Genomic DNA, 72089 nt, shown 5'->3' with positions numbered 1-72089 from the left:
ATGCAATTCTACCATGTTTTTCTATAAAAGAAAATGAAATTGCAAAGGCGGAGAATCTTGAATATATTAATTATGTTCAACAAGATCAATTGTTTGTTGCGTGGCTCTTAGCATCGATGTTCTCACCGATCTTGACAAAGATGGTGGGATTGAAATTTGCTCATCAAATTTGGAAGAGGTTAGAGGTATATTATGCTGCGCGCACACTAGCTGTTATCAAGAAATTGAAATTGCAGCTTCGGATGATCAAGAAAGATAAAGGTATCAATGAATATCTCCTAAAAATTAAGAAAACTGTTGATTCTCTTCTTGCGGTTGGTTCGTCGATTTTTGGTGATCAAGATCATATTGATGCAATTCTGGGTGGTTTTCTAGATGATTTTGATGATTTTGTTACTTCCATCACGTCTAGACTTGATCCATATACCGTTGATGAAATAAAGGCATTGTTACTTACTCAAGAACGAAACATTTTGAGCTTGACCTCTATTTTGTCAGGGACAAAGTCATTAAAGGAGTTGTCCAAGTTATTCATTTACCTGCACAATTTCAAATTGCTGATATACTTACCAAATCTATCTCTGGTCCTCAGTTTGAAGCTTTTTGAAGCAAACTCATGATTACCATAGTAGGTAACATGAGTTTGAGAGGGGGTGTAAAGGGAAATAATAAAGTCAGTTAGAAACTATTAATATACAACTGTATTAATTTTCCTTTTTAACAAGTGTATAATTGTGTCTATATAAGACATTTTATCATCTCTTGTAATCCATTCTATTAAGTATCAATGCATGAAAATACTTTTCTCTGTTTTCTCTCTTCTATGATTGAACTCTAACATACTCTACTAAAGTTGAAGTAAAAATTATTTAAAATATCTTAAATGTATAACCTTAATGATATCATCAAATTTGAAGACAAAATAATGATATTAATTAGAGAAAAAATCTAGGTCACTAATATATAGTCTCACATCAAATTTTAAAAATTTATATTAAAAATAACTTATTTCATTTTTAATTTATCAAAATGATGAAACTGTGACAACATGTTAAAATTAAAATGGAAAATTAAGTTAAAATAGATAATATTTTAAATACAATAACTTAATAATATAAGCAGTGTTAAAGTTGAAACAATTTATAAGTTATTAAAGTTCATCTCTAATTATAACCGTTCATAACCAATTGCATACATGTATATGTAGTTATAAATATGTTAATAAAATAAATTTAACAATTCTTTATTTTGAAACTCTCTTTAATTTTTTTTTTGTCATTCTCGTACCATCTAAAATAAAGATATATCCGTCTTGCTCATCCTACTTGTAATTTTCGTTTATTTAATAATCTTCTAAAAGGTTTATGGTGTTTAATTAAGTCTCTAAAAATTTATCAAATTTGTGTTTTGATATGTGGTTTTAAAAACAATATTTTCATCCTTATATTTTTTTAAATAACTAAATTTTAGTTCCTAAAATTAATAACATTTTTTCAAAATTTGAGTATTTTGTGTGTTAGAGTGTCACAGTTTGATTTTACTAATTAGAATTTGAGATCGAATTTAATTTTTTTTTTATGTTTTATATTTTTTCATGCGAACTTGGAATAAGAAAGAGAGAGATAATTTATAATCTTATTAGAAATTTTCATAAGAGTTAATAATTGATTTTTTTTTAATTTTATATATGATTAACTTTAATCTTATATGAGGTTGCACACTATCTAATCTAAACGTTCAGGCTAAAAAAAAAAAGGAAGATGAGTTTGAGTATTTTGAAAACTATATGAACTTAAATCAATGTTTTAAAGAATTTTTCGTGGGATAAAAACACCCACTACAACACAAATAGTTTTTAGTAACATTTGAAAAATGTTACTTAATTATGTATAAATGTTACTAATTTGCTTTAGTAACATATTATCAAATGTTGTATATAGTCCATGTTACTAAAGACTTTTAATAACATTTTTATATAATTAGGCAACATTTTTCAAATGTTAGCAAAGTAGTATTTTTGTAACATTTTAATGATGTTGCCAATATATATTTTCTTAATTTTATAAAATGATAATTAATTTTAATTTAGATATATTACTATCAATTACTATATTTTTATGTCTCTTAAACTCTTATGAGTTCTTTGAGAGAAGATTAAATACATTCTTAGTTACCACTAATTATATATAAAATATCAAATTTTATTTATCTTAAGTATAACTATATGGTTATATATACTCTTTATGAGTCATTACTCTATTTGATGTGAGACTTTGATTTTAGAAGCAATTATAGTAACATTTTTCAAAAAAAATGTTGCAAAATAACCTATGTGAAATTTTTTTACTCGATATGGAACTTTGATTTTGAAAACAATTAGAAAATAATATTGAAACAAAAAATGTTAGTCTATCTATAATGACGTTTTTGAAAAAAGTGTTGTAAAATAACTTATTTATTTAATATATAGTAACATTTTATCAAATATAAACAAGAAAATGTTTTTAGTAGTGTAACTAACGGAATGAAACCGAAAGTGCCCATCTACCGAAGGAGAGAACCTTGTTTGGTATGAAAGAATGCGAGCTAAAGAATTAAAATCTAGTAACAACCGTTAACTCCCATAAATTACACTTCAATTTGTCTGCCAACATGCAATTAGCACTATGTAGAATAAGATTGAGAGTCACATTCTCATTTTACAACTTTTATCCGTAAAAAACTTTATATTATTTTTAGAAATATCAAATTTAAATATTAAATATGTATCTACATTAAATACTTATAATGAAAATTATTTTGTTAATAATAATTTTATGACTGGAAAAATTCTCTCTTAACCCTTGTTTGGTTGAGATGAAATGAATAAAAATAGAAGAAGAAAAAAAAGTAGAAATATGATACTAGATATAAACTTAGAGATTTATTTGATTAGAAATAAGATAGTAAAAAATTAAAAGGTGATAGACCTTATCCTCTTTTTTCCCCCTCTTGTATTTATATATTTTTATTATATTTTGTTTATTTATTTTTACTCACTTATTTATCTCTCTTTTATTTCTCCACTTTATTTCTCATATATTTATTTTCTCTCTACTAAACACAACATTGGAAATAAATATATGGTTTTGTGGGGTCTTAATTTGTTTCTTTATTAATTATCTTTTTAAAGTTTTAGGGTAGAGGGTAGGGAGAGTAAGCACGGGTTGGAGATGTCACTTGAAATCATGTGTGTGCACCCCACTATGCTAACCCACATTTCTTTTCCTATTGTGCATATGACAAGAAAGGTTGAGATTTCATCAAATATACACACGCATTTCATCAATCAATTCACTTCTCTTCTGTTTACATCAACCTAAAATTACCCAACCATCACTTATTATTCTACCTCAAACAAAGCCAATTTTACAAATTCATAGGAAGAACACAGAATCTTTGATATATTGGATGGTACTTTAGGACTTCATCAGATTTTAGACATGACATTTCTTTTAGCAAGAATCTCAAAAGCATCATAGTTGCACGCCTCAGCATCATTATGTTCTTTAGTATGTAAAAGGTATAATTGGTATATTATTCTTCCTACTCATACAACTGCTCACTGCCTATATTTCACCTAGGTTTATTTCTTTGAAATTTTTATTTGAACATTCTGATTTTACTGATTTCATCTGTATTCAATGTATGTTACATAAAGGTGTCTAATTTTTTCTGGGGGTTTCTTATTTCAGAACTCGAGTCAATTGTGTTTGAATATATATATATATATATATATATATATATAAAAGTTACATTCTATACGATATTTCAAATCGATAATATTTTACTTTATTACAAGAATGTTGGTTATTAGAGACTTTATTGTAAAGTTTGTGTTAGTAATGCATCGGAACTAAAGCTTACACTAAATTCTTTGACATTAGCTTCTCAAAGCAAACACTCCGTAGGGATGACTACACCAAAAAAATTTAATAACTTATTGAGTCAATTTAGAATCGACTTTTTGTGTTAACCTAGTTAACATAAACAAAATAAATTAAAAATAACCTAAATATAAAACTAATAGTGTAATGTTAGATTCAACACTAGTTATGTCAGTCTCGTAAATGCTCACATCTAATTTCAAATTTTCTTGTAATATTTAACTTTTTTGTTGGTAAAAACTTTTTATTGGTCAAAATTCTGTGTATAATCTTTTATGAGATGATTGATCGTCTTTAAGATCATCAATTACATGTTTCTACAAATCAATAGTATTTTGTCCTCGGTTATACTTTTTAGAAAACTTATTTAAAATTCTCTAAATTACTCAGAATTAAACACATTTAATTATAAATTTTTAAATAATAAACTATAAAAATAGATACATTTTTATTAATATAATTAATATTAATTAATTTCTTTAAATCATTATCTACCTTTCACATGTACATTATCTTTCTCATTTTGGTCTGTTTGAATGTTCCACATGATGCTGTGTAGAAGAATCTCAATGCAGAACAACTACTAATTAATTAAATATTGGCTTGGTGCAGCATTTAATTAACTTGCATATGTACAATAACATATATTATTATATTGGCTTACGTGGTTCTGGCCACTATCAATATTGTGGATGATATAAGATAGTGATCGATCATTTTAAATGGCCATGGTCCTACAGTGACCCCAATTTTCTTTAAGGACTAACACAAAATGTCCCTTGTCATCAAAATTGTTGTTATGTTATGCATATGTTATTGTAGTTGTTGCTGTTATTCTGGTAGTGACAGTTGTGATGGATTATCCAATCACAATTTACAAACACTTGACGTTATCTGCAGCGGCAGATTGTTAATTATGACAAAACCTTTATTTGATTTTATAATGGCTTAGTGCCACTGCCATTTAACATATGCCACTTATTTTGATTACATATCCTCATACAATCATATGATAGTTCAGTAGTTGCAGCTCTAACCAACTGTGCTTCATAGTGATCATGTCATATATATATATATATATATATATATATATATATATATATATATATATATATATATATATTCCCTAAGATCTCATAAAATTAAAGCCCTCCATTTATAATTACAAATGATACCAATTATAAAAAAATGTTGAAGTCTACATATATTTTCTTCTACAATAGATAAATCAATAATTTGAGTCTAATAGAATTATTATGGATCATAGGATTCTCTTGTTGAGAATTTGGATTTGAAACTACAAATTAAATTTAAATAGTTCTTCATTTGGTAACTTCAAACACACACTTATATTATACTTCATTTTCTGTTTCAAAACTTTCAAACAATAATTTACACTTTCAAAGACATCAAAAATAAAAACAATAAGAGAGTGTAATTCAAATAAACTTAAAATCACATTGAATTTAACTTTTTTTCATAAACACACTTAGAGTGAGTTTAGATTTCAGTCTAGAAAAAGAAATTAGACGTTTATTTAAAAGTTTCTCCTTACATATTTTTTACCAATAAAATAAACGCATACTTGATATCTAAGATTATGAAAATCAATTGTCATAAGATCATGAAAATCAATCGTCAAAAAAAGTTAGCTATTAGAGGCAAGCCAATGAATTAATTGTTTTCTTTATAACAAAACTAAAGCAAACTAATCAAACTATAAAAAAAAATGAGTATCAAAAGAAGTGTATTCCTCTTTTCTTTTTCTCCCAAACATGGAATGACACATGATACTTTGAATCCCAAATTGAGGTATAATGAAAAGCTATGATAGCACAGAATTATTATTATTTGATATGCTGCGATATGCACCCTCTTAAGGATTTGTTTCACATTATTGTCAGTTATAATCTGTCCCCTAGCCTCCTTATTTTGTTTTTATCTGTCTTCTCTTCAACATTATTATTATGAGTTCATCAAACTTCAGTGCTTTCTTGACCATAAATTAATTCTTGTCGTGGCACGGCTATGAAACACAAAGGTATCACTAGATTCTGGGATGAGTGCATCAAATCAATTTTTGTTTGTGTTGGATGTGAGTGTAATCTACTTTATGTCTAAGTCTTGTTATACACGGTAGAGTAGTACATTGAATAAACTTTTGAGTATTATTCTAGAATCAGTCACGGCCTTGAAGCAGGTTTGTAAGGTAGGCAAACACAATATCCAAAGCAATCAACATGGGTACCACACCACTAGATATATATTCAACACATGATAAATAATGGTGAAGCATTTTAATCGAGTAACCATGGATGACTATTCTTCCAAACATTTTAAAAAAAGATCAAAGAACAAAACTTAGATATTTGGTGTTGGTAAATTAGAATTTAAGATTTCTTGCGATAATAAACATAAATATAAGAGTGTTAGTAATATATTTTTTAACACACGCACTTTTATTTGTTAAAATTTATTGAAAATCGTAAAATCAAATAAGTGAGTCACTAAATAAGATATGTAACATACCAAATTTTGTATTTTTGAACAAATTTCAATCAATAAAAAAGAATGTGTGTTAAAAGTGTAGCAAAGAGTATGCTACTAGTATTTATTCACATAAGCATTTAATAGAATCCTTTATTATGCATATATTACAAATGTGAGGACAATATCAATAACATTTATGACATTGTAAATAAGTTATATCATGATATTAATATAACAATATTCCTTGCGTTCTCTATTATAAACAAAAAAAAAACCTTTTCGTTTTTAAAAAATATAAGTAATTTTAATTATTTTTGTCTTATTTAATAATATTTTTATGTATGATTTATAATAATACATTTCTTTTGACATTTATAATAATGATAATTTAAGAATAATATTATGAGATCAGTAAAATTTAATGTAGATAAATAATTTCTTTAATATACATAAAATCATTTTTTTTACTTAGAATAGAAAAGAGATATGAAATTTTAAATATTAAAGACAAATCATAAAAATACCTATGATCAACTAAAATAACACATTTTTTTTAAATAACGCATGGGTTCTCTATATACTCGTCTCTTGACAATAAACTCTTGATTTGAATGTCGAAGTCTTTAATTACTAGTAAACTTATGTTATTGTTGGAATAAGAAAACCTTCATTACATACTTTGGATCACCCTTTAATAGTCTTGAAAGCACATGATCACTCCTTCGTGTGAAAAACATGCACAAAATTTTATCAACCTGACAAATAGTTTAATTAAAAGTTCTCATTAAGAGTACAGCATTTTACATAATTTAAAAATTATTGATACACAACTTCGTTTTTCACATATTTTTTGTTCTATCCAAACTCAAAGAAATGGAAGAGATTTTGTAACTTGTGGTTTCAGATAAATTAATGAGTTGACTTTCAATTGTGGTCTCCTATTTATTTATTTATTTTTGCATTTAAAAGGGTTGCAAGAACTCTAATACACCATATTGGTTAGAATCAAAAGGTTATAAATGGGATAAATGCATACCATAATTCACTAGGTTTTGAGGTTTTTACAACCTCATTTTCCTTTTTGGGTCTGGTATAAACAACCTATTGTGTCTTATAATCTAATTACCCCTAATAAATATTTTGATTCTACCCGTTGTGATTAGCCTCTCCTTTCAAGATTAATCATTGTAAGCATGTGTATTTATTATTATGATATTTCACTTGCATTCACACAAAATAAAAAAAAATAAAAATGAAATTACATAGAAGATGTATTGCGCGTTTGGTTAAGCTGTTTACACGACACGTATGTACTCATAAAGTCACATATTGAAAACAACGCAACTGCTATCTCAGAGCTTCTAGGTGAAGCAAGCGCATCCAAGTGCTTATCCAAACATGGAATATTATATATGTAAGGTGGTTTAGGTTCTGTCATGTGCAACCAGTCACTTTATCTACACTAGTACATAATACACTTTTTTACGTCGATTATTTTAGGAGTTTTTACGTCAGAAAAATTGTCGATGTTGAAGTGGTAGACGTAAATTTACATCGGGGCGCGAAAATCAACGTAAATTTACATCGGACATGCTAAGGTCCGATGTAAAAAAGTTATAAAAAATTTATAATAAAAAATTGAGTGCAAGCAGAACGGCCCGTTCTGCTTGATAGACCCAGGAGTGTCTTCTCCAAATCCGGACTTGGTCACTTCCTTCTCCAGCTTCAAAACCTTGAAATGCAACACAAACATTATTACGAAAAAAACATCCCAGAAAACACAAACCATAGATAGAAGAAGAAAAACGCAAACATTATGCTACCTCATTGAAGAAAAACGCAACCCTCCGAAAAGAAGAAAAACAGAATAAGGTGCCAAGGAAGAATCATCAGCCACGATTTGAGAAGGAGGCGGAGGGATGAGGAAGAAAAATAGATAGAAGAAGGTGCACAATTTGAGGAGGAGGTGGGAGAAAGAAACCATGAAATTTTTGAACTAGCTAGTGCGCGCAATACACCTTCTTTGAAGCATCCTATGGGTTATTTACGTCGGCCCTAATTGGGTCCGACGTAAATTTTAACATCTACGTCGGACACAATGCATAGCCGACGTAGATGTTAAAATTTACGTCGGACCCTTGGAGGTCCGACGTAAATAATTTAACAAAATTACGAAACGTGCCACCGCGTTTTTATTACGTCAGGTCTTTGTATATCCGACGTAAAATGGGTGACGTAGTATCCTATTTTTCCACTAGTGCTATAGTATTGTTTGTGAGATTTATGATGTCTAAACACATTCATGTCTTAATTAGTGTTACTTGTGTACGTCTTACTTTAGTAATATTTGATTGGTTTGTATATATATTTTGGTCTTCATGATCATATACCAATTTAATAGCGTAATATACTCTATTAAAAGTTATTAGTACAAATAATTTGAAACTTATTTCTTATTTAAGTAAGAATAAGGTTTGATCTCAAACTTAAATATTAAATTGTAATTAGATGTGTCAACCGATGTGGTAGAAAGATATTATATGTTATGATTTTACAAAATAAAATACCATATGGATACATATCCAATACTCTACACTAGCATCTGATCTAGAATAATATATTTGCTTTAGCAGATAGGACAAAAGGGTAGTGAGAAGAAGTGAGGGTTAAAGCTAAACAAAGGGGCATTAGCTTGCGAGAGCTTGTATCATATTCAAACCCATTATGATTGATGTAATAATGATTCTTAAGTCCCCACTTAAGCCTTAAAAAAATATCCTTTGGACTGCAAGGGAACAAGCAGCGTTAATGTTGAACCAAAGCCACTCTCAAGAGCCACACAAACACACACAAAGCAAAGATTAATTTCTTCATGGAATAATGAGTGCCATATATCTTTCATTGCCAATGGGACACTAAGGAATCAAAGGGCTACTAGCTCCTTCTCCATATTCATGAAAATGACAACTTTTGTTTTGTTTCTTTCTCTTCCACTCTATCTATTTGCTAGTGATGTAACTCCAATTCATGGTAAAAGAAAAAAAAAAAAAAGATAAAAAAGTGGATTGGTAAAGTCAATCCACCACAAGATCTTACCTAGAAAAAAAATGTTGTATTTTGTGTTGGTTGCCTATAACGGTAGAGACAGTCATCAAGATTCCATGGTTTAGTACTGCTGTAAAAATCGACACCCATTTCAATCTTAACCTTAAAGATACAATTTTTGCATTCCTTATTAGGACCACATGTATTTCTACCAATAAAATCACAAGGATACTACTACGTGTTTGAGTGACTATATGCAAAAATAAATAAATAAATTAATTAATTAATTAAATTGATTTTTGTAAAGTTGATTTTTAATGAAGATATTTATGTTTCAGTATTTTTATTCTAGAAGCAAGTTAGTAAAATATTTAACAAAACTTTTGATCCAAGACAAAAGTTACTTAAAAATGCTTCAACATCTAAAATCATTAATAAGCCTAAAATTATTTTTTTTTAAAAGTCAAATATGTGAACATTATTTTTGGGCACACTTGTGTTTTGGTTAAGTCTTTTTTATTATTAATAAATTTTCTTTGATGATTTATCTAATACCACATTGACTAAGATTTCAATTTATATGATTTTAACAGATCAATGTGAAACTAAAATACGAAACATTTAGAATTTAATTAGAATACATTGTCATTGTGTCATTCGATCATTGAATTCACATATAATTGAATATATTGACGTTTTATATAGTTATCTAAAGTCTTATATTTAGAGTCATTTTTAATTGGTTTAGTGAGTAACAATTAAATTAAATCAAAATTAAAGTCTAACCTTTGTTTGAAGCTCAAGTAAAATGTTGAACACTAAAATGACATAATGTTGTACAATACATTAAAGAAGAAAATACAACATATAATACAAGTCAAATAAAAAAATATTAATTTGATGGTCAACTTATTATGAAAAGTCCTATTTAGTAAATCTAAATTCTATACTGTTATCCACTTTATACTTATATTATAAAAAACATCTATTTAACGAACAACACATATTCAATTTTTGTGTGTATGCATAAACTCACCAAGGCCAATAACAGTATATATATATATTATATATATGAACAAAACTAATCTCTAAATTAGTGTCATGAAGATAACTATGAGAGGAAAAAAACAAGGAAATTATAGAGTTTTCACCTGATGATTCAAGGAGAAAAACAGATTTGAAAAATGAGAAAACTCAAAAAAGAAAAAGAATGACATGCAAATGAGTGGGCCCCATACCAATATTCTTATTGTACCTTAGTTTTTTTTTTTTTTTTAAGTGATTTTTCTTCCTTCTTTGAACCTTCTCTCTAGATACGAATTTCGCTGCCGAGGGATGCAGCGTGAGGCTTGGCCATTCTGTTAATATTTATTAAAAAAAATTATATGTAGGCTTTACTTTTTATACATACAAAAATATCAATGTTTGTTCAATTTTACTCCCTTCTTTTGATATGCTTTAAATTCATTTATATTGATCTTCTCTTAGATTCATAAATTTATTTTTTTCACTTTAATTTAAAAATTTACACTCCCCTCCTTTTAATTATAAAAGTAAGGCTTAACTTTGTTTTCATCCTATACTTTAATAAACGGATAATTTTAATTCCTCAAATTAAATTATATTCACATGTTTGAGTTTAATTGTCATGTCTAATACTGAGCATTAAAATTCAATTAGAATTGTTATTTAAGGTCTATAGAACATATATTATTACTTTGGTTAATTACGATTGGTTCTGAGTTGATAAAAGTGGATAACCATTGTGAACTTTTTTGAAGATATATATAGTAGATATACATCACAATGCCAAATTCGTCGATCAACCATATTCGATTGGTCCTTCAAAATAATTAACATCACCGGTGTCTTTCTTTAAAAAACAATTTAATATCATTTATTGATTTGCTATTGCATATGCATTTGAAAGACATTTACAAAATGGAGTACTAGTGCCAAACGTTCTCTCATGGATTTTTTACTCTCCAATTCATATAGCCAATTCAACTGCAAATTCATCTTGAGGTAAGGATTCTGTTGAAGTTGCTGATTTTTTATTTATTTAATTTGCCTCGAAAAAAAAGAAGAAAAATATTGTGGATACACTCTCTGACACATTTATTGCAGGCTAGTATATATAACTGGTTAAATCTCTTTGTTTCTACTAACTAATGCTCAAAATTAAATTTAGTTTATCTTGTATTTTATATCATTTTATGTAGACTTGCGTTAAAGATGAGTTAAGTGATCTATAATTCTACTAAAAGTTTTTAAAGAGATTAGTAGTTGGCTTTAACTTTGTATGAAGTCGTATTTTACTCTAATCTAAACTTATTTTTAACAAAAGAAAACACTCTAAGATAGTCATTTGAACATTTTCCTTTAGATTGGTAAAAAATTATTAAAAATTACAAATTTTAGTAGGTCTCACTCTCTATTTAATAACTCTCTATTATTTTTATATTTTTTCAATAATATGTTTTAAAAAAATGTGTTGAGAGGAATTCAGTGTTATTAACACTCCTTAATAAGAATCTCTCCTTACCATAAACTTATTATCTCAAAGAAAAGAAAAAGTGCATAGGTGATGTTAAGTATATCTTCAATGCTTTTTTGTACATAAAGACTGTGACAACTTTTGCTATCTCCTTTGATTTTGGAAAGTACATTTAAGATTTGTGTATACAAGAAAGATAAAAAGCAAGCATAAAATAATTATATACTATACCACGTACGATGTCAATTATTTGATGTTAAAACAATGAAAATGGTATATATTTGGAGATGAAATAGATGGGGTCAGAAAGATGGGTCATGCACTTGCTGCATGCTTTTGACTGTCACAGCCTAATGGCTAAGAAGAGGTTCAACAGAGTGAGTTTTTGTCACCTTTTTTTTGTTGTTGCTCTTTATTACACGGTTGTTGCTTTCTTGCTTTAATTTGTGTTTGTCCATCTTCTCTCTCTTTTCAGTAACCTCATCTCATAAGATGATAAATTTGACCATCTAATCACTCACTCCATCCATTCAATGAACAAAAAGTTGGACTCTTTCTCTCTTAGCAAACACAATTTTGGGCTTTTGCTCAAGCATAGGTACATTAGCATCACCAAATTCGTTATTTTTATTTATTTATTATGTATTGTTGGTTGCTTTCCATTGAATCTTTTACACTATATGAATCAATTAAAATTATTTTTATAGAATATAATTTTAAAGAATTATTATAAAAGTAAATAAATTTATCAAATAAGACTCAATTTGAGATTGAATAACAGTATAAAAACTCACCATATTATTGTGCATAAACTATTTACTCTTAAATAAATATTCAATTTTATCTTTGAAGAATTACTCTCTCTTTTAAATAGTTCCTAAAATAAAATTTAAAAAAATCTATATAAGTAATTTTTCAAGTATTAGAAATCACGCTAAGTAGTCTTTAAAATATTTATAAAAAAAACAAAAACAAAACTTTTTAAATATGTGATTGAATATTAATAAATATAAATATATTAACCTAAAGGCTAAATTGATAAATATTATATATATATACTTGAGATTGTTTACATTGTTTAATACTTTAGGAACTATTTGGAAAAGTGAGTAATAATCAAAAGACGAAATTGGTGACTTACTTCTCATGAATAACCTCAATTGTCTTTCCTATAACCACTTTTGCCTATCCTATAGTCCCATTTTCTACGTATATGATTTCTAACACAAAAGATGTGGTCAAACTTCAATTTGCAGATATGTGGCCCATTTGAAAAGTTTTCCTATGTCATCAAAGATCAGAAGTTTAATTAAATCATCAATACTAAACAAAGATATCATCTAGCTAGCATTGGTGCTTTGATTTATGTTTATGGCTAGAATTTCATTTCATCTCATCTCATCTCATTAAGCATTTAACAAAATCATGGGAGATAATAATTGGCCTAACGGCAATTATTGTCGGGGTAACAGCAAATTACTATTCATTTGATGTTTTGTTTTGAATGTTCTCTCAATGCTCCCACCATGAACCGCAATTTGTAAGCAAAAGATATAAATGCACGATTAGTTGTTATATGTTTCATCTTCTTTATATATACTAGTGGGATCAAGACATTTCGTGTCTCTATTAAAAATAAAATTAAAATAAAAATAAAATAATAAAAGTATATTGATCTAATTAGTATTATGATTAATTCATTAGTTTCAAATTCTTAAATTTGATTAAAAAATATTTTTTCTAATTTTTTAAAATAAAAGAGTATAATGGTAAAAAAAGTGGAGACCAAGGTAGTTACTGAAAAGAGTATCTCCTTTATATATTAGTATAAATATATATATATATATATATATATATATATTTGCTCCTGTGTCGGGATACACTACTAGATAATTAATCCTTGTTAAGTCTTGATTCTGAACATGAGTTTTTGTATTCCAATCTTCGTAGTTTGAGGTGAGAGAAGGGTGCCTGCAAATGACATTTCGACGCTCAATTGTCGCTTCCATTGATCCATGTCCAACATACACAACAACGGATCTAAACATGCACTTTATCACGTTGGTTTCTCTTTGCCTTAAAACTTCAACTAAATAACACCCCCATTTTTCTGCCCTGAATTATGTAATCAAACAAGTATCAACTGCTGCAGTAGTCTTTGGAGATGCTTTATGCTATACTTGGAATGCCTTAGTACTAGTAGTACTCAAAAGCAGGTTCATATTAATGATAAACATTCAATGAATGTGGCTCAGTTGGCAATGTCTTAAGTTTGTGAAAGGATTTATACTCATTTCTTCAAAACACATTATTGAAGAAAGATGAAAGAGTTTTAAGTGTCACTAAGCACCGAATTAAAGATTAGTCTTACAATTGATTTAAATAACCGAAACTTGTGAGGATATCTCAAGATTTCACCTGAAAATCAAAGATCCTAATTTGGTGGTTATTTTATTTTGTTTTTTTAATTATAAACATGATTTGTTATGGACAAAAAAAAAAGTTTGATCCAAAACATGGTTTGAGAAAGTGATAAAAAGTATTAATTGACTAATTTAGACATCGTGGCCTACGTGATCAATGACTATTGTTAAACTATATAACGATTAATGTGGTATTAACCATATGTCCAATGTCCAATTAGAGGGACTCATTTATGAAAATGAAGTGTTCATCTTATATTTTGTCTGTATGTACAGAAATAAAAGGACCGCTTTATTTTACTTTAATGTTCGTATACCCTTAATTAATAAATAATACAGTAAAATTAATATCTACTTGTTTAAATTAAATAGAATTAACTCAACCTGCACCTTAGGTCAAAAAGCTTTTGAAACTAAATAAGCAAAGGTTAATAAAGGGAAATCACTACTTAATTAAATTAATATTCTGTCACTTTCTCACCTTTCATAACCTTTTTAAAAGAATGATGTCCTTCTCAATAAAAATCATAATACTTTTTTTTTCAATTATTTTTTACTTTCTCTTCATCACATCATATGTTTTATTCCCCACATGACAACTTCTTTCCCTTCTCTCCATATCTTTCTTCTCTTTTTTTTTTTTTTTTGTTGAAATGTGGAAATAAGTTGTTAAACCATATTACTCTTTTAAAAAAATTGACATCATCACGCCCAAATGCCACAAAATAGAGAAAACCTAAAAGGTGGAAAATGATCACTGAACTATTTTAGTCCTTGCAATTCGAGATTTTTCTTTTCAAATTATCTTCTTTTGAAACACTAAAATACCCACTAGAATCAATTAATGGTGAGACATTTGAATAGTTTGAATGAGATTTTATATTCAAATCACATTGGACAAATAAATAAGTGCCAATTATTTTGTTATATGTCCTCTCTTTTCTCCATCACAATTATTCCCCGAAAATTGAACTACTCTACCAACTTAATGCAGCAATAATGTTCTTTCCTTCGATGACTATCATAATAGCATTTAAATTTCAATTCCCTCGCTGCATTCTTTATCCATAAACTCTAGGAATCAGCCTAAAGACAGAAGTCACTGTGTCCAAGATGCATGTCAGGAGTGCTGACTAGAGTGGAAGACCTTCACACGTCCTACTAAATAACAGGACAAACATTAATCATTTTTATTTGACCAACCAAGTTAGGAGTGAAAATTTTATATAATTCATTTGAAATCTTAAGTTTAAATTTTATTACTGCTATTGCAATTGTATATTAGAAAAATTATTGAAAGGAGCTTTAAGAATATTGGTATAGCCTTTTTAATTGTTTATTTATTCATTTGTTACAAAAATCAGGGACTTCAGGGCGAGGGAAAGCATCAAACCTGCAAAATCAGACATAACAAATGTCCAAGCTTCAAAGAAAAATGAATGTGATTCCAGTTACAATTTGGACCGAGACAGATGATGTAATACTAACCCAACAGTAGGCTAGTTTCGAGATATGAGGATAGCATTCCAATTTCTAGTTTGAGGTCAACTTATATGTGAATGAATCAAACAAGTGAAAATTATTTGCATTAGGATTTCTGACCCAATGCCGACCCAAGTTAACATCTACCATATCAAATTATGATATTCAGTGTCCAAAAATGCAACTAAATTTTAAGCAGTACTAAATTTCATACAGAATCCTGTACATATTCTCATTCCTCAAGTACATTTTAAGTCAGCATTCCCTTTTGAGTTAAAAAAAAAAGATGAATGCTATGAAAGATTATTTTTTGGAACACTTTAAAATCCTATAATAATTTTTATTATCATTTCATAATTCATTTCATTTAAAAATGGGAAATGAAATATTCCATCCCCTCCCTTTCCTCCTAACTCAATTCACAACAGACGATGAGCTAACCAGCAGCCTACCCAACTAAACATACAAAAGAAACAGAAATGTATTCACTTAATGCCCACCAAGGACTCGCATCAATCACAGAGAACATACTGTTCCATGATGAAAAAAGTATCCAACATTAAAAAACACTGATCATGATAGTACGAGTAATTGAGCATACATTAATTGAAGAAAAAAAACACCCTTGGACTCTTGACATATTTAGAGAAACTTCTCCATAAGCATTTCTATGAGAAAAAAATAGAAAGAAAAAATAAAATAAAGTTCCCCATGAATTAATTTATGCATAAGAAAGAAAAAAAATTTGAAAAGCTAATAAAAAAACTTATACAAATTAACTTATGTATACATTAATTGTAACTTATGCATATGCTAATTTTAATTTATAAAGAAACTTATTTCATTTATTTCTTCTTCTTTTTTCCTTCTAGACATGCTTATGGAAAAGTTTATCCTAATAGTTACTAGTGTTTCTAGGCAAATTCTAAACGTGAGTTGTCCGGAACCTATATGGGAACAAAATAAGTCTGCTCAATTTAAAGATTGAAATTTGGCAACAGAGTGCAAATAGAGACTATAGTTCCCCCATTGAGTCCCAAACATGAAATGACTTTGACCCCAAGGTATATAGACAACAATACAGGAGGATCATAGATCATCTTTACAGAAAATTCGCTCATGACTAACACGTTGTAAAGTCCTACTTTCCAGAAGTGAAAGCTAATTACTGTACAAGCTATGCAAACAAAACTAGTTTATCCAGCAGATAACACTGGAACAAAATATAAAACATAAGTAGACCCACCAGAATAACTTAAAATTATTATGAAGTACCAATAGCCATCTTGTAGTAATTTTTGTTATCAACCAGATATCAGTAATATAAAACTGAGGTATCATGTTACATCTTATCTTTTGAAAGCCATATTCTGGTTGAGGCAATGGGGAAAACCTTGGGAAAAAAGAAAAAATGAATAAAGAATTTTAAAAAACAAGAATGCAGAGGGGATTGAGTCATACCTTCCTCTTTAAAGGATCAATCACATGAATTTCATAGCCCAGTAAGGTGAAAACACTATGAAAAATCAGAAGAAAACTTGAGAGAAATTAAAATGAATAATAAAATATTTGAAAATGAAAAGCCCTTTTGAGAAGAATGTTGACAACCTGACACACATGAATTAAAATATAACCAAATAATGAGCAGTACCTCAATGCTAAGCTCTCTGGGGAAAATATGCATGGGATCAAACAGTTTGAGGATGTGAAGGTAGAGAAAAGGATTTTCTAGCTGAGAAGACTAGGAAAATAATGATTGATACAGGCAACAGAGAGTGACACAGGAAAAAAGGGCTTAAACGCATATGATAGTAATCAAACATCTTGTCAATTAGGCAATTAGCCTCCAAATCTTATATGCCAGCTTGAAACTTGTGTTAGTTTCTGATAGGTGCCCAAAATATAAACGAGTAATATGGAATGTTCACTGTAATCTTCACTATATCAGTCCAGTATCACGAGAATACAGGATCTGGTGCTGTGAAAATGAAAATACAGTAGGCAGTTAGAATGCCTATTCTATCCCACAACACAAGTTCCAGACTTCCAGCCAATCCCAGTCTGCCCTTCCCATTTTCACTACTAACCTTATACCCCATACAACCAAAACCCCCTTTTCCTGCCCTGTCAGCTCAGCAGTTAGTTAAATGAAATGATCATATTCACTTTCTCTCACTTGGCTCTTATCCCCTGTGTTGCCCTCATTTTCCTATCAAACAAACACCTTACTTGTTTTGGGTTTGGGCCTAATTGTCTTTGGGTTCCTATCAGGTTCCCATTACACTCAAATCAATGACATTAAAGAATACTTCCTACAAAGTAAACATCACACATTTTCACAGTTTACCAGCTGTTTAGAAAGCCATTAGGTTGCAAAATAAGATAAAACCAACAGCCATGCATTTTCCCCTCTCCAGAAATAGCTATACATCAAATATCAATGCCAAATACTAAAAATAGACTTAAATACATTTTTAGTCCATGTAAAATAAATGAGTTATGATTTTGGTCCTTGCAAAAGAATTTTTTTGTTTTTCATCCCTCTAAAATTTAGAATCATTGTTTTTGGTCATTATAAAATGAACAAATTTTGGTTTTGACCCCTCTTCTTAAGAAAGTTGATTATGGGTCTAACTCAATCCTATAAAATCAGCTTATAAGGTGAGAATTACTTCTCACTTTTATACATTAATTTTGGCCATATCACTAATCGATGTGAGAATACTAACATGTCCCCTCATGTCGTGAGTTGAACATTTCAAGTGTGAAGTCTGTGAGTTCAACTCTACAAAAATAGCTTTCAAAAGGTACTATTCTTGGTCCTAATGTTCATTTTAAAGTACATAAACAACATTTGTTTCAAAGATCTATATAAAAAAAAAATAGAAGTATCACATGCTAACATGGTCCCACATAGACTTGAGAGTGCCCCCCGAGAAGGTCACTTAGTGTTATCAATGGTGGCAAGCCAAAATTCCGCCTTAGAAATATGGTGAATGGCGTTACTGGATATGGCGCCCAAAATAAAACTATAATATATACATATATATAAATATAAACATGTACAAAAGTAAAATTGCAATGTAGAAATAACAAAAACAGCCATAAAACAAATAATAACAAGGAAGTTTAGACTTAACATAATTATAAAATGATGATAAAACACCAAGTTCAAGACTTCAAAATTAAAATAACAACAAAATGTTCATAAACCAACACATAAGGTAAATGTCTAATCCTCCGGCTCTTCCTCAATCCCAGCATAATCATTATCATTTTCCTTGTCATCTTGTAAGACATATCCTTCCTACTCTTTAAATCCCTCAAAATTTAATAATTCTCAATCAACTTTAACTACTTCCTTGAGGTTGAAGTTGTAGCTGGACCTTTTCTAGAAGCATTGGGCTCGGGTACTTGCACTAACAACAACATCACCTGATGGCTCCTTTCTTTTTTTGCTTTTCTTCGTCCTAGTATAGATTATAAGTTCACCAACTCCTGAAGCTTTATAAACAGCTGCCCCAATTTAGTGTGGTATCATCAGCAAAACTAATTCATTCCCTGCATCTTTATTATCATCATCCACCTCCCCAACTAATCACTCATTACACTCATCAATGTCATTGAGTTCAATGGGGTCAATTTCATCTCTAAGAGTATAACTTTGCATGAGTTGTTGGTTGTATTTGATGTAAACCAAATCATGCAACTATTTGTGGTCTTGCCCATTTATCATTTCTTAGTGAGCCTGCATTATAAAAAGCCTATTTCTCTAACTACAATGCCTATTAACCCTTTACTTATATTTATTATAATGCAAGCTTCTAAAAAAGGTCTAGTTGCAACTTCAACTTCAAGAGGAAAAGGGAAAGAGAAAGTGGTTCAAGTAGCTGAAGAATTAGAATTTGAGAGCTACAAGTCTGAGGATAGTGAAGAAGAATTGTTAAATTTTGAGAAATCTGAAGAGGAGGAGGAGGAAGGATATGTCTTACAAGATGACAGGAAAAGTGAAAATGATAATGATTATATTGGGATTGAGGAAGAGCCAGAGGACTAGACATTTACCTTATAATTTGTATTGATTTATGATTTTGTTATTTTAATTTTGAAGTCTTGAACTTGGTGTTTTGTTATCATTTTATAATTATGTGAAGCTAAACTTCCTGGTTATTATTTGTTTTATGGCTGTTTTTGTTATTTCTACATTGCAATTTTATTTTAGTATATTTTTATATTTATCTATAATTATGTATATATTATAGTTTTATTTTGGCCATCATGCTTTCGCCATATCCTGCAACGTCATCAGCCACATTTCTATGGCGGATTTTTGAGTTGCAGTCATAAACTGCCATTGATAACACTGATAATAAGAGAAAATGAAGGGAAATCTATTACCCAAATGTGTATTACTGAAGAAGACAATGCAAAGATGAATGGTTTATATAAGAAAAACAAATTCTCTGTCAGTGCCAAAACATTAAAAATGAAAGAAAAAGAGAGATGAAAAAGGGTGAGATGACAGCATAAATAACTGAAGCAGCGTTACATCACACAAGAATGAGCTAATAACACAGCTGCGGCAGTGTTGCATTGCAGCATCTGAACACTGAAGGGAAGCTGTTGTCTCCTGTTTTTGTGGCGTGCCTGCTTTCCTGCTCCAAATGCAGCTGCAATTGATAATAGAGTTAAAAGGCCTTCTTTGCTCCAGATTGTTGGTCATCCATCCATTGTTTTGGGGATAATTTTGCAATTTCTCACCTTTTTCCATTAGATAAAGTTCAAAACCTGTTGAAACACTAATCTACGCTGAATTGCATTCATTGAATACATGCACTGTTCTCCCCGCCTCCCCTCCACTAGAGGCAAACAGTCTAGTCAACAGTCTTGCAGGACACTTCATGTGAATACACGGCACTATGACAGCTTCCCCAGTAAGATAGGTACCTCATGTTCTTCTTTCTTGATATTTTTATTTTCAATCGCGTTCCTTGACTTTTGTTATTGACTTTGTAATTAGCTTAAAACTAAGACTTCTGATTAATAATTATGAATGTCTTTAACTTAAATTGTTAATTAGTATTTATATGGTGGTCATTGGTCATCCTGCTATCCAATATCTCCCTAAAACAGTTTCAGGGTTGGATACTCAACACAGCCCCCAAGGGACCAGGGTTGATAAATGTGGTCATAGTTATCAATCCTAAATAGCAAGATAGAGTGGCCAGCCCTAAAAATGCTATAGTAGGATAGTGGGTAAGAGTCATGGCCACTATTCTTGACCAATCAGAATGAAAAAAATTAAAGGGAAAAACTTAGAAGAGAGCACAAAATGAGATGAAAAACCTGTTTTAGAGAGATTATAACTAAAACAAAGCTGCAACAGAACAGAGCAAGGCTGTATAGCTCAGAATTAGCTGCAAACAGTGATAGATTCACTGGAAAATGGCCATAGGGGTCAAGGATGGCCAAAAAAGTCAAAGCTGACCAAAAAACACTTGGAAATGCTGAATATGTTGCCAGACAGGGGTGGCTATTGCCTATTAATCAGAGAGGAGAACAGTAGTTGATACTTCTTAACAGAATTTGTGCAAGTGACTGAGAAAGTAGGGTCTGGTTCAAAGGAGGGGCAAAATCCCACCCCACCCACCCCAAAATAAAAAAAATAAAAAAATAAAAAATAAAATAAAATAAACAGCTCTAAACAATGCTGTTTCATAGTTAAAAGAGGTATTTTATGATTCACTCCAATGGCACCTGTTCCAGCCATGATTTTCTGCAATTTTGCCCACTATCACAGCTTTGATAGCTGCAATTTAAACCATGACGCTATTCAATATCTATGGTGTGCTCCATGACACAATTCTGAAATAGCGCCTCTATTTGGTGCTATTGACAACTGACTACGGCACTACAACAATATGCATCCATCTCTAATAGCTTTCTTCTGGAGACACAATAATGGATAACTCATGGTCCACATTTTACAAGCGAGGCATAGATATCCAAATAACATTTTTCATCCAAGAGAACTAAGCATGCACAATAAAAAGAAGCCAAAATCTTTGAAAACTTAGGGATGGAATAAGATCTTTCATTTACAATAACATTAAGCTAAGGAGTAATAATACAAGTGTTTTTTCCTTTTCCTTAGAATGCAACTCTATTGCGAAAGGATTAGCATAACGTAAATTAAACCATACATATACAAATAGCCAGCACTTTATACATCATGATTCTGAACACAGAGCTGCATAAATAAAAAAAATTATAACACAAGTTCGTTAAAAGAAACAGTAAACCATTAACATGATACTTCTTGTGGTACACTTCAATTTTTCATATATATAAACTGAGTATTGACAGGCATTCATTTTGGGTATATCCAGAGCATGCAGTATGGTATGTAACTTATTCCAAAACCACCACAACACAAAAACTACTTACAAAAGATTTGTTCTCATCATCAGTTGGACACGAGACAAAGCAAACTGATATTTACACAAGACCGAGCGAACGACCTGAAGCAACAACAAGTCAAAATTGCATCTGTGCCGCCGCAAGCTCCAACAGACCATGAGCAGCCCTGTGGACCTTCCTCTGCTCATAGTCCGGATCATCGGTGGGCAGCTCAAACCGACAAACCGGGCAGGTGTTGCGAATGCTCAACCACGGAAAAATGCAATCCCCATGATAACAATGAGAGCAGGGCAACCTCCTGACCTTCTCCTCCAACAAAATCTCATCCTTGCAAATGGCACACGCCACACTCTTCCCCTCCAACTCCTCCTTGGACAGCTCCACCAACGGGAGGCTCTCCACAACGCTCTTCGCCGCAGGAGGGCTTCCCTTCAAAGCATTCTCATTCTCAAGAAACTGCCCAAACAAAACATCATACTCCGCCGCATACACATAACCATCCTGAATTGTTACCAAATCAGCACCACCAACACTTCCCTCATGCTCCAACCCACCAGCATTATTAACATTCCTCTCTGAATTGTTAACCGCCAAGAGAATTTCCCATTCAAGATACCTCAGCGCCTCTTCCCCGGCGTCCTCCTCCTCCTCCTCCTCCTCCTCCTCGGCGGCGTTTGTAAACCCTGACGCCACCGAATTCCCATCATCACCACCTTCAATTTCAACCTCATCAACCACCAAACCCAAATCCTCTCTCTCACTCACCCTCTCCTCCACCTCCTCCCATTCAAAGCTCTCATTCAGCGTCCTCTGATCCTCCAAACAGAGACTATCCCAACACAACCGAACATCGAAATCATCAAACCCGCCACCAACCCTATCCCCACCCTCCTCGCTACTCGAATCCGAATCCGAACCAAACCCTACAACCCTAAGCCCGTCCGAACCATCGAAATTGAAAACGCTATCGCGATTGCCATCGTCGTTCTGGCTCGGGGCGTGGACTTCGACGCCAAACCCTAACCCTAACCCTAACACCTGGTCCGTGCGATGGAGGTCGCAGACGGCGCCGGAGAAGGGGTTTATGTCGGTGTCGTCGCAGGAGCAGAGGCGCGAGCGAGATTCGAAGAGATCGGTGACGAAGCAACTCACTGAGTCGGAATCGGAATCGGAGTGAGTGGAAGACGCGAAGGGATTGGAGGAATGGTGATGGTGATGGTGATGACGATGACGATGATGAGACATGATACGTTACGAAACGGATTCAATTCGATTCTCTGAATCTGTGTTTGTGTGTGTGTAAGGAGCGACAAGATATTAAGGTTTCTGAGTTTTTTTTATTTTTTATTCTTTTTCTTCCTGTGTTGTTGCGTATGTTTAATGTAACGTTAACGATGTTTTTCGTGACGGAGACTTGGAAGAGTTAGTTACCAGCAAATTTCGACAGTGTAAAAGTTGGGGAGAAGAAATGTTACGTCACAATGCCTTTTTTATTCAAATAATACATTTTTAAAAAAATTTTAGTCAAATAGTACCTATGTAAATTTATTTTCTCAACTAATACTACATACTGTTCACATTTTTTTTAATTTTTTTTCATTTTGGGCCTAAGTGATCTATGAATTTTGCACATAGAATAGCTCGTTCTGCAACCAGGATGGCCCATTTTACATGCACTCTCGTATGTTTCTTTTTTTTTGCATCTGGAACGACCCGTTTTTAAATCAGAAGGGTCATTCTTAAACCAGAACGGGTCATGCTTAAACTAGAACAGGTCGTTCTGGAATTGCGTTTTATCTCATAACCTCAATGTTAGAACGGTCTGTTCTAAACTAGGGATTTTAACCCTTTTTAGTAGTTTGAAATGGACCGTTCTGCTTTTGAAATGACCCGTTTTGACAACTTCTATGCACTATGTCTTTTTTTATCAATATAATATGAATTTTAATGTTTAGGATTTTTACTTTTAATGCACTATGTCACTTATAAACTATTATAACTATACATTATTTGGACATATTTTCGTAGTGTGATGTGCAAGTTATCCAGATTTTTCATTATTAGTTACAGTTTGACTCGTACAAGTTTTGAATCTATTAAGATAAGGTCCTACTATTATCATCTTGTGTTTTCAACTTTAAGATACTATAGCTTCATACTTCAAAGGTGTTTCCTTTAAATCTAGCTTTAAACTTAGCATTGCAGCGAACACAATTTACCCTTTCAACACAAACACAACGTAGTCTCAAAGACTAACATCAATTAATTAAATTTATTGAATATTAACATTATAAATATAACTAAATAAATTTATTAAAACTCATTACAATAAAATCAATGGTGGCGGGAACTAAATCCATGACCAATATTTAGACATGTCTTCCTAGTGTGACTAGAGGTGTGACAATAGGAACACTTTTTTACACAATTATATTGTTCTCTAATGTCCATTGTAATATTCATCTTTTAAAGGGGTATTTTGTAATTTTTATTAATGGCATTTTCGCAATTTTATTAAAGATTGAGGGGTAAATGGGTAACTTGGAACGGGCTGTTCCAAAATTGGAACGGGCCGTTGCAAGCAATAAAAAGACACTAAATTTTAAGTTGGGAACGGGTCCAGAACGGGCCGTTCCAACAAGGAGAACGGGTCGTTCTGATTTTGGAACGGGCCGTTCTGAAAGGAGCACGGGCCGTTCCGGAAGGAGAACGGGCCGTTTTGGATGAGTCTCGGAACGGGCCGTTCTGATTTCGAAACGGGCCGTTCCAGATCTAAAACTTACGTAGCTTTTTCGGGCCTAGAACGGGCGTTCCGCTTTTTGGAACGGGCCGTTCCGGGTTAGGCAGGCAGAACTCTATAAATAGGGGGTTGGGGGTGTTGGAAAAGGTGGATTTTTGGAGAAGGTCCTAGAGAGAGAAAGAGGAGAGAGAGAGAGAAAGAAAGAGAGAGGAGGAGAAAGAAAAGAGGAGAGAGAGGAAGAGAAATCCAGAGAAGGAGGTTCTGCCAGGGGAAATAAAAGAGAAGGGAGAGGGGGAGGTTCTGCCCTAGTTTCGATTTCTGCTTTTCCAAGTAAGGGCAGTACTTATAAGACTTAATCTAGTATGTATGAGCATGATAAGGGTAGTATAACTGTTAATATGCTATTTTGTTTATATGAAGATTATCATTTGTTTAAGTTGATGGTTGTTTTAAGTGTTTAGTTATTTATGTTATTATATTGAATAATTTGGCATGGTTATGGAAATTTTTGGTATGTAATTATGGATTATGCTATATGTGTGTGGTTTGGAAAGCTAATAGAACTTAGAGGAGTAAGGTTATGGTATGGATTAGATCTCTTGGTGAGATCAGGATATAATTTTTGGAAAAATATGGAATTAGGAGTCCCATGGTGAGGATTCCAATATGGAACTTTTCCAAAGGTTATATAATAAACCACTTCAGATGTTAGGTGGATTCTGAAGTACTCCTCTAAGTATTCTATTTGCTACCGGTATGGGTCCAGGCCGAGTCATACCGATGGATGAGGTGGCCACGATCATCAGGGTTACGTGACGACGTAATCCAACTGTATATTTTCCATGAGAGGTTAGTGATGAAGATTTTCGCAAACCTATCACTTGGCAAGTGAACCAAGTTTCGAAGTAGTATTTAAAGATCGTCCTCAGGGATTTGCGTGTTTAGTAATTCTCGCTCAAATGATTTAAAAGAGAATGAGTTTAAAAATTCAATTGAGTGAAAACAGATTCAAACAACACAATAAAGCAAATGTAGTAAAGACAATGATTAAGAAACAAGGATTGGCTCAGATGCACTTGCTAACTCATAGATCTTCTTAACATAAATGCAATTTATAATTTCATTATTTCCACGTTCATTAAATAATCCAACAAGATTCCTCAAGGTTGAATCCTAAAGTCATTAAGCTCAAAACATTATTCCTCAATGTTTTGAGTCTAACACTTCGCATTAAGAACAATAACTTGAACAATATGACTAACCAAATCAAGTCTATTCCTAGAACAAGAGGTGATTAGGTGCAAGATTCAGTTCGGGTTTTCGAAAGCATTTTCCAACTGGATTCAAAAGCCAAAATTCATACAACGGTTGATCAAGCCGATATAAGCATTAAGCGAAGAATCATTACACAAATAATGAGATCAAAATGCATATATTTAAGAAGAAGAGGAGTTAGTAGTTACATCTAACCAATCCTTAAGAAGTTTAGCCACCCATGGCCATTACAGAATCAAAGAGTGAAAAGAAGAAATTACAAAGCAAAGGATGAAGAAATGGAGTTGATCTTCGTTCCCAAAGGATCCAGCTTCCAAGTCTCTGTTCTTCCTTCGTTCTTCCTTCTTCACAAGCTTTTCCCCTGTTTTTTCTCTATTAAATTCGTGCTCTCTATTCTCTTGTTTTTTCCCTTTTATATTGGCTTCAAAACAAGACCAAAAAGTAACTTTTATTTCCACGGCTGCAGCTGCAGATCCACGGCTATAGCTGTGGAGAGTCCTTCAGGGTGAAGAAACCTCCAAGGCTGCAGCTGTGGGTTCACAGCTATAGCTATGACAACTCCTTCAATCTTAAGGAACTTCCAACGCTCAAGCGGTGAAGCCACAGCTATGGCTGTGAGTCTCTGGAGTTTTTATTGGCTCCTGGGTGCTTCCACGGCTTTAGCTGTGAGTCCATAGCTTTAGCTTCAACTCTCTGGAGCTTCAGAGTACATTTCAGATTTCCACAGCTATAGCTGCAGATCCACAGCTATAGCTCCAACTTTCTGGACCTCTATATTCTTCCCAGACTTCCACAACTCGAGCTCCAGATCCACAACTATGGCTGTGGATCTCTGCCTAGCCAAAAATCCTGCAAAAATTGAGGAAATTCCTTAAGATTGCTACTACTCCTCTGCTCTTATAGTATAACTTAATTCTATAGATTAAAGGGGTGAAATAACATATATATATCTACAATTACCCAAAAAGAGTGCCAAAAGTTGAGTGTAAATCATACATAAAAGACACTCAACAACTACCCCAACTTAATCTCTTGTTGGTCCCCAACAAGATACCAATCAAAAACAAAAGGATACTTCCCATCATGGGATTTCTTCTAGATCAACAATAAGGTAAACACTCAATCAATTCACCATCAAAAACCAATTTCTACTCACTGAGGTACCCACAACAACAACCATGCCCAAACACAAAAATTGCAAGGCAAATCATAGCATGAACATTACAAACCAATATCTGAACATACTCTCTCAACAATGGCTCTCCAGGGTGAGTGTTTCTCTCAAGTCCATTCATCATTTCTATGAACATAAGCATTGATATCATCTCTTCAGTACTACTCTTTGAGAGAAAATTAAGGATCACAAGGACTTTTTTGGAAAGTTGAGGGTTAACTGAGGCTTGGTTAACAAAGGAATGTGGTTTTTCAGATTAACTGGGTTTAAACTCAAGAGAGTAAAATGAATATGAACCAAACACTCCATCTTGCTCACTCTAAATATTCAACTCCAACCAGATCTCTCCGCCCAAATTCTTCCTCTAATTACACACCCTCTTTCCTTAAGGTTCTTTGCCTAGATTTCAAGAGGTCCCTCTCTCTTTTAAGACTCTTTGTACAGGTGCTTGCTTATTTTACTTTTGATTTGATTTTTTTTTTGTTTTTTTTTTGTTTTTGTTTTTTTTTTAGATCAAAATAATGACAGAATGAAAATAACAAGCACACTTGAATGTGAATAGAGAAAAATGATGGAGGGGTGACTCTTCCCTTCAACTTGCATTGGCTTACTTTCCCCATTTTCTTTCCACTTGGCAATTCTTACCAACTACCCCAACTTAATCCCCAATTCATTTTCATTTACTCTCAAGAGTTTGGTCAGGGTGATGAGTTGGTATTTGGGAAAGGTTTAAGGTTATTTGAAGGTTAGGGCTCAAACAGGTTTCAAAGGATGGATTCCATTATGGCTGGCTGTTTGGCTCTAGGCTTAAAAAGATTTCAGTTATTCACAATAGAATGCCTTGATCCTGTCCAACACTTTCTCACAAGAACAATCATTCAAGACTCAACCAATGCAAACACATATGCTATGATGATGGCTCTCAAAGTATAAGTGTATATGATAAATGCACTATTTAGTCTCTCTCACTCACCAGCTTGGCTAAATGTTCAATTACTGATCTTTCATGCCATGCTAATCAAATAACTCACAATTTCATGATCAAACAAAGTTGGATGAGTGCAACCTCGAAGCAAGTCTTAAAACAAACCAATTCAAGGTGAATCAAAAGATGTGTTTTCACTTATTGTTCATCTAAAAGCCACCTCATTTCCTACCTTTCAAGAATGATTTTCAATTTTTCCCAAAACATTTTTTTTTTCACAAAAAGTATATAAACTACCACATAGTTCAAACAATTAACAAAACAGAACCTAAAACAACTAGAATTTAAAATGACTGGAATTTAAAATGGCATAAAATTAAAGTGGAACTTCTCTTCCTCAAAACGAGGGTGACAATGAACCTCCATCATCTCTTTCTTTATCATTGTCTGCTCATGCTCTTGCTCCCCACCATGAAGTTGTTTACCTTGATCTCCTTGATCTCCACCCCCTGCAGAAAATATAGGACTGTCCTCAGGCCACTTCAGATGGTTGTGGTGGGCTTGGTGCAACTGAGATTTTATGAGTGGCTTTAGAGCCTCTAGTTGAGCCGCCACCTCTTGAACAAACTATTTGAAAATTTTACAACCAATTCTTGCACCAAGTTAGTCTACAAGTTGATCAAACAAAACACAATTCTTCATGGGGCATAAGGAATGATAAATAAACATTCTAACATGTTAAACACTAAAGTTATTTCAAAGCCACCAATGAACAAATATTTCCTACTAGCTCCAATGATCAATGATTTCACACTTTAGATAAAGAACACATATTCACTTAGGCATTTGATCAAGAAATTGATAGACATGATAAGGAGAAATAACATGCATGTGAATTCTTGTCATGCAAGGCTCAAAATTCTTCACAAAATGGAACATTTCAGTGACCACCTTTTCAAAGCTTTCATTATGTTCAAATCAAATACTTTTCTCATTCAGGCATTTCTTCGAACACACAACAGGCAGAAAATGTGAATGTTTATGCATGTTCACATTGAGAATTCAAACACCCAAAATCATGCTTTTCACATTTGTGTACTTCCAAACCAGTCAAAAAGTTCAAAAATTGAGGAGAGATTAGGAAAAAAAAATTCAAGAAGATGAGAAGCTCACACACACGAAGAGCATTGGAAGAAGGAAGAAAGACGAAAACTTTTACCTTGAAATCCTAGCAAAAAAATGAATGCTTTGGTATTTTTGTGTGGAATGGTTGAGGAAAAATGGAACCTTGATGCCTCAAATTGGAAACTTTATAGAGAGAATGTGAGGAGGAAGATGAAGAGTGGGGAGATTGGGGGGTTTCGTGTGTGGGAGAAAAGAGAAATGAAGGGGTGGAGAGAGAATGGTTCAGTTTTATCATGCAACTTGAGTACCAAGGTTTCAGAATTGGTGCCAGAGACTTGGCGCTTCAGCTGTGAAAGCCAGCGCTTGAGCGCTGGAGTTGAAACATCTCTCCCTATGGTCCAGAGAGTTGGCGCTATAGGGCTGGAATTGGGCGCTTGAGCGCTGGAACAATCATAAGCAATTGATGGTAGAACAGAAAGTTAGCGCCTTAGCTGTAGAATTTGGCGCTGCAGCTGTGGAATTTTGAGATCAAGGGTGATCTCCAAAGACTTGGCGCTAAAGCCATGGAAACTGGCGCTGGAGCTGTGAAATTTTAGACACAAAATTAACCAACAGAGAGTTGGCGCCTTAGTTGTGGGTTGTGGCGCTTGAGCTATGGAGTTTCAAAATCAAAGGGGAGCTCCAGGGACTTGGCGCTATGGCTGTGAAGCCTGGCGCTGGAGCTGTGGCATTAGAATGTATCACAAACTGGACCAGAGAGTTGGCGCTATGGCCGTGGTCCTGGGGCTTCAGCTGTGGACTTTCAAAATGTAATTTGCTCAAACAGAGAGTTGGCGCCATGGCTATGGAGCCTGGCGCTCCAGCGCTGGACTTTTTGAGCTTAATTGAGGGCTCCAGAGACTTGGCGCTAAAGCGTTGGCCTCAGAGCTGTAGCGCTGGGACAGAATTGCAATTCTAAGCTGAAAATCACTCCTTCTTAAAGCCCATTGAGAACATATAGATATCATTCATTGCTAAAGCACAAAACTTAAAGTCTTAAACACGAAAACCAGATTCATTGTACCTCACATTCTCAAACTGTCCATTGTTACATAGCATTTCTATCAACTACCAATGCCCTCACAACCAAGGATAAAGCAGAGTGAGTCTTAAGATTCCAATAGTACCAATATACTGCAATATTACTAACTACTAAACATCAATCATCAACATGAAATTAGTCAACAAAAACAAACACATCAAAATCTCTACTATTACACACTAAGTATTATGATATTCAAAACTTAAAACCCAAAAGTTGCACCACCTGTAAGAGGGCACCAAAATAACTTATTATATCCTAACACACAAAACACAACATAACCTAAACTAAATCAGCAATGTTACCACATTCCACAACATGCAAGTCATCAAACAACATCCGCACTGAAATCAAGCAGTCTATGAACAAAAACTCTTAGCTATTCACTAATCAAGCTAAACTTAGAATTTAAAACAGAAATTAAAACAAAAACATGCTAATTTAATGTCTTTAGCTTGACAATCCTGTTTGTTCATGGCTCCTTCAAATGTGTGCTGGTGGTGAATCTCTCAATCTCACCACCCAAATAATGCTTGAGCCTCTGACAATTAACTAACCAAGTCCTTCCAGAAGCAGGATCTTCAAGTTCAATGGTTCCATAGGATTTGACAGACTTAATTGAGAAAGGACCTGACCACTTAGATTTGAGCTTCCCAGGGAAGAGTTTCAACCTGGAATTGAACAGTAATACCTGCTAGCCAGGTTGGAAGTTCCTATTCAGAATCTTCTTGTCATGATATATCTTGGCTTTGTGCTTGTAGGACTTAGAGGACTCATAAGCTTTCAATCTCCTTTCTTCCCATTCATGCAATTGAAGCTTTCTTTTCTCCCTTGCTGCCTTCAAATCATAATTTAAGGCCTTCAAAGCCCAAAATGCTTTATGTTCCAATTCCACTGGCAGATGACAAGCTTTACCAATGACCTTTTCCAATTCTTCGTTAGAGATAGGCAAAGCCTTCTCTAGTGGCGATGAGCTCTTGAAATCATTTTGAGTTTCCATGTGCACATCATCTAATACATCAATTCTAAAGCAATCTTTGTGACCTTTTGGAAACTTCGTTATTTCAAATACATTGAAACTCACTTCCTCATCTTGGACTCTCACCTTCAGCTTTCCATCATCCATGTCTATGATAACTCTAGCTATCTTCATGAAAGGTCTGCCCAGAATCAATGGAACTTCCAAATCTTCCTCCATGTCCATCACTACAAAATCAACTGGGAACATGAACTTGTCAACCTTCACGATCATATCTTCCACTATGCCATGTGGAAGCTTAATTAATCTGTCTGCCAACTGTAAGGTCATTCTTGTAGGTCTCACTTCCACATCTCCTATCTTTTTTAACATGGATAAAGACATCAAATTAATACTGGCTCCAAGATCTAAGAGTGCCTTACCCACTGATAGATTACCAATTGATACAGGGAGAGTGAAACTGCCTGGATCTCTGGACTTCTGAGGTAGAGACTTCTGTATAATGGCATTGCATCCTGCTTCAAGCTCCACAGTCTCTTCTTCAAGAATTCTCCTTTTCTTAGTTAACAATTCCTTCATGAACCTAGCATATGTGGGTATTTGCTCCATGGCTTCAGTGAAATGAATATTAATCTGGAGCTTCTTTATGATATCCAGAAATCTCAAGAACTGCCTTTCTTTTTCTTTCTTGGAAGGAGCATGAGGGTAAGGTAAGTTCTTTACAGGAACAGCAGAATTAACTTCCTTGCCCTTCTTTTTATTCTTCTCCTTCTCAGCTTCATTTTTCTCTCTTATTTTCTCATTATTTACATTCTTACTCTTATTGTTTTCTTCCTCATTCTTCTCACTTTCTTCCTCAACCTCCTTCAATTCATTATTTTCTCCCTCATTCTCAGCACCCTCATTATTCTCACTCACTCCAACATCTGCACCAACTACCTTCCCACTTCTTGTTGTTATGGCCTTGCAATGCTCTTTAGGGTTGGTCTTGGTATTGGCTGAGAATGGTCCTCCAGACATGTCAGCTAATTGTTTAGCTAGCTGACCCACCTGCACCTCCAAGTTCTTGATAGATGCCTCTGTATTCTTCTAGTTTTTCATAGACACCTGCATGAACTGGTTCAGAGTATCCTTCAACTTGCTGGTTCTTTCATGCATAGAAGGATAAGCAGGCTGGTGTTGCTGTTGTTGTTGTGGTGGTGGCCTATTGGATGGTCCAGCTTCATTCCTCCATCCATATCCTTGGTTGTTGTTGTTGTTGTTTCTCCAACCTTGATTTCCCTGCATATAATTATTAGTGTTATAATTACGGGAATTAAAATTACCTCCTTTCTGTTGGTTCCCCACATAGTTGACCTCTTCTTCATTTGGAATTTCTACACAGTGACCATTGGAATGATCTCCTCCACAAAAATCACATTTTAGAGAAGGATTTGGTTGATTTGAAGAAGAAGCAATAACATGAAGCTGTTGTGGAATCTTGGCCATCTGCTTAGTCAATACTTCAATCTGTTGGGACAACAATTTATTCTGAGCAAGGATTGCATCATTAATGCTAAGATCAAGAACTCCTCTTTTATGAGATTGGTGTCTCCCATGCTCTGCTTGGTGATCAGAAGATGCCAGAGATTCTATGATTTGAGTGGCTTCCTCTGGACTCACAGTCATCATAGTGCCACCAGCTGCAGCATCCAATAACATCTTCACCTCAGGCTTGATTCCATTCACAAAGAAATTGAGTTGAGCTATATCTTCAAACCCGTGGTTAGGACATTTCCTAAGCAATGACTTAAATCTTTCCCAGGCTTCACAAAATGGTTCATCTGCACCTTGCCTGAAAGTAGTAATTTCTGACTTGGCCTTAATATACTTGGATGATGGATAGAATCTGTTCACAAACTTGTTTTCCACATCACCCCAGCTTGTCAAACTCTGATTTGGGTGAGATTGTAACCAAACTTTAGCTTTTCCTGTTAAAGAGAAGGGAAACAACCTCAAATATACAGCTTCCTCATCACCTTTAGGTATTCCCATTGTTCCACATAACTCATAGAAATTTGAAAGGTGTGAGTATGGGTCTTCATGATCAAGGCCAGCAAATTGTTGTGAGCTAACCAAGGTAAGGAAGGCAGGCTTCATCTCCATTGCCCTAGAAGTATTTGGAGCTGCAATACTAGAAAAATGCCTAGGACCATGTTGTTGTGCATAATCACCTAGGGTTCTTCTTGGCTGCCTACCTGGTCCACCTGTTCCCTCTTCAGCCATTTCTGTTTCGAAGTGTGGTTGATTTGATGAAGTAGAAGAACTCAGAAGATCTTGCTGTTGTTTTTGGACTCTCTCTAACTGTCTCAGCCTTCTTGTTCTACTGTTGTTTCTCCTTGCCGTTCTTTCAATTTCAGGGTCAAAATGCAATTCTTCGGCTGGAGTTTTCCCTCGCATACACTTTTAAAGAAGTCTACACAGCAAGGTAAGTCCACAAAACACAACAAGACAAATATCTATATATTATAAATATTCACAAAATGAATTATCTACACAATTACAAAATCACAAGATTAAGAATTACTAAATAGCACCAAATCCCCGGCAACGGCGCCAGAAACTTGATGAAGATTTTCGCAAACCTATCACTTGGCAAGTGAACCAAGTTTCGAAGTAGTATTTAAAGATCGTCCTCAGGGATTTGCGTGTTTAGTAATTCTCGCTCAAATGATTTAAAAGAGAATGAGTTTAAAAATTCAATTGAGTGAAAACAGATTCAAACAACACAATAAAGCAAATGTAGTAAAGACAATGATTAAGAAACAAGGATTGGCTCAGATGCACTTGCTAACTCATAGATCTTCTTAACATAAATGCAATTTATAATTTCATTATTTCCACGTTCATTAAATAATCCAACAAGATTCCTCAAGGTTGAATCCTAAAGTCATTAAGCTCAAAACATTATTCCTCAATGTTTTGAGTCTAACACTTCGCATTAAGAACAATAACTTGAACAATGTGACTAACCAAATCAAGTCTATTCCTAGAACAAGAGGTGATTAGGTGCAAGATTCAGTTCGGGTTTTCGAAAGCGTTTTCCAACTGGATTCAAAAGCCAAAATTCATACAACGGTTGATCAAGCCGATATAAGCATTAAGCGAAGAATCATTACACAAATAATGAGATCAAAATGCATATATTTAAGAAGAAGAGGAGTTAGTAGTTACATCTAACCAATCCTTAAGAAGTTTAGCCACCCATGGCCATTACAGAATCAAAGAGTGAAAAGAAGAAATTACAAAGCAAAGGATGAAGAAATGGAGTTGATCTTCGTTCCCAAAGGATCCAGCTTCCAAGTCTCTGTTCTTCCTTCGTTCTTCCTTCTTCACAAGCTTTTCCCCTGTTTTTTCTCTATTAAATTCGTGCTCTCTATTCTCTTGTTTTTTCCCTTTTATATTGGCTTCAAAACAAGACCAAAAAGTAACTTTTATTTCCACGGCTGCAGCTGCAGATCCACGGCTATAGCTGTGGAGAGTCCTTCAGGGTGAAGAAACCTCCAAGGCTGCAGCTGTGGGTTCACAGACAACTCCTTCAATCTTAAGGAACTTCCAACGCTCAAGCGGTGAAGCCACAGCTATGGCTGTGAGTCTCTGGAGTTTTTATTGGGTCCTGGGTGCTTCCACGACTTTAGTTGTGAGTCCATAGCTTTAGCTTCAACTCTCTGGAGCTTCAGAGTATATTTCAGATTTCCACAGCTATAGCTGCAGATCCACAGCTATAGCTCCAACTTTCTGGACCTCTATATTCTTCCCAGACTTCCACAGCTCGAGCTCCAGATCCACAACTATGGCTGTGGATCTCTGCCTAGCCAAAAATCCTGCAAAAATTGAGGAAATTCCTTAAGATTGCTACTACTCCTCTGCTCTTATAGTATAACTTAATTCTATAGATTAAAGGGGTGAAATAACATATATATATCTACAATTACCCAAAAAGAGTGCCAAAAGTTGAGTGTAAATCATACATAAAAGACACTCAACAGTTAGGTGTGAGACATGGGTTGATGACATGTTTCACCGTATCAACACTTGGTTTGGATGTGTTGAGGCCAACATTTGGTTTGGATGTGTTGGTTACATCATGGATTATACAGTGGTGTGACTTTGTTTTGGGTGTGGAATATGTATACATATGGTATGGATTGTATACATTGGTTATGGATTCTTTATTATCATAAAATATGTATGCATTGGCATGGATGTGTATACATTATATTTTGGATTGGTCTATATTTTGCTTGGAAATGACTTGTTGGTCTAGATAAATACTGTGGATAAATATCTGTTTAATGATATTTTATTATGATGTACTATGATTGGTTTTATATGTGCTAACCCTTATATTTCCATGATGGACTGTGATGATCTCACTATGTGGGGGAGCAGATCAGGTATGAGGCCTTGGGATAGCAAGGAGTCTTTTGGATAGCTGCTTTGAGAAGTGGCTAGGTTTAGAGCTTGACCAGCACCTAGGGTGTCTTATTTTGATATCTTCATGACGTTGTAATTATATTACCTTTTTGCATTAATGTATAACCTTACTGAGGATAATGACTTTATTATAAAAATATGTTATATATTTTGGAAACAATTTTATATGTTATTGTATATTTACACTCTAGCGTAGCTGGCCCTTGTTCTATTTTCTTTATTATATATTATTTTATTTTGGTTGGTTCTGGATGTGACGGTCTAGGGTGGGTCGTTACATTTTTGGTATCAGAGCTGGTCGAGTCTCTTTAGGGTTTGTGGGAAATGGTCTTGTTATGTTTCTGTTGTGTGGAAATGAATTTTGGAAGGGAATTTCTTATGTGTTTTGGTGTAAACTCATGGGTTCCTTGATCTTTTATCTTGATTAGGATGGTTGGTAGGGGAAACCATTCTAATCCTTCTTCAGGTGTAGATGAGCGACAGATTGCTCAGGCTGTGGAGCTAATTGTTGCTGCTATTGGACAACAGAATACTTTGTTGGCTCAGATGGAGACCAACCGGGCTGCAGTTGAAGCAGCTAGGGCTGAGATACCTGATGAGTATAGGGGCTTGTCAAAGTTCAGAAAAGGGAATCCTCCTCAATTTACAGGTGTTGATGGACTTGAAGTTGCTGATCAGTGGATTGAAGAGATGGAAAAAATCTTTATGGTAATGCATTGTCCTGAGGAGAGAAAGCTAGTTTATGCTGTTTATATGTTGGTGAGTGAGGCTAGTTTCTAGTGGAAAGGTGCTCAAGCTATGATGGAGGCTAGAGGGGAGGCGGTAAATTGGGAAAATTTCAAAAATGTATTCCTAGAAAAATATTTTCCAGATAGCGCCAGATATGCTAAGGAAGCTGAATTTTTGAGACTGCCACAAGAAAATATGTCAGTACAAGAGTATGTGGTCAAGTTTGAACACTTGGCTAGGTAGTATTCTCAAGCTATCTCTGAAGCATGGAGATGCAGGAAGTTCAGTGAGGGTTTAAGGTATGAGCTGAAAAAGACTATTGTTCCTATGGGGATTGTGGAGTTCCCAGTTTTAGTTGAAAAGGCAAAAACAGTTGAGAGATTTGAAGGAGGAAATAGAGTGACAAAAGGTACAGAGGGATCAACTAGATTTGGGAGGGGGAAACATCCTCAAAAGAGACCATCTCAGTTTCAAATTGGAAATGCTAATAAGAAATCAATGGGGACTACTTGATGGAGGACCATCCTTGAAGACACATGTGGGCCCCATCACTAGGTCCATGGCTAGGAGAGTTGAAGAGGAGGAGGGTGTTCACACACCAAGAGACACTCTCCTCATGATCATAAAGTATTAGTTCTCTCCTAAGCCTCATTAGTATAGGGTTTATTTTATTTTCCAATTTTACCTTTGTATTTTGGGTGTTTAGGACTTAGAAGTTATTTTCTCTTGTATTTCCCATTTTACCCTTGTATTATGGGGTGCTCTAGATGATTAGGGTTTTTAATTTTGGGCTAGGGTGTTAATTAGAGGGTAATGCATTTTTGGTGCTTATTGGGTCTATTTTTGGTGTTAGAAAGGCTTAGGCCCAAGTGGAGGGCAAAGGTTGCATGGTCTTATCATGCACCTAGATATAGCCAATCTAAACCCAAAGATTCCATCCTTGGCCACCAAGTTGCATCTAGGGTTCATTTGCATTTCATTTGGAATGCATTTGCCTACTCCAAATGCAACCCTAGATGCCTCCCCTCCTATAAATACCCAATGCACCACACCTTGTAAATACTTTGGAATATATGAATTTGAGTGAGCCTTTTGTGCCTCAAATCCTCTCCTTAGTCACTAGGTCTACACGGCCTACCCCTCCTATCTCCTCCCTTGAGTGAGTTTAGGGTTTATTGAGTGGCCTTCATCTCCACTTGGTGAAGTGAGCCAACCTAGAACCACCTAAACACCTTCCTCCTCCCTTTTCTCCTATTCGCCCAACCATCACCCTACACACCCACCTTCCTTTATTTCTCCACCCTTGAAGGAAAGTCCAGCCCCTAAAGCCATCATCTTGGCCTTAGAAAGGAGATTCTTCCCACCTTGGACGTCTATGATCAACCCCTTGGTGGAAGGAGTCCATCATTTGGTATCAAGAGCTTAGGTTATCTTCAAGGGTAACTAGCTTCCTTTCCATTTCTTTGAGTCTTTTCTTTTTTTTGAGTCTTGATTTGTGTCATCTTTGAGTTCCTTGTCATCCATGAAAACCTTGTTAAAAATGTCTTTTTATGTTACTCCATGGTTCATTACTTATTCATGAGCCTCCTTTTGTGCTTTAGGGTTTTTCTTGAGTTTTAGGTTCTTGTGTGCCATTTTTGTTTTTACTCTTGTTGCTGGAAAAATATATTATGAACATCAAGAACATGTCTTCCATCTCTTTTTGATCTTTTTACCTTTAAAGTTTTGTCAAAACTTGTGTTTATCTCACATTTCTCAAAAATACAAAAAAATATATGTATGATGCACCCATTTGATGTATGAAACCATGAAAATATGAAATGTATGTGTTTTTCCATGAGGTGGCCTAAATTTTGCTGCACCATTTAGAGGTCATTCATGCATGTTAACTAGTCCTTGGCATGCTCCAAATTTGTGTTGAAATCTATGTGTTATTTCCTTCCTACACATACATGATTGGCCACCTTTCCATGCACATCATTACATGATTAATCTTTTGTCCTTTTATGCAAATGTGTGAGTGATAAGTTTTGTGTGTGAGTGCTGGAATCTTTGAAAAAAAAATCTGCACCAAAAAGAAAATAGTACAAGACACACTCCACTCACAAAATGCTTCTATACCCACTCATGTGTTGCCACTTGTCTCTCTATTTTTGACTCCTTATATGTGCTGAATTTTTAATCACCCACAAGTGTAAAAACCAAGCAACATTTAAAAAGAAAATAGAAGAAAAATCTGGGCATAAAAATTAAAAAAAAAACGTGACCAAAAAAGACTAAAAGAAAAGAAAGAAAAACAAAAAGGACTTGTTGCTAGACTTGTGGACTTGACCTAATTACCCTTGCACATTGGAGTTGGACTTGGACTGAATTTTTGGACCTTATTGGACCCTCTTTGAGACACAAAAACGTGGCTGGACCTTTACCAAAAAGGACTTAAGTTTACAATTGCAAAACCTTTAAAGACTTATTCCATTCTAGTGCCATTCTAGGATTTTCTCTTTTGAGTGCTAGCCTTTTTAATGTGTCTTAATTTTTGCTTGTCTTCCTTGAAATTCTTATGTTTGTCTCATTAATCTCTCTTTGAGTTTAGCTTTTTTTTAATTGAGCTTTTTCAGTTTTTATTCCTTTGGCCTCCTTCTTGTTCTTGGTTGGATTGTTGTCTTTGAGTGTAGGTGAAGTACTATCTCCAAGATACCCTTAGCAAAACTTCTTTGGGGGATTGAGTGGAGACTAAATCCGTGAGATCCCAAGTGCTTTGGAGAAGGATATCATATCTCAAAGAGTGCAAACACCAAAGGAGAGGACTAACTTTGTTGTTCCTTGTGAAGGGGAGCCAAATTGGAGGAGTTGAAGACTTGAAAATTTTTGTTTTCCTAATTGTTTCTTTCTTGTGAATTTTCGGCCTTTTGTATTTTGGCCTTTGCTTTCTTTTATCTTGGTTTGTAATTGGCCATTTTTAAACCTCTTCATTTTGGTTTTAGTTCGTGTAGTTGAAGGTGATTTGAAAACCTTCACCTAGGACTTCGACTAGTATATGCTTTAAGTGTTTTTCTTTTGCATGTTTTAAAGCTTTTAGTAGTATAATTGCTTAGGACTTTATTTTGCCTCAATTTTCGTTTAGAAGGCTTGCTTTTGCCTACTAGGGGGAACGTGCACACACACACTTTATTTTTGTGCCAAATTGTTTTGTGAGAAAAGTAGAAAAGGCTTAGTGATTCTTACTTGATAAGGCTTGTTTATTAAGTGATTCCTAGTAGTTTACCTCCCTTTGAAAGTTCACTTTGTACACTTAGGCCTTTTCCTACCTATCTTGCACTTTGAAAACCTTTTGTGAAAACCCTTTTATCACTCATTCTTTGTGAAAACCTTTTTCAAACCTTTTTGAAAACAACTTTGTGAAAACCTTTTTGATCAAAGATGAGTGATCATTCTAGTGTGCATGGTCATAACTCTTGTAGTACTAGGTCTAGTGTTAGGGATGAGCTTAGGCAACTCAAAGAATACCTAAGAAAAAAAAGAAGAGGAAAATATAAAAAGAGAGGAAGAATTGAGAAGAAAAGAAAAAGAGTTTGAAAGGAATAATGAGGAAATAAAAAGATTGTTTGCTAAGCTAGTTATGGGAGGAGAGGCTAGTGGTTCAAAACCAAGAGCCACTTCTCCTCAACCGTCAAGAGGAAAAGGGCATATGCATTCAAGTTTTCATGAGGAGGAAGGGCATCATACCCAACCTCCAAGTGATACCTTCTTTAGTAGTCATCACAATGATGATTCCTATCAAAGACCCCCAAGACACCTTAGACATAGGGAGTCTTCCAATAGGGAACCCAACATCAATCTTCCCCCATTCCATGGCAAAGATAATGTTGAAAATTATTTGGATTGGGAAATGAAAGTTGAACAACTTTTCTCTTGCCATGGAATAAGTGAAGATAGGAAGGTTTCTTTAGCAACCCTTAGCTTCCAAGGGTATGCTATGTATTGGTGGACCTCCTTAGAAAAAGAAAGAAGAATAAACCATGAGCCTCCAATTCAATATTGGAATGAGCTCCGTAGTTCCTTGAGAAGGAGGCATATTCCTCCATACTATGACCGTGAGCTTATGGACAAGCTACAAAGATTGAAACAAGGGTCATCTAGTGTGGAAGAATATAGGCAATCTATGGAGTTACTCATGATGAGGGCTGGGATAAGGGAAGAAGAGAGGACCACCATCTCAAGATTCCAAAGTGGTCTTAACCTTGAAATAAGAGACAAAGTTGAACTCTTACCATATAGAGATTTAAATGAACTTTTTCAACTTTGTTCTAGAGTGGAGCACCAACTCAAAAGGAAAACTTTTAGAAAAGACTCCACTCCATCTTATTCCAAGAGTTTCAAGAAGGAGGGCCTCTCTGCCAATCCTTTTCCTAAAGAAAAAGAAAAAGAAACCTCTCAAAGGACATCTTCCAAAGAAACTAAGACAAGTGACATCAAGTGCTTTAAGTGCCTTGGTCGAGGGCACATTGCCTCTCAATGCCCAACTAAGAAAACTATGATTTTAAAGGGCCAAGACCACTATAGTAGCCTTGATGAAGCTACTTCTTCTTCTTCAAGTGATGAAGAAGAAATCTTGGAATCCGAGGAAGAAATTTACCCTTGTGAAGGAGACTTGTTAATGGTTAGAAGGCTTCTTGGAAACCAATCTAGTAATCTAGACCAATCCCAAAGAGAGAACTTGTTTCATACAAGGTGCAAAGTTTTAGAAAACACTTGTTCTCTCATTGTGGATAGTGGATCTAGTTGCAATTGTTGTAGCACTAGATTAGTGGATAAGCTAGCCTTAACTACTATACCTCACCCAAAACCTTACAAATTACAATGGATCAATGAGGAGGGAGGTATTGTAGTTAATCAACAAGTGAATATACCTATCTCCATTGGCAAATACCAAGATGAAGTTTTATGTGATATAGTGCCATTGGATGCTAGTCATATTCTACTTGGAAGGCCTTGGCAATTTGATAAAAAAACTATTCATGATGGCCTAACCAACAAAATAAGTTTTCATCACTTAGGTAAAAAGATTGTGTTGTGTCCTCTATCACCTTCTCAAGTGTGTGAGGACCAACTCAAAATGAAGGTCAAAAGAGAGGGAGAAGAAAAAAAAAGTAAAAAACAAAAGAAAGAAAGAAAAAACCTTTCCCCTACAAATAAAGAAGGGGAAGAGAAGGTGCCAAGTTTAGAGGCAAGTGTCCCCTCTAAAGAAGTTGTCCACAAAAGTGTTCTATCTCTTAAAACTGACATCAAAGAAACACTTTTGATTGAACAACCTTTGTACCTTCTCTATTTCAAAGAGACACTTGTGCCACTAGTCATGAACTTGAGACTCTACCTCAAGAGGTTCAAAAACTTTTAAAGGAGTTTGATGATCTATTTCCTCAAGAAGTTCCAAGTGGACTTCCACCCTTAAGAGGAATAGAACATCAAATAGACCTCATACCGGGTTCTAGTCTTCCTAATAGGCCCGCCTATAGGACTAACCCTCAAGAAACCAAAGAGATAGAAGCTCAAGTTGATGACTTGTTGAAAAAGGGTTGGGTTCAAAAGAGCCTTAGCCCTTGTGCAGTCCCCGTTCTCTTGGTGCCTAAGAAAGATGGCAAATGGAGGATGTGCACTGATTGGCGTGCCATCAATAACATAACAATAAAATATAGGCACTCAATCCCTAGGCTAGATGATATGTTAGATGAATTGCATGGGGCCATCATATTCTCCAAGATTGACCTTAAAAGTGGTTATCACCAAATTCGAATCAAAGAAGGTGATGAGTGGAAAACCGCTTTTAAGACCAAATTTGGTTTATATGAGTGGTTAGTGATGCCTTTTGGCCTCACTAATGCCCCTAGTACTTTCATGCGCCTAATGAATCATATTCTTAGGGATTGCATAGGAAAATTTGTGGTTGTCTACTTTGATGACATCCTTGTGTATAGTAAGACCTTAGATGAACATCTTGGACATCTAAGGCAAGTCCTAATAATTCTTAGAGTCAACCACCTCTATGCCAACCTTGAAAAATGTACTTTTTGTCAAGAACAAGTAAATTTTTTGGGCTTCATTGTTGGCAAGGAGGGAGTACAAGTTGACTCCGAGAAAATAAAGGCTATCCAAGAATGGCCCACCCCAAAGAGTGTTGGAGAAGTTAGAAGTTTTCATGGCTTAGCTAGCTTCTATAGAAGGTTTGTAAAAGACTTCTCCACACTTGCATCCCCTCTTAATGAGCTTGTTAAGAAGGATGTACCATTCCTTTGGGGTGAAGCCCAAGAAAAAGCATTTAAAACCCTAAAAGAGAAACTCACCAATGCACCCATTCTAGCTCTACCAAATTTTGATCAAACCTTTGAGCTAGAATGTGATGCATCCGGTTTAGGCATAGGTGCTGTGTTACTTCAAGGAGGTCACCCCATTGCTTATATTAGTGAAAAACTCCATGGGGCCACCTTGAATTATCCCACCTATGACAAGGAACTCTATGCCCTCATAAGAGCTCTACAAGTGTGGGAGCACTACTTAGTGACTAAAGAATTTGTTATTCACACCGATCATGAGTCACTCAAGTATCTTAGAGGGCAAGGTAAGTTGAACAAAAGGCATGCAAAGTGGGTGGAATACCTTGAACAATTTCCCTACATCATCAAATATAAGAAGGGAAAGAGCAATGTGGTAGCCGACGCTCTTTCAAGGAGGCATACCTTGGTCTCCACCTTAGGAACACAAATACTTGGCTTTGATGATGTAAAGGAATTGTATGAGCTTGATTTAGACTTCCAAGCCACTTATGCCAAATGTCTCCAAAAGCTTTTTGATGGATTCTATCTTCTTGAGGAGTATCTTTTTAGAATGGGCAAACTTTGCATACCCCAAGGATCCATTAGAAAGCTCTTGGTCAAAGAGAGTCATGAAGGAGGTCTCATGGGCCATTTTGGGGTTGACAAAACCCTAAGTTTCTTAAAAGCTAAATTTTATTGGCCACACATGAGAATAGATGTCCAAAGGCATTGCTCCAAGTGCATTACTTGTTTGAAAGCTAAATCAAGAGTAATGCCTCATGGACTCTATACCCCCCTTCTTATAGCTAGCTCCCCTTGGGTAGATATTAGTATGGACTTTGTGCTTGGGCTTCCAAGGACTTAAAGGGGATTTGACTCCATCTTTGTGGTAGTGGACCGTTTTAGCAAAATGGCTCATTTTATACCATGCCACAAAGTGGATGATGCTAGCTATATAGCTAAACTTTTCTTTAGGGAAGTGGTCCATTTGCATGGTCTACCCAAAACAATTGTGTCCGGTAGAGATACTAAGTTCCTTAGTCACTTTTGGAAAGTACTATGGGAAAAACTAGGAACAAAGCTCCTCTATTCTACTACTTGTCATCCTCAAACCGATGGCCAAACCGAAGTAGTAAATAGATCCCTATCCACTTTGTTAAGGGTGCTCCTCAAAGGGAATAAGAAAACTTGGGATGATTGTCTCCCCCATTTAGAATTTGCATACAATAGAGTAGTCCATAAGACTACTAATCTTTCCCCCTTTGAAGTTGTCTATGGCTTTAACCCAATAACTCCTCTTGATCTTTTACCCCTTCCTAATACCCCTTCCTTGTTTCACAAAGAAGGAGTATCTAGGGCGGATTTTATTAAGAAATACCATGAAAAGATCAAGAGTCAAATTGAAAAACAAACTAAAAAATATGCCAAATACAACAACAAAGGAAGAAAGAAACTCACTTTTGAAGTTGGGGATTGGGTTTGGCTTCATTTGAGGAAGGATAGATTTTCCACTCAAAGGATGTCAAAACTAAACCCTAGGGGAGATGGACCATTCCAAGTCCTTCATAAAATAAATGACAATGCATATAAATTAGACCTTCCTTCTGATTATGGCACTAGCTCATCTTTTAATGTATGTGATCTCACACCATTTTTAGGAGCTGAGGATTTGGATGAAGATTCTAATCTGAGGACAGATGCTTCTCAAGAAGGAGGGGATGATGGAGGACCATCCTTGAAGACACATGTGGGCCCCATCACTAGGTCCATGGCTAGGAGAGTTGAAGAAGAGGAGGGTGTTCACACACCAAGAGACACTCTCCTCATGATCATAGAGTATTAGTTCTCTCCTAAGCCTCATTAGTATAGGGTTTATTTTATTTTCCAATTTTACCCTTGTATTTTGGGTGTTTAGGACTTAGAAGTTATTTTCTCTTGTATTTCCCATTTTACCCTTGTATTATGGGGTGCTCTAGATGATTAGGGTTTTTAATTTTGGGCTAGGGTGTTAATTAGAGGGTGATGCATTTTTGGTGCTTATTGGGTCTATTTTTGGTGTTAGAAAGGCTTAGGCCCAAGTGGAGGGCAAAGGTTGCATGGTCTTATCATGCACCTAGATATAGCCAATCTAAACCCAAAGATTCCATCCTTGGCCACCAAGTTGCATCTAGGGTTCATTTGCATTTCATTTGGAATGCATTTGCCTACTCCAAATGCAACCCTAGATGCCTCCCCTCCTATAAATACCCAATGCACCACACCTTGTAAATACTTTCGAATATATGAATTTGAGTGAGCCTTTTGTGCCTCAAATCCTCTCCTTAGTCACTAGGTCTACACGGCCTACCCCTCCTATCTCCTCCCTTGAGTGAGTTTAGGGTTTATTGAGTGGCCTTCATCTCCACTTGGTGAAGTGAGCCAACCTAGAACCACCTAGACACCTTCCTCCTCCCTTTTCTCCTATTCGCCCAACCATCACCCTACACACCCACCTTCCTTTATTTCTCCACCCTTGAAGGAAAGTCCAGCCCCTAAAGCCATCATCTTGGCCTTAGAAAGGAGATTCTTCCCACCTTGGACGTCCATGATCAACCCCTTGGTGGAAGGAGTCCATCACTACTACTACAGGAGCTGTTCAGAGTGTTAGATGTTACACATGTGGAGGCCCACATATGATGAGGGACTGTCCTACAAAGAACTATGTGTGTTTTAAATGTGGCAAGGTGGGTCACATGGCTAAAGATTTCAATGTCAGAAATACTCCAGCTAGAGAGAACCAGAAAGTGGATCGGCCTACTACAGCAGGTCATGTTTTTGCTTTGACAGGTGCTGAAGCTGAAACGTCATCTGAGCTGGTAAAGGGAAAGGGCAAAACTGATGGTAATGGTATTTCTATTCTATTTGATTCTGGTGCATCACATTCTTTTATTTCTTATGAATGTGTGGCAAGGTTAAATTTGGTTGTGAGTTCCTTGTGTGTGGATCTAGTTGTTTCTACCCCAGCTTCAGGGTCTGTTTTGACTTCTGAGGTTTTTTTGAGATGTCTAGTGGAGGTGGAAGGGCATTGTTATAAAGTGAATTTATTTTGTTTACCTTTATCCAATTTGGATGTGATTTTAGGGATGGATTGGCTTTCTGCCAATAGGATTTTGATAGATTGTTCAGAGAAGAGATTAATTTTTCCTACTATTGAACAGGAGAGATTTATTTCTAGTGGACAGGTGGATGGGTTGTTAAAGGGTGGAGCTCTTGGGTTTATGATCCTATCTTTTATTAGTGTAGAGAATGAAAAGTTGTTGAATAGTATTGATGTTGTTAGAGAATTCCCAGAGGTTTTTCCGGATGATGTTCCGGGATTACCACCAAAGCGAGAGTTGGAATTTAGTATTGATCTTATACCAGGGGCGGGACCAGTGTCTATTTCTCCTTATAGAATGGCACCAGCGGAGTTATCTGAATTGAAGAAGCAGGTTGAAGAACTTTTGGAGAAGCAGATGATCAGACCTAGTGTATCTCCGTGGGGAGCACCAGTGTTATTGGTAAAGAAGAAGGATGGTGGTGTGAGGTTATGTGTGGATTACAGGCAGTTAAATAAATTGACAATCAAGAATAAATATCCATTGCCAAGAATAGATGACTTGATGGATCAGTTGAGGGGAGCTTCTGTTTTCTCCAAGATTGATTTGAGGTCTGGGTATCACCAGATTCGGGTAAAGGAGGAGGACATACCAAAGACTGCTTTCAGGACTCGGTATGGCCATTATGAGTATGTTGTTATGCCTTTTGGAGTGACGAATGCTCCAGCTATTTTCATGGATTATATGAATAGGATTTTCAGACCCTTTCTGGATAAGTTTGTGGTGGTGTTCATTGATGATATTCTGGTTTATTCTAAATCTATGGAAGAATATAGAGAACATCTGAGGATAATTTTGCAAGTATTGAAGGAGAAATAGTTATTTGCAAAGTTGTCAAAATGTGAGTTTTGGCTGTCTGAAGTTAAGTTCTTGGGTCATGTGATTTCTGCACAAGGAATTGCAGTTGATCCTACTAAGGTGGAGGCGATTTTGAGGTGGGAGCGTCCAAAATCAGTTACTGAAGTTAGAGGTTTTGTGGGATTGGCTGGCTATTATAGAAGATTCATAGAAGGATTTTCTAAAATAGTTATGCCTTTGACACAGCTGACCAGGAAGGATCATCCTTTTATATGGACGAAGGAGTGTGAAAGGAGTTTTCAAGAGTTAAAGGAAAAACTGACGTCGTCTCCAGTGTTGATTCTGCCAGATCCTAATAAATCTTTTGAAGTTTATTGTGATGCATCTCATCAAGGTTTAGGATGTGTTCTTATGCAAGATAGACAGGTTGTGGCCTATGCATCTAGGCAGTTAAAGACTCATGAACGGAATTATCCTACACATGATCTAGAGTTGGCTGCGGTGGTTTTTGCTTTGAAGATTTGGAGACATTATCTCTATGGAGCAAAGTTTGATGTGTTCAGTGATCATAAGAGTCTGAAATACTTGTTTGATCAAAAAGAGTTAAATATGAGGCAAAGGAGATGGATTGAGTTTTTGAAAGATTATGACTTTCAGTTAATGTACCATCCAGGTAAAGAGAATGTGGTGGCAGATGCTTTGAGTAGAAAATCTCTTCATATGTCTTACATAATGGTTAAAGAGATGGAGTTGGTAGAGAAATTCAGGGATATGAATCTTAATATTGTGATTGCTCCAGATTTTATTAGTTGTGGTATGACTACCATTACTAGTGATTTCTTGGAGATGGTGAAACAAAGACAAGTTTAGGATATGGGATTGAATAAGGTTAGAGAGTTTTTGGGTTCTGAGAAAGTTGAAGGATTTGAACAAGATATGGATGGAGTTTTGAGGTACAAGGGTAGAGTTTGTATTCCACAAGATAAAGAGTTGAAGAAGTTGGTACTTGAGGAAGGTCATAAGAGCAAGTTGAGTGTACATCCAGGTATGACAAAAATGTATCAAGATTTGAAGAAAATGTTTTGGTGGAATGGTATGAAGAAGGAGGTAGCCGATTATGTTGCATCTTGCATTGTGTGTCAGAAAGCTAAGGTAGAACATCAAAAACCAGGAGGTTTGTTACAAATGATGGAAGTACCAGAATGGAAATGGGATAGTATAACCATGGATTTTGTTGTTGGATTACCAAGGTCTGCTAAGAATTATGATTCTATTTGGGTGATCGTGGATAGATTAACTAAGTGTGCTCATTTTCTTCCAGTGAATATAAAATGGTCCTTGGAAAAGTTAACTCAGTTGTATATTAAGGAGATTGTTAGATTACATGGTGTGCCCTCCAGTATCATTTCTGATAGGGATCCTCGTTTTACTTCTCGATTTTGGCAGAGTTTGCAGGCGTTAGGGACTAAGTTGAGACTCAGTTCTGCTTACCACCCACAGAATGATGGGCAATCTGAGAGGACTATCCAATCTTTGGAGGACTTGTTGAGGGCTTGTATTTTGGATCATCTAGGAAGTTGGGAAGAGATGTTGCCTTTGGTCGAGTTCACTTATAATAACAGTTTTCATGCAAGTATAGGAATGGCACCATTTGAGGCTCTGTATGGGAGGAAGTGTCGAACACCTTTGTGTTGGTTTAAAGAGGGAGAATCAATGATGGTGGGGCCAGAGATCATTTTATAGACTACTGAAAAGGTGAAACAAATTCAGGAAAGAATGAGAGCTGCTCAGAGTCGGCAAAAGTCTTATGCAGACAAGAGGAGGAAACCTTTGGAGTTTTTAGAGGGAGAACATGTGTTTTTGAAAGTAACTCCTACCACAGGTGTGGGAAGAACTATCAAAGCTAAGAAGTTGAATCCTAAATTTATTGGGCCGTATCAAATTCTCAAGAGGATTGGACCAGTGGCATATCAGATTGCATTACCTCCATACCTGTCTAATCTGCATGATGTGTTCCATGTTTCACAACTGAGGAAGTATATTCACGATCCGAGCCATGTCTTGGAATCAGAGGCAGTGCAAGTTAAGGAGAATTTAACTTTTGAGAAACAGTCAGTTTCAGTGGCAGATAAAAAAGTTAAACAGTTGCGGGGTAAATCTATCAATCTGGTAAAGGTTATTTGGGATGAGGTTACTAATGAAGCCACTTGGGAGTTGGAGGATAGGATGAAGGATCAATACCCATATCTCTTTTAGAGTAAGTGAATTTTCGAGGACGAAAATTTTTCTTGTTGGGGAGAATTGTAATATTCATCTTTTAAAGGGGTATTTTGTAATTTTTATTAATGGCGTTTTCGCAATTTTATTAAAGTTTGAGGGGTAAATGGGTAACTTGGAACGGGCTGTTCCAAAATTGGAACAGGCCGTTGCAAGCAATAAAAAGGCACTAAATTTTAAGTTGGGAACGGGTCCAGAACGGGCCGTTCCAACAAGGAGAACGGGCTGTTCTAATTTTGGAACGGGTCGTTCTAGAAGGAGCACGGGCCGTTCCGGAAGGAGAACGGGCCGTTTTGGATGAGTCTCGGAACGGGCCGTTCTGATTTCGGAACGGGCCGTTCCAGTTCTAAAACTTACGTAGCTTTTTCGGGCCCAGAACGGGCGTTCCGCTTTTTGGAATGGGCCATTCCGGGTTAGGCAGGCAGAACTCTATAAATAGGGGGTTGGGGGTGTTGGAAAAGGTGGATTTTTGGAGAAGGTCCTAGAGAGAGAAAGAGGAGAGAGAGAGAGAGAAAGAAAGAAAGAGGGGGAGAAAGAAAAGAGGAGAGAGAGGAAGAGAAATCCAGAGAAGGAGGTTCTGCCAGGGGATATAAAAGAGAAGGGAGAGGGGGAGGTTCTGCCCTAGTTTCGATTTCTGCTTTTCCAAGTAAGGGTAGTACTTATAAGACTTAATCTAGTATGTATGAGCATGATAAGGGTAGTATAACTGTTAATATGCTATTTTGTTTATATGAAGATTATCATTTGTTTAAGTTGATGGTTGTTTTAAGTGTTTAGTTATTTATGTTATTATATTGAATAATTTGGCATGGTTATGGAAATTTTTGGTATGTAATTATGGAATATGCTATATGTGTGTGGTTTGGAAAGCTAATAGAACTCAGAGGAGTAAGGTTATGGTATGGATTAGATCTCTTAGTGAGATCAGGATATAATCTTTGGAAAAATATGGAATTAGGAGTCCCATGGTGAGGATTCCAATATGGAACTTTTCCAAAGGTTATATAATAAACCACTTCAGATGTTAGGTGGATTCTGAAGTACTCCTCTAAGTATTCTATTTGCTACCAGTATGGGTCCAGGCCGAGTCATACCGATGGATGAGGTGGCCACGATCACCAGGGTTACGTGACGACGTAATCCAACTGTATATTTTCCATGAGAGGTTAGGTGTGAGACATGGGTTGATGACATGTTTCACCGTATCAACACTTGGTTTGGATGTGTTGAGGCCTACATTTGGTTTGGATGTGTTGGTTACATCATGGATTATACAGTGGTGTGACTTTGTTTTGGATGTGGAATATGTATACATATGGTATGGATTGTATACATTGGTTATGGATTCTTTATTATCATAAAATATGTATGCATTGGCATGGATGTGTATACATTATATTTTGGATTGGTCTATATTTAGCTTGGAAATGACTTGTTGGTCTGGATAAATACTGTGGATAAATATCTGTTTAATGATATTTTATTATGATGTACTATGATTGGTTTTATATGTGCTAACCCTTATATTTCCATGATGGACTGTGATGATCTCACTGTGTGGGGGAGCAGATCAGGTATGAGGCCTTGGGATAGCAAGGAGTCTTTTGGATAGCTGCTTTGAGAAGTGGCTAGGTTTAGAGTTTGACCAGCACCTAGGGTGTCTTATTTTGATATCTTCATGACGTTGTAATTATATTACCTTTTTGCATTAATGTATAACCTTACTGAAGATAATGACTTTATTATAAAAATATGTTATATATTTTGGAAACAATTTTATATGTTATTGTATATTTACACTCTAGCGTAGCTGGCCCTTGTTCTATTTTCTTTATTATATATTATTTTATTTTGGTTGGTTCTGGATGTAACGGTCTAGGGTGGGTCGTTACATCCATCTCTGTTCTAATCATGCTGGACTTTGGCCGACTCTTGGAAGTCCTCTTGAGTTCTGGATTTGGCCACATAGTTGGACTATTGTAAGTAGGCCAATAATCTTCATGTCGGAGCTCCGACATGAAGGACAGTTTGGAGAGCTCCGACATGAAGATTATTGGCTTACTTACACTAGTCCAACTATGTGGCCAAGTCTAGAACTCAAAAGGACTTCCAAGGGTCGGCCAAAGTCCAGCAAGATTAGAACAGAGATGGATATTAGAGAACAACATAATCGTGTAAAAAATTGTTCCTATTGTCACACCTCTGGTCACACTAGGAAGACATGTCCAAATAATGTATAATTATAATAATTTATAAGCAACATAGTGCATTAAAAGTAAAAATCCTAAACATTAAAATTCATATTACATTGATAAAAAAAAAAACATAAGGCATAGAAGTGGCCAGAACGGACCGTTCCAAAAGCAGAACGGTCTGTTCCAAACTACTAAAAAGGGCTAAAATCCCTAGTTTAGAACGGACCATTTCAATATTGAGGTTACGAGATAACACTCAACTCTAGAACGACCCGTTTTAGTTTAAGAATGGGTCGTTCCAGATGCAAAATAAAAACACACGAGAGTGCTTCCAGAACGGCCCGTTCTGGTTGCAAAACGGGCTGTTCCAGGTGCAAAATTCACATATCACCTGGGTCCAAAACGAAAAAAAAATTAAAAAGAATGTTAACAGTGAATGGTGCTAGTTGGGAAAATAAATTTGTACAGTTGCTATTTAGGTAAAAAAAAATTTAGAATGTATTATTTGAGTAAAAACTCGTAATGTTGACTATGATCATAGAGACTAATTGTAAAAAAATTTAGCTTGTTAAATATATTTATTAAAAAAAAGTTTATCTAGTGAAATTTTTACTAATCTTGGCTCAGTAAGTAATATTTATAGTATGAGAATTTCAACATACCATTAATTTGTGTATGATAGTAATTAAGATGGCATCTCTTGTCTACTATTTTGAAATATCATCAAAATAGTAAAAGCCCGTGAATGCAACTCACTACTCAGTCTTAGTTATAAGTTTTGTTATTTATACATATAACATATCCATGGAACAAAAGAAAATAAATAAATAACTTAAAAGGTGAGTGATGTAATTTTTCTTACTTTTCTTGTTTTGAAATTATGATTATTTTAAGGTTTATTTTGGATAAAAAAATTTTAGAAATAATTTTATGAAAAAATATATGGAAAATTATTTATTAATTAATATTAATTTATGCATAAATTAAATTATGAAATTTAGTATTAGAGGGTCACTTTTTTTGGGTTTAAAGTTTAAATTATAGATCATCTCAATTTCTTTTTATTTTCTATTTTTTCTATTATGATAATTTTAAAAATAAATAAAATGAATATATATATATATATAACGAAGATTATCATTTATTTTAAAAAAAACACACAACAAGGAGAGAAATGGAAAGAGAAAATGAAATAAAGATCATCTTTTTCTACTTGAAAAAAAAAAAAAAAAAGACTTCAGAAACAAATTGAATTCTATAATCAGTGATGTTTTAAGTTTAATTACTCTATCTTTTAAAGTAAGTTGCTTATGTATGAGGAGTCAAATCAACTTATTTTATAAGAATAATTAATTTCTTATCCTATCAATGGGGTTTAGCTTTGATCGAGTAAATTATTGTAAACTTTTGATGATGTTAAGTTCACATCTAATAAATTATTAAAAATAAAATCCTTACATTATAGTCTATGCGCACTCTTATATAAAATCTTTAATTAATATTAATTTAACTACATATATATTTATGCTCACAGACACAAAATTAAAAAAAAAATCACCTTGGATTTTTTCCCTATGGTTTATAGCGAGAGATCGCATGTCCAAACAGACTTGGTGAATTACAAATGCATTTCATACAACATTATAAAATGCAAGAAAAAAAATGTGTATTAAAAAAATGCTACTTGCATCCTTTATAAATACTCACAAATCTTTATAACATTTTACTTATTTATTATTTACACAATATAAGCATAAAATATGTATTGGATTTGAATTTCATAAAACTTTTTTATTATAAAAAAGCCTTGTGAATTTTAAAAGAATTTATATGAATTTAATGATTTTTCAATTTTTTAAAAAGATTTTGTAGAAATATAATAATATTTAAAAAAATTAAAAGACTTTTTTAATCAAGACTTTAATAATTTTTTTTTATTATGAGAATACTCATAATGAAATTTCTCATTATATTTATAATATTATTTTAATGAAAAGAATTAAGAATATACTTTTATTAATGTAAAAAAAATTATACAAAAATTAATTTTAACATATAAACGAATTTATTTCAATTTTTTTTTTCTCCTGTGCTAGAGATAGGAGATAGTAACTTTTGTTTTGTTTTGTCAACCGACACTGATACTAGTTACCCGATCATTTGGTCATGTGGTTCGTTAAGTTAGTGAATCATCAAAAGTTGTGTCTTGTTTCCTAATCACGTTCCTTTGGTAATAATGCGTGTTCAATTCACTCACAGAAAGTCAAATTGAAAGAATAATTTACAACTTCCTATCAGACCTCTTAGAATAGTGAATTTATGCTTAACTCAACCTTATAAAATCAACTTATAAGGTGATGGTTACTTTCCACTTATATACTATTTAATTACCTAATCTTTAGTCGATGTGAGACTTGGGTTTTTCCCAATACACCCCCTCACGCCTAGCATTATTAGGCTTGGTACGTGGATAAATGGTGGGTGACCCTTTTTAATGATTTAGAATTGGCGGGACTTGAGTTTTTTTTTTCTCAATACTGTTGAGAGTTAGTTAATTCAGTTACTAGTGCAATTTGTAATGACTTGGTTTTTCTGTTGTATAAATAGCTTGCTGTCATCAATGAAATAATAAGTTTTCTCTTTCACCATTTGTCATCAATAAACTTTCTAATATTCGATTAAGTTCCAACATTTGGTATTCAGAGCTTGTACAATCCGGGACCTGCATTGTGACATTGCTGTGCATAATGGCTTCCTCGAATGGAAATTTTCCAACAACCTTACCGGTGGTGTGCTAAGATGAGAGTGATTTTTGGCTTTCAAGATGTGCTTGATATTGTCAAAGAAGGAGTACAAGAAGTGGATAGTGGAGCAACAGAGGCTCAGAAAGCTGCGAACAAGGAGGCTAAGAAGAAGGATTGCAAAGCTTTATTCATCATCCATCAATGTGTGGACATGGGAAACTTTGAAAAAATTTCAAATGTCACTACAGCAAAAGAGGCGTGGGAGATTCTTGAGAGGGCACATGCAGGGAATGATAAATTGAAGAAGGTTCGACTGCAAACCTTGAGGAGACAGTATGAACTCTTACAGATGGAAGGAAATGAGGAAGTAGGAGCTTATTTCACTCGGGTATTATCTCTAACAAATTTGATGAAAAGTTATGGGGAAAGAATCTCAAGTCAAATGATTGTTGAGAAAGTGTTGAGATCATTGTCACCAAGATTTGATCACATTTTTGTTGCTATTGAAGAATCCAAGAATCTTGAAATCTTGAAGGTGGAGGAGCTACAAGTCTCTTTGGAGGCTCATGAACAAAGAATGGTTGAAAGAAGTGCTGAGAAGACTGCTGAGCAAGCTTTACAAGTCCACAGTGTGAAGCATGAAGGTGAAGCAAGCAGAAACAAGAGAGGCCGAGGCAAATGGAAGCACAATAGAGGAAGAGGTAATAACAACCATACTGGAGTAAGAGAACAACATGATCAAAGGTTTAACAATAATGAACCAAAAAGAGGTGGTGGTACAAACTTTAGAGGAAGAGGTGGCAGGAAGAAGGTGAACAAGAGACACATTCAGTGCTTCAATTGTCAAAGGTGGGGTCATTATGCAGAAGAATGTTACAGCAAGAAAGAACATAATAATGAGGCACAATTAGTAAAGGAAGATGACTCAGATTCAGATCAAGTTTTGCTAATGGTGACAACCAAGACTGTTGAAAATAGTGAGAATTTGTGGTATCTTGATACTGGGTGTTCTTCCCACATGACTGGTAGAAAGGATTGGTTTTCAAAACTTGATGAATCTGTAAAAAGCAAAGTAAAATTTGCTGATCATAGAACTCTTGATGCTGAAGGAATTGGAGAAGTAGCAATAAGGAGCAAGAATGGGCAACGGTCATTAATTTCGAATGTGTTGTATGTGCATCACATGAAAAGCAACCTCCTCAGCTTTGGACAATTGTTAGAGAGAGGCTTTAAAATGGTGATGGAAAATAATGGGATGACAGTATATGATAATAAGAAAAGGTTGATTCTTAGAGCACCCCTATCTAAGAATAGAACCTTTAGAGTTGAAATTCAGGTTTTGGAGCATCAATGCTTGGTTTCCGCTGTGAATAGTGAAGAATGGCTTTGGCATTATAGGTTTGGACATCTAAATTTTAGAGATCTGAACCTCTTGAGTAGATACAACATGGTAACTGGTCTTCCTCGTCTTCATCAGCCCAAAGAAATGTGCAGGGAATGTGTGGAGTGTAAACAGCCAAGAAACACCTTCAAGCAACATGTTCCTATTAGATCAAGATGCAAATTAGAAGTGGTATATTCTGACGTTTGTGGCCCTCTTCAAACTGAATCACTTGGAGGTAACAAATATTTTGTGACTTTCATTGATGACTTTAGTAGAAAGGTTTGGGTATACTTGATTAAGAACAAAGGAGATGTGTTCAGTACCTTTAAAAAATTTAAGTGCTTGGCTGAAAAACAATGTGATTGTTCTGTTAAAATTTTAAGAACTGATGGTGGTGGTGAGTATGTTTCAGCTGAATTCACAAGCTTTTGTGAAGATGAAGGCATTGTGCATGAGGTGACTCCACCTTATACACCTCAACACAATGGTACTGCTGAAAGGAAGAATAGAACCCTCATGAACATGGTGAGAAGCATGCTGAAAAGCAAGGGGTTGCCAAAGTATTTGTGGGGAGAAGCAGTTTCTACAACTGCCTACATTCTGAACAGAAGTCCAACCAAGAGATTGCAGGGTGTAACTCCTGAAGAAATCTGGTCCGGACACAAACCAGACACCAGTCACTTTAGGAGTTTTGGCTCATTGTGTTACAGACATGTTCCTAATCAACTGAGAAGAAAATTCGAAGATAAGGGTCAACAAATGATACTTGTTGGCTATCATGCTACTGGTGGCTACAAATTCCTTGATCCAAAGAGTAGGCAAATTGTAATCAGCAGGGATGTGATAATTGATGAGGCTAGCATGTGGAAGGATGAAACTGATTCAAAAGGGAAAACAGCCAGGATGCTTGTTGATTTTGAAAGTGAAACGACAGACTTACATCCAACAGCTACTATTGAACCAAGGAGATCACAAAGAACCAGACAAATTCCTCAAAGACTACATGATTATGACATTTTCAATGAATCAGCAGTGAACTCAGAAGGTGATTTGGTGCACCTTGCATTGTTTTCAGAAATTGAACCAGTAAGTTTTGAAGAAGCAATGGATGATCCCAAATGGATTGAGGCTATGAAAGATGAGTTGAGATCAATTGAAAAAAACAAAACCTGGGAGTTAGTGTCTCTGCCACTTCAGAAAAAATCAATTGATGTGAAGTGGGTGTACAAAGTGAAAGAGAAGCCAAATGGAGAAGTGGCCAAGTATAAGGCTAGATTGGTGGCGAAGGGATTTCTACATAAAGCTGGAATTGACTATGGTGATGTGTTTGCACCAGTGGCAAGAATTGAGACAGTAAGATTAGTGGTTGCTCTCGCAAGTTTGAAAGGCTGGCCCATGTATCAGTTAGACGTAAAATCTGCATTTCTGAATGGAGAAATTGAAGAGGAGGTTTATGTAGCTCAACCACCAAGTTTTAAAATAAAAGGACAGGAAGAAAAGGTGTATAAATTGAGGAAAGCTCTATACGGTTTGAAACAGGCCCCGCGAGCTTGGAACAAAAGAATTGACAGTTTTTTGCATCAAATGAAGTTCATTAAGTGCACTTCTGAGCATGGAGTTTATGTTAAATCTGAGAATAATTCAGATTTGTTAATAGCCTGTCTTTATGTTGATGATTTGCTGGTTACAGGTAGTAATCAAGGTATGGTTGTTGATTTTAAAAGAAGCATGATGGAGGAGTTTGAAATGACTGATTTGGGTCATTTGTCCTATTTTCTGGGAATTGAATTCAAGAAAACTGAGAAGGAAATTGTGATGCACCAATGCAAGTATGCTACAGATATTTTGAAAAAGTTTAATTTGTATGATTGCAATCCCTATGCCACACCTGCTGAAACAGGGTTATTGCTTAGAAAAGATGGCCCTGAAGAACCTGTTGATGCCACGCAGTACAGACAAATGGTTGGATCTCTCAGATATTTGTGCAACACAAGGCCTGACATTGCATATAGTGTGGGTTTAATCAGCAGATTCATGTACAAGCCTCGGGTGCCTCATTTGCAAGCTGCAAAAAGGATCCTTAGATATGTGAAGGGAACACTTGACTACGGAATTTTGTTTCAAAACAACGAGAGCAACACAATTGATGAAGTTTGTGGATATACTGATTCTGATTGGTGTGGTGACAAAGATGAAAGAAGAAGCACAGCTGGATATGTCTTCATGCTTGGTAAAGCACCATTCTCTTGGTGTTCAAAGAAGGAATCAATTGTGGCACTATCCTCATGTGAAGCTGAGTATGTGGCAGCATCAATGTGTGCCTGCCAAGCATTGTGGATTGATACATTGCTGCATGAATTGAAGGTGAGAGAACCAGGTAATATGAAGTTTATGATGGATAATAAGTCAGCAATAAACTTGGCCAAAAATCCAATAGCTCATGGGAGAAGTAAGCACATAGAAACCAAGTTTCATTTCATAAGGGATCAGGTGAACAAAGGAAGATTAAGACTGGAGTATTGCAGATCAGAGGCGCAGATTGCAGACATTTTCACTAAAGCGTTGAAGGGTGATAAATTCAAAAATTTAAGAGAGAAACTATCTGTTGTATCTTTGAGTGAACTGAATTAAAGGGGGAATGTTGAGAGTTAGTTAATTCTGTTACTAGTGCAATTTGTAATGACTTGGTTTTTCTGTTGTATAAATAGCTTGCTGTCATCAATGAAATAATAAGTTTTCTCTTTCACCATTTGTCATCAATAAACTTTCTAATATTCGATTAAGTTCCAACAAATACACCCCCTCATGCTTGGTATGTGGATAAATGATGAGTGACCCTTTTTAATGATCTAGGATTGGCAGGACTTGAGTTTTTTTTTTTCTCAATACACCCCCTCATGCCTATGGTGTATGTATCAATGGTGGGTGACTCATTTTTTACACCCCCTCTTGCCTATGGTGCATGTATCAATGGTGGGTGACTCATTTTTAAGAATATAGGATAGCTCTGATACCATCTTAGAATAGTAGATTTAAGCCTAACTCAACCCTACAAAACTGGCTTGCATCTTAGAATAGTGAATTTAAGCCTAAGTCAACCCTACAAAACTAGCTTGTAAGGTGAGGGTTGCTTTCCACTTATATACTATTTAATTACCTAATCTCTAGTCGATGTGGGACTTGGATTTCTCCCAATAACACCCCAATAGTGAAAGGACAAAAAAAATTAAATACAAAATTGTGATATCAATTCATTTTTCACAACACTCACTTGTTAGTAAAGAATGGACCCCATGTTCTATCTACTACTACTAGAAAGCATCATAAATTTTGGATCATTTGGTCCCATAGAGTTCAAGACTTTCCACAAAATTTGATCAACTCCAATATGCTTTAAATTAGGCACCTATAAAAAAAAATTCTACAACAACAAAACTCTTGTCTTACTAAGAATTAAGAAACACCTATAAATAAATTAATTAAAATTCTCATGTTAACTATTTATACATAGCTTGTGTTTGGAGTGGTGTCACGTTTACTTTTCACTTTTCACGTTGAAGGCAAAAGCTACTCGTAGCAGCTTCCTGTTTTCACGTTTTTTTATGCGAGTCTAGAGCTCTGGACGTGGAACCAAACATCCACATAGACTGACAAAAATTCACGTAATAGAAATACAAATCAACCACAGATGAGGTGGATCATTAAAACAAGAATTGATGTAAAAACCAAGAACTCCTGCACCTGTTCTCCTCATACTGCTAATTAACTTCTCGCACAGAATCTGTGGGTTTGACTTCATATATTGCAGATAACTTGTATTTTGAAGTCCCTGGAAAAAAAGAAAAGAAAAAAAAAAGTAGGGGTAGTAATAAGTATTTCAATCTATGCACCTTTTTCTTTTGTTTCCTCAAGTTTATTTGAATATTTAAATCTTTTATCTCAATGCTATTTGCACACATCTGTGAAAAGTTATAAACTTGGGTCATAAATGATAATGTTATATTTAGTCTTTCATTAGACACAGTATGTATATTGCATGTACTCTTTTACATATATTGTAGTGCTTCTCTTAGTAGATATTTTCAGAAGAATAATATAGAAAAAAAAAATTGAAAACGAACTATAAGCAAAGTCTAATAGCATTTGAGTTAGTTTCTCTTTGGATAAGAATTTTGCTCAAAATCAACATGCTTCTAAAGTTCAACATTAGCTAGTAGCCTAGTATGAATAATTGTTTTTTTATTTTATTTTTTCTTTTAACTACATTATATTGTGTAAACTGTGAAGAGAAAGGCATTATTGCACCAAATTAGAGTCAATATATTTTTTTTAAAAATATGTATATAACAATGCATCAGCTATTTTCCATCAATAGCATGACCCTATACTAACCAATATCTAGATAGACTAGAGATAAAAGTTTTTTTTCTCGCGCATGTTTTATAAATAACCAATATACTGATACTCTTATTAGAACACAACTTTTCAAGTTAATAGTTAAATAGATTGTTGCCAATCAGTCATTTACATGTATAAATAAAGAAATAAAATAAATGAAGAGAGTTCAAAATACTGACCTCGTCGCCAGTGACTGAAGTCTCACTAGCTTCTTAAGAAGGTTCTTTAACATGTTTTGTTTAGTTTCACCACCAAAATTTTGTTCTCACTTGCTAGGGAAGATATCTGTAGATAAAACAACATTTTCAGCAAGCCCAATAGAAGGAAGATATCTCCAGTTTCAGCATGTCATTCATTAACATTTTGTAAAAGAATTTGGAACAAGTATATGGGGCACTGCATCAACTTGGAGTGTTACACTACAGCATGTTCTTCTTATTCAGAATTTCAATCAAGTTGGTTTACAATTTACATGTAAATTATAGAAAAATTGTAAGAACCCACATTCATGATGTATCATCACGCAGAGTAGTAAAAAGAAAATTTTAAACAGTAAGTGGAAAAATCAAAGGGAAAAAAATGCTTAGTCCAGTCTGACACACAGTGCTTATTATGCTCATGAACACTTGAATAAGAAACAATAAAGTTCAAGCATAAAGTTATTATAAAATAGGCATGTGCACAATAAAATTGATGTAATCATCCTAAACCAAGACATCAATCTACTTATAGAGGTGACATGTATATGAATTCTTGCGAAATATGAATAATCGAAAGAGGACGGGGAGAAAATGTGAGTGGCTGAACATGAAAGATTAACGATTCAGTTTATTTGATATAATCTTGGTCTTTACCTGCTGCTTAAGACGCTCTCTCTCAAAAGCCAGCTGTGTTAACAATTTTTTGAAACCTTTGGCTTGCTTTCCTAGGTCCTTTGCAGTAGTCATTTTCACTTCCTCCTCCCGGTGAAGGGAACCCTCCAGGCTTTCCAATCTACTCCGCAAAAGGCTGAGTTCCTCATTCAACTCCGCGTTAGATTCAGACAATATGATACAATTGTCCTCTGCACTGTCAGCCCTACTCTCAGCTTTCAAAACCTTTGACTTAAGATCCTTTATCACATTTTCCATATCTCTAATTGTTGAATACAAGGTATTTTGTTTCTCCTGACTAGCTTTAGCAGATGCTACTGCACTCTGCAATCGCTGATTAGATTCTTTCAACTGCTTCTCTAGCAAATCTACTTTTGCTGATGTGCCTCCACGGCCTTTCAAAGTAGCCAGCTCCTCATTGAGTTTTGAATTAGTCTGTGTCAATGAATTACACTTAGTTTCTGCACTATTGGCCCTACTTTCTGCATTAGATACAGCTTCTTTCAGTTCAACAATAATACTCTCCATGTCTCTTGCTTTAGAACATGCAACATTATACTGCTTCTGATATTCATCAGCAGAGGCCTTTGCATTCAGTATCCGAAATTCAGATTCTTTTAGCTGGTTCTCAAGTGAAGACACCTTGTCATGTAAAGCGAAGACCTCAGAATTGGAAAGGATTACTTTATCTTCAGCATCTTTCAGACTAGCTCGAAGCTCAGATTCGCGATGACTTAGGCGATTCAAATTGAACTGAGAAATGTGGAGATTACCTAGCAGGCCTTTTGAAATTCCCAACAGAATCTCACATGCATTGTCAGCCTCAAGCCATTGTTCCCAAACCTCAATTGCTTCTTCCTCCATGTTAACAAGCCCTTGCTCTAAAAAGAATATCTTTAGTTTTAGATTTTCTTGAATTTCTATGGAATCATTCATATTCTTCTCAAGATCCATTTCTCTTGCCAAAGATTTCTCTAGCATTCTCAGAATATGTCTTTGTTGCTCAACTGTTTGCATTTTTATCTCTGCATTTGCATTCAAAGATTTATCATCCTCTATGATGATTTCACCTGCATCAATATTACATCCTGTCGTCAATAATCCCCAACAAAATAAGAAAGAAAAAAAACAGTTACATAAAAATGAAGAATTATTCACATCGATCAAGCAACATAAATTTTGAGCGAGTCAGTTCATGAAAACATAAAGGTTTACATGTTTTCTGGTGACTGAAAATATTGCAATTTTTTTTGTTATAGTTCCTATAAAATTCATAAATAATACTTGCATTGACAATGTAAAGATCATTTATATTGTTATCAAATCATAGACTTAATGTATGTATGATAAGTTTGTTTGTTAACTTTTATAATAAACCCTTTCTCATATAATTTTAGCCCCTCTCCATTATTGGGAGATTTGGTGGAAAGGGGAGAGATTTTAAAACATTTTTTAGTATGAAGTCTAAAATATGTTTATTTGTATTTTTAAATTCAAAATTATAAGACCCTTCCATTAACATTAACATCTCTCCCCTCCTCTCAAACAAAATTTCTAATCCATTAAAATTTCTCCCCTCCACTACTCAGAACCAAACAGACCCTAAACAAAACAATGTGATTTTAATCCCTCAACACGTTTTTAGTTCCTAGTGAGGAATTAAAACCACATTTGTTAAAAAGGACTAAAAATAAACAATTTTTTTATAGGAGCTAAAACAAAAAAATAAATTGTGATATTTTCAGGAACAAAATCATGTTTAATCCAAACATAAAACATGTAAAGAAGTGAACAAATGAGATCTCCTGCATACCATTTTGTGCCTTCTTATAAGAACACAAAGCCCTCTGGAAACTGGCTGATTGCATCTTAATGTCATTAAGCTCCTCTTCAGACAGCTTCAACTTCTGTTCATAATCAAACAACCTGTCTTGCATTGCCACAAATGCCTCTCCCAAATGAGTGCAAGAACACACACACTCTCTAACTTCACCAACACCACCTTGAAGAATGTCAAATACTCCCCCCAACTCTCTCACCTCTGAATCCAACACCACAGACAACAGATCAAACTCCAGACCCTTTTCCAACCAACCAACCCCCATGTGATGATCCCCCTTCTCCAAAACCAAGGCCTCAAACTCATTCTCCATGGTTTCCACATGCATCACAAAAATTCTCAAGTTGAAAACTTTCTCAGAGAAACAATCCAAGCCCATACCCAGGCTTGTGATCATTGCATCCAGATCCCCCATCACATTCCCACTAGATGATGAAACAGCACCTTCAAGATCAGCACTTGCATCATCATGTTCAGCACTTTCGGTGCTCATTCTAACACCCCACTTGGTCTAAAAATGTGGGAAGGAAATTTGGTACTAAAAAGGAAAAAAATTTGACTCAAATTTTGGTGGCAGAGAGTTAAGCCACTGACATTGGAAAAAAGAATTGCAGAACTGAAGCAAAGAATGTACAGTTTGAAACAATTGAATGTGAAGGGGTGAATCAGAATTTGTTGAATTGCAATGTTTCGGAGAGAATAAGAAATTGAATTATACCGTTGATCCGATCTCTAATTTGCAAGTTGCATTGGCAGTTACACTTGCAACGCAACACTTTGCACCCCAACTGTGTGATCGGTTTCTTTTTTTAGTTACGCTTTTTATTTATTTATTGTGCCGTGAGATGGGAGGATTAGTTAATAGATAAATCTAAAAATAACAATAATAATCTGTAATTTATTTATTTAAATCTATAATAAATAACGCCCGATAGTTTTTTTTTTTTTTTTACTTTCCATTTTTTTCTTCTAATTAATTTTTGACTTATTTTATAAACTACTACCTGGTACTTCTAATAATTATACACAGATAAAATATTAAAAAATTATATGTAATTATTTAGAGAGCATATAATAATTTTTTTCTTTTTACATTATAATAGTTCACTAAATAGTGAAGACAAAAAATAATTATATTTATTTTCTTTATAATAAGTGTAAATAACTATTTATTATTTATTCTTATATATAAATTGATACTATGTTTTTATGAATACAATTGTTGAATTATTTTATCTTTAAATGTTTAAATAAATAAAAATAATATTAAAGATTAAATATTCTTATAAACTCAAAACTTATATTCAAGATCTCAAGGTTCAAGAATTAGGTACAACATTAATTAATTCATCAATCATTAATTTTTAAATATTTTTAAACAAATATAAAAACACACAATATCTCAACATCACATAAAAGATATAATTTTAAAAAAAATCCCAAAATGAAATTTTTATTTTTTATACAAAAATTGTGTTAATAGTTCTTTATAAGTTAAATTACATCTTTGATCTATTTATTTTTTACAATATGAAATTATGGTCCTTATATTTTAAAATAAAGATATTTAGTAATTTTATTAATTTAAAAAAAATATAAAATTTTAATTCTCTCGTAAAATTGACATTTATTAATTATTAAATTTTAACTTTTAATTATGTTTAAGTAGTGTAACATCTAGTGACATAATATTCAAAAATAAAATTAGACTAAAAAAATATAAATAAATTTATTAATAAAATAAATATTAATCACTCATTAAAATAAAAAGACTTTTGTATGTTCTTTTTTAATTTTTATCCTTACATATTACATCATTAAATATTAAGATTTAATAATTAACGAATAATTACTTCTAACTTATTCATTGGAAGTTAGCAACGAAAGTAATTTAGACTTGTTATTTTTTTTCCTTTCTTTCGTAAGTTCCAAAAATAAAATCAATATGATATAAAAAAAAATATTGAACTATTCTATATCAAAGTCCTCTTTAAATTTTAAGAGAAATGAATGTTTTTAAAGTATTGTTGTACAAAATTATATATATATATATATATATATATATAATTCGCTCTTTACAATAAGTAATAAAAAAATGCAAATTTTATAATCAATATAAAATTTGAGTTGTATTTTGTTAAGTCAGACGAAACAATTCCCATAAAGATTTTGAATGTGACAAATATAATGCATGTGGTTATCTCTAACAAGTGTATTAGTATTTCAGAAGAACATAAGTACAAGAAAAGTGAAGAACAAATATAATGACCAGACGATACAAGACGACAGACGAAAGGCCAACACAAGCATCCAACAAGCCAAATCAAGAACAAGACAAAAGCGCGTCAAGCACAACTTAAAGCGAAACATAAAGACTCAGATGAAAGTTGGTCAAAGATAATTTGAAAGTCTGATCATATACAAGTTGACCAGACGAAAGGAAAAGTCAATGTGTTAATAACAAATGTTTAGACAAAGGTCAAGACTTGAGCTACATATAAACTACTAGACGCAGACGAAAATTGTCACGCAATCACCTGAGGAATCAACTTTCAAAGGAAAATTTGAATATCATCCACACCCACAGGAGAACACACGAAGTCATTGAAATTGTGAGAAGACAAGAAGAAAGAAGGAAAGTAAGCACAAAACGTCAAATCCCGAGTGTGTCAGAAAAAGGACACCTACTTTTCTGATAAAGATAACGTCTCTGCAACTAATCCCTAGGCTTTTGTGAAAGTTAGAATTTGCAGATTCAGAATAGTATACGCATTGTTCATAAACAGGAAGCAACATTTAATGCAAGATCAAATGCATTAAATGAAAGGATCAAACTAGTCATGAACGACTGTATCAGCTTCAACGGACACTTGCAACGGGCAAATTTCTACAAAACCATATATATATCACTACTTAAAATCTTGAAAGGTTGGCTTTTCGAATACAAAAAAAAAGTGATATCAAGCCCATATAGCAACGAAGCCAGAGACAGAGCATATAGAGCCAAATGTACCTTAGTGTATTTCTCTCTGTAGACTAAGAAGTTCGAAGTGTAACTTAGGAACGTGTACCTTAGGGAGTGTAACAATTTGTATCCTCTCTATGAGAGTAAACCACACTCGATCGTTGCTAAAACTAAGGATGAAAGCCTTAGTGAGTGTATCAACCCGTGTATCCTCTCTATGAGAGTAACCTAAACACTCAAACCAAACTTGCCTAGTTGATATTTGTAAAGCTTGAAGAGGCTCGAGAAAGAATACTTGTAAAGCTTGGAGAGGCTAGTCAAAGAATACTTACTACTAGCCAGAAGTGGCTGATAAGAATATACTAGCGTCGACAAGTGAAGCTGATGGGCCAGGAGGTGGTCAAGAATACTCACTGCTAGCCAGAAGTGGCTGATAAGAAAATACTAGCGTTGGTGAGTGAAGCTGGCAAGCCAGGAGTGGTCAAGAATACTTGGGGAACCAGAAGTGGTTTAAGAATACTAGAGCTGGTGAGTGAAGCTAGCCAACCAGGAGTGGTTGAGAATACTCGTGACCAGGAGTGGCCGTGACCGGGATGGTCTAAAATACTCAAGGCATGGAGAGGTCGAGAAACTTGGACCAGGAGTGGTTCTGACCTGGGTGATCCATAATACTCAATGCTAGCCTGAAGAGGTTGATAAGAAGATACTAGCGTTGATGAGTGAAGTCAACAGGCCAGAAGTGGTCGACAATACTTTTGTACTTAATTGCATATTTAGTGGAACCCTTCAGTTGAAGGAGATTAGACGTAGCTCAGTTGAGCAAACTAGTATAAAAATGATTGCATTGTTTTATTTATACTTCAGACGCAAACTCTTCTTAATTGACAAATCATGTTAAAAACTTCGTCTACTGTCTATTCTTCATTAAAACCATTTTTTCAGACGAAGACGCAAATTTTGTTTAACAAATATATTATACTAAAAAGTTTTATCTACTGTTTATCCTTAAATGAAACTATCTTGAAAAAGAAAATGCAAGAACTTTAATTATTATTATAAACCATTTTCTTTAGCAGACGATAAATCTTTCAGACGCAATGACCTTGTGTTAAGCAAATTTTGCATAACCATCTGATATTTAAAAATGCATTGGACGAAGAACATTACACTTGCGAAAATGGTTTTAAAAATACCTTTGTTCACACACACATATTCAACCCACTTTCTATGTGTTTTTCATATATAACTTCATATTTAGTATTACCCATTGTTTCATTTCATTACTTTTACATAAGTTTTATGTTACACTAGCATATAAAAACATTTAGTGACACTATGAATTATTTTTTAAAAATAATGTAATAAAATTCTATAACAGGGAGTCATTGATTAAAATACAAGTGGTTATGAAGTGAAATTTATATAAAAAAAATTATAGTTTATTAAAAATTAGTTATAAAGAAAAAATTGAATAAAATATGTGTATGTCAAAAATTTCAATCTTCTTTATTATAACTAGTGTATTGAAGAGATTTCATGTCACCATGAATTATTTTTAAAATACTAAATAATAAAAATTATATAATAATGGGTGATTATTAAAAAACTATAGGTGGTTACTGAAGTTAGACATGAAACACATAGAAAGGGGGGTTGAATATGTGTGTGTGTAAAAAGGAATTTTAAATCATTTTCGCAAGAATAATGTTCTTCGTCCAATGCACTTTAGATACCAGACGGTTATACAGAATTTGCTTAACATAAGGTCATTGCGTTTGAAAGATTTATTGTCTGCTGAAGGAAAATGTTTCATATAACAATAATGATTAAGGTTCTTGCATTTTCCTTTTCAAGATAGTTTCATTTAAAGATAAGCAGTAGATAAAAATTTTCACTGTATTAAATATATATTAAACAAAGTTTGCATTTGCGTCTTAAAAATGATTTCACTAAGAGATTCTAAGTGGACGAATTTTTTTACAAAGATTTAACCAGTAATGAAGATATGCATCTGAGAAATAGGAATTAACAGTGCAATTTATTTTATATTGGTTCACTCAGACCGAGCTACGTCTAGTCTCCTTCAACTGAAGGGTTCCATTAAATATGAAATGAAGTACAATGAGTATTATCGTCCACTCCTGGACCTGAGTATTCTCGACCACTCCTGGCTCGTCGACTTCACTCATCAAAGCTGATATTCTTAAACCACTTCTGGTTCCCCAAGTATTATCGACCACTCCTGGCCCTGCCAGCTTCACTCACCAGTGCTAGTATTTTCTTATCAGCCACTTCTGGCTAGCAGTGAGTATTCTTTGACAAGCCCCTCCGGGCTTTCAAGTATTCTTTTCATAGCCTCTTCAAGCTTTACATATGATAGAAGTACAGTTAGGTTTGAGTGTTTGGATTACTCTCACAAAGAGGATACATATATGATCTACACTCTCTAAGGTTTCACTACCTTAGTCCTACAGAGATTCTGAGTGTGTGGGCTACTCTTTACAAGGAGGATTAATAAGGTTACTACACTCACTAAGGTTTCCTTCCTAAAGTACACTTGGAACACCTTAGACTACAGAGACGAATGCAATGATATATTTTAGATTTGACTATGAAGAATCAATCTCTGATTTCTCTGTTTTTCTTTTGGGCTTGATATTACTTTTGGTACTTAATGTTCAAAGCCCAGGGCAATGCCTATAGTCATTCTCTCGTTGCTTCTTTGCCTTCCACTTCCGATTTGATGTTATTGCATACTTATAGGCCTGTAAAATTTGTTTGTTGCATATGTCTGTTGAAGCTAATTAATATAGTTGTTCATGACTAGTTTGATCCTTCCATTTAATGCATTTGGTCTTGCATTAAATGATGCTTCCAGTTTTTAGACAGTGCGTGTATTCTTCTCTGTCTTGTTGCTAGCAGTGTTTGACTTTTTCTGAGACCTAGAAATTATTTATCTTTTTCTGGTCATGTAGCAATATAGTCGTTGTCCTTTTTCTAAAAAAAGTAATGTACTTTTTCTGACACATGTATGCTTTGCTTTTGCGTGCTTCTCTTCTTCTTTGTTCCTTTAGATCATGCGTTCTACATTGAAAGCTTTTGTGTGGTCATAGACGATGTCTTGGCTTGTTTCTCGAGAAGTAATTATTTAATTGCTTACTTAGCAGTCTCCATCTTCGTCCATTGGTTTTGTGCACTTCAATCTTGACTTTCGTCTCAGTGTCTGAGTTTAATGTTTTTGATTTTTCTTTGATCTGGTCAACAGTGTGAGTAGACAGTCATTGTTTCCATCTGGAGTGTCTATGTTGTCCTTCGTCTGATGCATGGTTGACTTTCTTCTTATCTTGGTCTCATGCTTGGTCCATTTCTTCACGTTGTACTGGAGGTTGTTCTTGACATACATCCATCTGGCTTCTTCTGATGTTCGACACCGCTTTCCTTGTTCCAGGTTTGACCTCGCTTTAGCTTTTCTTCTGATACTCTAGTGTCTCTTTCTGGTAGTAGTCCTCATCTGATGTCTGTTGAGTGTTCTTCCATCTGTGAGCAGACCTCGTTTTGATGCTTGACTAGCCATCATCTGATTCTCTTGTTTAGTTTGCACAGGCCTCGTGGATTCTTGCATTTAATGCATCTGATCTTACATTAAATGTTTGCTTGCTGAATCTGCGTTTCACAGAGTCTTTTTGTACCGTTTGTTTACTTCTATATCTAGCATTAATCATGACCTAGATATCTCTGTACTTTCCTGGTATTGTAGCTACAGAGGCGTTGTCTTTTGCTGACTAGTAGGTGTACTTGCTCTGACACACGCAGTTTTGATTTGTGGATAAGCGCTCGTCCATTTTTCTTTTCTTTCTTCTCCTATTTTGATGTCTTCATGTGTTCTTTTTATAGTACGAATGCTAGGTAGTTTGTCTCGTTGTGTCTTCAGACGCAATCCAACCTTCTTGGTTTTCATCTGTGCATTTTGAGTCTCCGTTTGGTCAGCTTGTCATTGTCCATGATCTTGTATTATCTGAGGCTTCATTATTCTTGTTCTGGGCTTGATTTCGTTGGATCTGATGTAGACGGTAATACATGTATATTCTTTATTCTTCAGTTTGTCTGTACTCATGTCTTTATCTGAAACACTAACACACCTATTAGAAATAACAATACGCATTATATTTGTCTCATTCAAAACTTTGCTAGGAATTGCTTTCGTCTTCGTCTGACTTAACAGTTACTTGTGAAATAGGTAGGAACTAATGTATTATAAATTATAGAAGAGTAAAAAATCCAAGAAACATGTACACAAAAAGGACATTTCACCTTTATTATAGTTATAAAGTAGTGGATAAAAGTCTCTCTGTGTCTTTCTTTAGATACATATCCGTTAATGGAGATAGTGAGTGATTAACAAAAAATTCAAATAAAATATTTACATATTAAAAACTTTTCTAATCTTGTTAATTATTATTGTGCAACATTTTAAAGGGTTAAAAGTGTTAAAAAAAAATAATGTGTACACAAAAAGAAAGAATCATCTTTATTTGTAGTGGTGTCTAAAAGGTACTTTGTGCCTCTATGAATTATTTTAAAAATAAAAAATAATAAAAAATATATAATAGTAAGTGGTTATTAAAAATACAGGGGTGGTTACTTATGAAATGAAAGAAATTTAGAAAGTGAAATTTATGTGAGTTACAATGAGTTATAAAAAGATAAAATAGTTCAAGAAATGTCTACACGAGAAAGGTCTATTGTCTTTATTATTGTTATAGATTATAAAAAATACATGAGTGGTTACTTATGAAGTGAAAGAAATTTAGAAAGTGAAATATATGAGTTAGAATGAGTTATAAAAGGGTAAAATGGTCCAAAAAATGTGTACACGAAAAAAATCTCACCTTTATTATTTTAGTAGGGAAAGAGGCACTTTGTGCCTCAATATGTTATTTTTGAAAGAATTTTAAAAGAAGATAATTGTTAAATCTAAAGGTAATAATATCCAATATAAAAATGAAAACCAAAAGGGTGGTTACTAAAATCCTTTTATAATAAGTATAGATTATAAATGTTATAAATTATAGATATACAGGAGTGATTACTTATAAAGTGAAAGAAATTTAGAAAATGAAATCTATGTGAGTTAGAATGAGTTATAAAAGGATAAAATGGTCCAAAAAATGTATACATAAGAAAGGCTTATCACCTTTATTATTATTATAGGTTATAGATTTATTATCGCTATCGATATAGATTATAGATTAGTAAGATTAAGATATTTTATTTTAATAAAAATATTTAAAAATTATCAATATTTATTAGATCAATTCGTATTGTGTCTGGCCCTCAAATCTTAAGATTTTAGATTCGAGTCTTGTAGTTGTAAGAATAATTAATTTTTAATATTATATTTTATTATTTAAAATTTTAAAAATAAAATTATCTAAAAAATATATATCAAATTAGATTATCACCTTTATATATATTATAAATTATATATATATATATATATATATATATATATATATATTATATTATAGATGATAGATATCTCTTAATAAATAATTAAAGTGTCTAGCACTTGGTAAATTAAAGTGTTAAAGTATCGTAAAATAAAACATGTGTTAAAGTATAATTCCCATAAATTTTTACGAAGAAGACAAACAAACATTTCAACGTGTTTTTAGCATTCATTATTTTGCTTTCCAAACTGTACACGGTACACCCGCTTCAAAAAACAAAAACCTTTCAATTTCATTCCCAAAGAATAATCCCCTCCTTTTTTTTATATATATATTTTTACTTTAACTAAAAAATATATAAATAATCTTTCAAGTATTAAAATTCATAATAAGTGGTTTTATTTTGCCGACATAATAAATATTTATTTAAAAATTTAAAACTTATTAATTCAGTCTCTGAATACCGATGAATATTCGATACTTGAAATTATTACTTGTATATTTTATGATTTTTGGCAAGTCAGATAATTCATGTAGGAAAATGTACAACATTGACACTTTATAATGATTAATATAATGCTAAAATAATGTGCACATAATACATTATACGCTATAGTATTCAATGCTAAGAAGTTTCCTTGTATGACTTTCAATTGTATGGTACAATACAATCTGTTAAAGAATAAATAATGTTTATTTACTCATAAAGTTTTTTACATCTTTTAAGAAAAACTTGCACATAATTCATAAAACTTTCATCATCATAAGTTTTGTATTATGTTTACTTAGATCGAATATCTACCCCGTTTTATTGGTGATTAATTACTATTAAAAAATTTAATTAATCATCTTCAAAATGGAATATAGAATATTTTCAATCACACATTTTTTTCCTAAAAAATTTATGTGCAAAATTTTATTTAAAAAATTG

The 72089-nt window shown here is 34.2% G+C and overlaps 3 protein-coding genes across 4 annotated transcripts; all 3 read right to left on the bottom strand.

Moving 5' to 3' along the window:
* Positions 1–22147: 22147 nt before the first annotated feature.
* LOC109793349 (uncharacterized) lies at positions 22148–23662 on the bottom strand. The gene has a single exon (XM_020352815.3). It carries the CDS (start codon positions 23526–23528, stop codon positions 22401–22403), a length of 1128 nt encoding a protein of 375 aa, XP_020208404.2. The 5' UTR covers positions 23529–23662; the 3' UTR covers positions 22148–22400.
* Positions 23663–31075: 7413 nt separating this feature from the next.
* On the bottom strand, positions 31076–34021 carry LOC145954709 (uncharacterized). Its single transcript, XM_083069396.1, has 3 exons — positions 33044–34021; positions 31368–32671; positions 31076–31274 (listed from the first exon to the last, which is right to left on the bottom strand). Exons 1-3 carry the CDS (start codon positions 34019–34021, stop codon positions 31076–31078), a joined length of 2481 nt encoding a protein of 826 aa, XP_082925522.1.
* A 24821-nt stretch (positions 34022–58842) lies between these two features.
* LOC109814279 (WPP domain-interacting tail-anchored protein 1) lies at positions 58843–63555 on the bottom strand. Of its 2 annotated transcripts, XR_002241064.3 has the most exons (5): positions 62717–63555; positions 60886–61973; positions 60211–60316; positions 59375–59462; positions 58843–59280 (listed from the first exon to the last, which is right to left on the bottom strand). XR_002241064.3 is itself a non-coding variant. In XM_020378664.3 (4 exons), exons 1-3 carry the CDS (start codon positions 63234–63236, stop codon positions 60257–60259), a joined length of 1668 nt encoding a protein of 555 aa, XP_020234253.2. In that variant the 5' UTR covers positions 63237–63555; the 3' UTR covers positions 58843–59462; positions 60211–60256. The 2 variants fall into 2 exon arrangements, 1 of the variants encoding a protein (XP_020234253.2); XM_020378664.3 differs by having other exon boundaries at positions 58843–59462.
* Positions 63556–72089: the final 8534 nt, after the last annotated feature.

This window comes from Cajanus cajan, chromosome 2 (genome assembly GCF_000230855.2).
Source record: "Cajanus cajan strain Asha chromosome 2, NIPB_CcT2T_4, whole genome shotgun sequence".
NCBI lineage: Eukaryota > Viridiplantae > Streptophyta > Magnoliopsida > Fabales > Fabaceae > Cajanus > Cajanus cajan.
This window is presented reverse-complemented; position numbering and strand designations above follow the sequence as displayed.

Bases quoted from the DNA above. Each gene is read 5' to 3' on its own strand.
- LOC109793349 (XM_020352815.3), bottom strand. From the start codon at position 23,528: ATGTCTCATCATCGTCATCGTCATCACCATCACCATCACCATTCCTCC.
- LOC145954709 (XM_083069396.1), bottom strand. From the start codon at position 34,021: ATGCGAGGGAAAACTCCAGCCGAAGAATTGCATTTTGACCCTGAAATT. The intron at 32,672-33,043 runs GTTATTGCTTCT...ATGAAAAACTAG, and splicing joins AGATTCCACAACAGCTTCAT to AAGAATACAGAGGCATCTAT. The intron at 31,275-31,367 runs GTCCTACAAGCA...GTTCAATTCCAG, and splicing joins AAAGCTTATGAGTCCTCTAA to GTTGAAACTCTTCCCTGGGA.
- LOC109814279 (XM_020378664.3), bottom strand. From the start codon at position 63,236: ATGAGCACCGAAAGTGCTGAACATGATGATGCAAGTGCTGATCTTGAA. The intron at 61,974-62,716 runs GTATGCAGGAGA...ATATTGATGCAG, and splicing joins TTATAAGAAGGCACAAAATG to GTGAAATCATCATAGAGGAT. The intron at 60,317-60,885 runs GTAAAGACCAAG...TTTTATCTACAG, and splicing joins GAGAGCGTCTTAAGCAGCAG to ATATCTTCCCTAGCAAGTGA.